This window comes from Gymnoscopelus braueri (genome assembly GCF_963280865.1).
Source record: "Gymnoscopelus braueri genome assembly, chromosome: 15".
In the NCBI taxonomy this organism is placed as follows: domain Eukaryota; kingdom Metazoa; phylum Chordata; class Actinopteri; order Myctophiformes; family Myctophidae; genus Gymnoscopelus; species Gymnoscopelus braueri.
In genome coordinates this window covers 19,412,734-19,484,822 of record NC_137620.1, presented here as the reverse complement: position 1 = coordinate 19,484,822, position 72,089 = coordinate 19,412,734, and the positions used below count along the sequence as shown (strand labels likewise).

Here is a 72,089-nt window from a genome sequence, read left to right as displayed (position 1 = left end):
ATATATATACCGTATTCTTTGTGTGACCTTGCTTTATAGACATAGAACAGTGGATGCCAGCTCTGACTTTCTCTGAGTATGTACATCTTGCATAATACAGCATGTATTTTGTTGTGTAGGTTGTCATCTTTATCTGTAATTACTCACCTTAGAGTCAAAATCACAAACAACATTTGCCAATTACAGTAAATGTATACTACAGGCCACTGACTTGCTGACTTTGGTGGAGTTACACAACAGCAGCACACAGCAACACACATGGCTGGTTTAGGAACAAGAAGGATATATATATAGTGTACAGTAAGGCAGATATGAATAAAGACTGGCAATGAATTGGTGTGCGAAACCAAAGAGACAAACAAGGAATATTATGATCAAAAACATATAGTGAACTAAATGTGGCGGAAGAAACAAGTAGCCAACTTTATTGTCACAAAACAATTACAGGTAACGTTGAGGTGACACTCTTGTTTATGCAGGCTTCCACGTTTGCAGCTCAGGGAGCAAAAAGAAAATAATTAGCTGTAAAGAATGGAAAACAAGATGAGGTGAGGTGACCCAAGTAAGTTTATAGGCATTTACATAATCTGTACAGTAGTATAATGGCGGTAGAATTCAATGGCTCTGCTCTTTACCAGTAGAGATGACTCTTTCAGCATCATGAATGAACCTGGGTCAACACCAGCTAAATGGCTAAAACTTAAATATGTGAATGTCCTCAGATTGAACTAGACCACATTCAGGCACCTCCTTTTGCCACGTTCTCTCCTTTCAGCTGAAGATACTGCTTCCGTATTGGCCTCAGTTGACTTATGTGATGGAGCATGGGAATCTCATTTACAATAATATCTTAATCACCGCCGTTTTCTTGAGATTAATCTTGTGTCTTGAATAAGCCAGGCTTCCCTCCTTGCAACGGTGCATCAACTGTGAGTCAACACCATGCTTCATAAGCAATGAGTTTAGTCAGCATGATCACCATGAATGGGGCCAACAAAAAAAAACTTTTAGCAATGAGAAAGGTTCCCATGGCTTTTTATGGCATGGCGCTGAAAGGGTCAGCTATAGCAGTATCTGTCGGTCCGTCCGTCCGTCCGTCCGTCCGTCCGTCTGCCTGTATGTTGTACCGCTACCAGCTGTTCCACACCTCCATGTTCCACACGTCTCCAGCTGGGCTCCAAGTTACTGCACAGGGAAGCAAGGCCGTTACTGGACCATGTTTTGTTTGTATTTCAAAGCCCACACAGTACACACTAAATGGTTTGGGACTAAATGGGTTTGGGTTTTAAGATGAGATTTTAAACCAGGCAGCGTAGAGGCCAGTCTTACATGCAGAGGCAACTCATTCCATAGTTTATGGACTACAACTGCAAAAGCACAGGCTTCACCTTGACCTCACGGGACAGCCGGAAGCAATTGGTCATCAAACCTGAGTGACCTTGATGATCACCATGATCATCAAGTGGTTGTAAAAGCTCAGAGAGATAGGTTGGAGGTAACCCACTTAATGATTTGTAGGTAAACAAAACTATCTTTAAATCGATTGTTACTGTAACTTACAGTGAGCCAGTGAAGGAAGGCCGGTACGTGTGTGCTCTCGCTTCCATTTTCATGTTAAATGTTCGGTTCTCGACCGAGTTTCTCAGCCAAGGGGATTGAGAACTAAAATGTTTTAATAAAAATGTTTGTGTTATTCTTTACAATGATAAATCTCACAATAAATGTTATGGCCCTGAAAATGCTTTCATTCCTTTTTCTTGGCATTCTATAATTCTCAACCTTTTCATATTTCATTATTTCCGATATGTTGCTAGAGTAGACGCCCCGCCCCCAGAAATGCAGTGGCGTGCATTAAAGCACGTGGATCACTTAGGCTACCTCTCTGTCACAGCTGTTCACACCACGGACTGTGTAGAGAACACAGTTTCGTCATTGTTTCCCTTCACATGTGACCTGAGATAACATCAAACCGTGCTTTGATAATCCATCTCAAATTGCAGATAAAATGGCCATGAGCATTCAGCGCATGACCTTTTGCCTCCAGAGCAGAGGAGTCTGATTACTTTTGATGCAGTGATGGTCTTTTTTGTATTTTTTCTTTTATTAAAAAGGTCCCTGTCATCTGGGGACCCCTCCAAAATTATGTGGGGTCCCGACCCACAGGTTGAGAACCACTGCCTCAAAGGACCATACCACCACCCGAACATGTTAGTGCCTATTCACAGCTTTGGCCATGTATCGTACATAAACATAAACCCCGGTGTGGGAGTCCTAATGTCGCAAACCACAGGACCAATTGTGCACAGGTGTACACTGCCAGTAGGACAAGGAAGTAACACCCCAATGTATCTATTTCGTTTTTTTTTTTAAGTAAACATTTAAAAAACTTTATACCGGAATTGAAAGGCTGTCGTATCGTATCGAATCCACCTAGAAGTCATGCTGTTATTAGACCTCGTCTTACACTATGCATTTTCTTTTTTTTAAATCCCATAAAAATGTTGCCAAATGCACGTGAATAAATGCTCAATATTGGCAAAACATCACTGAGCCATAAGAAAGTTGGAATTGCATAATATGTAAATCAATCTTATCTCCAGGGACTAGACCTTCCTTTCCAATCATTCTGCACAATAAATGCAGTAAAACTCAATGATAACATAACTTTGACAGGAAATTGTGATTTAGTGAAAGTTAGCAAATGTCATATCTCTGCAAGTAGATTTTCATAGCATACTGAAATCAATGGAAAACACTGGTTTCCTTGAAAGTCCAAGCAAAGCACGGTACATGCTTTGGAATGTTGTCAAGTACACGGTGAGTCATAATCAATAAGCCAAACATGCCAGAACACTGACATGGTCCTTCAGGGCAATGACACTCACAAGCCAATCTGGTAAAGGTTGCGTTGGAACGCTATAAAGACAGCTGATGGTCAGCTGTTGGGGGACTTGCATGTACAATACTGTATGTTCTGCACCTGCATGAGAAGATCTAGCTTCATGGGAAAAACAAACAAACAGAGCATTTTCACCCATTAAAACCGTGTCATTTTAGCATTGGTCGACTCATCTGGAAGCTTGTACCTACATCTGCTATTTTGGGATTTTTTTGTAAAATCTTGAAAGTGTGAATAATTTTGAATTTACTTTAACACAAATCTTCTCTTCTGGAGGGGGGGTCCCTGGCACAAAACATTTTCAGATGGGGGGGGGGTCCACGCAGCCAAATACATATAATTTTGGGGGTCCTTGGCACAAAAAAAGTTTGAGAACTACTGATTTAGAAGGCATTGGTAGAATCGGCCTCAGGTCTTAATGGGTTAAGTCCTGTTTATAGGGTCTCATTATACGTACAATACGGATTGAGATCATGTCATTATGTACATTTGCAACTGGCCCTGGCATTGTCTGCTCTAGGCCTTTGGTCATGGAGATAGGCTCTCTTTCATCAGTCGTTGGCTAACTTGGCTTGCTGCTCACTTCCATTTCTTTTCTTGTGCTCCGATTTACTCAGGCTGAACAGCCAAACAGAGAGCTAGCTCTCCCTCGCCGACGACCTCCGCCACTGATTCAACAAGCTAATGGCCGATGACCGGCCGGCAAATGGCGCAGAACACACTGCAAAAACGATGGGAAATTGTAGGCCACAGACGCTCAAGGATGGATTTTTGTCAGTCCTTTCCGCATCTTGCAACAATAGAGGTGCGTGCATCATGAAGGGACATAATGTGAGGTTTTTGTTTCGTGTTTTTCATATTTGGAAATGGTCCCTTGTTCTTTTATGTCCTGTTAGGCTCTGCTGTGGTGCAGGCCTTTGTGGTAACTTGACAATAACTGTACAACTGTACCATAGGTACGAGGAAGGGGGAGGGACAGGAAAAGGGTTTGATTTGTAAAAAGAAGAAAATAAAGAGAAAGAAAGAGTTAAATTGAAAGGTTTCTGCGATTATTATTAAAACGTTTTGCTATGAAAAGGAGGAAATATTTTTTATGGGTAGAAAGTCAACCCAAAACAGGCAGACACACACACACACACACACACACACACACTCACACACACACACACACACACACACACACACACACACACACACACACACACACACAAAACACACACGAAAACACACACGAAAACAACCCAAACCCCGCAAACTGGTTGTCTGTCTCACAGAGTGAATTCAGAAACCCTTTATGATTTCGCCTTTAAAGTTGCTTGGGCTGCAAAAATTCAGGCACAAGCATTCTGGCTCTGCCACGATTATATCGTTACGTTTCAGATTGAATCACCTAGTCTAAATTTACTTGGTCAAGTGATCCACCATGTGACTTAAATCAGATGATACCCTCGTTGTCAGAAATCACAGATAATTTATGAGCTTATTGAGCTATAAAGGAACCTTTGCAGCCCTCTGTGTGCACTGATGCAGTACAGCATGCCATGCATGCACCGCATACGAAATACATGCCAATTCAAGCCACATCAAAGGGTATTTGTAGAATAAGAAGAATAAGGGTGTTGGAGCCTTTTCTTTATTTTCAGGGTGAAAGAAATCTAGTTTTTGGGTTATTTTGGGGTATACTTTAGTAAATTGTCTTGCTCAGGGACACTTTGACACAAAACCCGGAGAAGCCGAGGGTCAAACCAGGGACCTTCCGAGGATGGCCACTCTACCCACTGAGCCACTGCTGCCCCTAAAGTCCGTCGGTCTGGGAATCGAACCGGTGAATTACTGTCAGGCATTAGAGCCCATGTGATACCCATCTTAACCACTCAGCTATTAGATCATGTCCTTGAGTCGAAAACATCATTAGATAAACTCTTGCAATGGTGTCCCATGCCAAAGTTTTATCTGTTATAGTATTCCATTTCTGGGACACAGGTGCATAATGAATTATAAATCAGGTTTGATAAGGAAATTATTCATTAAGGAGGACAATGTGTGAAAGGTGTGGGAGTGCTTTGCTGGTGATACTTGTGGTTGGTGATTTTTACTCAAAATTCAAGTAAGTTCACCTGCTTTGGGAGAACATTCCAGCTTGCATCACTTCCCCTTTCTCCTGCATTTAAACAGGGACTGAGGCTCTGTTGTGCCTTTATGTAACAGGCTCCAATGAAGTATGTGGGAATGCAGGGCAGTAATACATAACACACACCCAGCTGGGTTTGATGGGGTCATAATTACATGCTTAACCAATGTTTGTATACAGAAACATTCTCAGCATTAGTTTGAACTCGGAGAGTGTAAAAATTGACCCGTGAGGAACCCGTGAGAGGGTCAACTTTTTTTTACTAATAACACTGAGGATTTTGCTGTGATATATGGAATGAAAGCTGAGCAAAGAACCCTTTTGCCATGGAGCTGTTCTATATGATATGGGCTTGTGGGAGTGACTTTATCTTAATTGTACATCGCTGTAACCTAGATCTGCATTTCTTATGGTAGATACTGTAAAGACAGTGTACTATCAAGCTTTCAAGTCTGTGTCTAATATACAGCATGGTCATTTGACAAGGTGCAGTACTATGGCCTCAGAAAATCCTAAGTGTGAATTTAACCCTGAGAGCGTAAAAATGGACCCTACATAAGTCTTTAGAGGGTTTAAGTTTTCCGGTCAAAATGAAAAATATATAGCTGAGCTGTACTTCTATCACTGGGCTGCAACAAATTGTTCCCATTTTGTTGTATTAAGTTGTATTGAGTAAAACTTAATGCTGATAATTTATTCCCTCAATTAGTTTCTTATCTGATGATAAATTATTCTCTACTAATCCCTCTACTAGCTGATAATGGCCTGAAATGAAGCCACATAGTCTGTTTATTGGTACCCTCTAGTGATACAGCATTTGTCGTCCCTTTTTCATGTATCCAGAGGGGATGGCCTTCACTATTTTCCCACTGGAATCTCCCCCTTTTCACTAGGTTTCTCCTCAACCCGACCAGGGTAGAGAACAACACATCACAATTAAGCAGTATGGTATGCATTTTCATTCCCTTAGTAACTTTACTGGGGGGAACCCAATGTTAATCCCTCTCCTGCTTTACATGAAGATTACATCTCATGAACACAACAAGAGTTTCCATAGTGAGGCCATTTATGGGAACTGCCGTTCGCTGAAATCTTTGCTTCTGCATTTGAAAGTTGCATCTCTGAATACTTAGCGTTGTTGTGCAAATGAAATGGAATTGGGTCTTGACCAAAGGATGCTTTCATTGCCTTTTCAAACATTGTACAAATCACCTGATTGATACGATTTATTTTCCGTTCAGGAGTTATACATGCACTATTAATATAATGAAATTCTTCCTTTTCCAAGTAATATCTATATGCTAACTTTACATGTTCTGGTGGAAAATCTTTACCCCTGTCTTCTAACCATTTATTGAACTGTTGCTGGTCACCACAGTGGCAATATAAGGCCTTACAAGACTCACCTTTGTACCAGGGAAATATCCACTTCCCTCTCTTTCTTCTAGGCATTATGTTTTGTTACCTTTAACAAACTATTGCAAAATTGTATTACATGTGTATATATTCTACCGGAACTTGTTAGCACAATTTTCACTACCCGCCTGGCAAATAATTCTACTTCTTCCTTTAGTGAAGTCCAATCTTCAAGAAGCAACTGTCAGTTGCTAGAATAATTGTTCAGGCACTAGGCTACTATTACGGACTACCACTCTGACTCCATTTAGGCTACTTATGAATGATACCTGCAGTGGCATGAATATAATTATCTTATGATTTATTACTGAAAAATAGCAAGAGTTCCGATTATGTGAATTCCACATAATGTCACGCAGTGTCTCTTTTTTGCTAGGCATTCAATGTTTTGTATTAGTTGTGGAAATGGGATAATATCAGGTTGTGGATTTATGGTGTCTGTGACTGTAATGCATTCTTCCCTTCTGAGTTTACTTTCAACCTTAATTGTGACTATTTTACATTGTCCTGCTTGACTCATATCTTTATTTTAAAACGCCTTCCATCAAATCTATTTTGCTTACACACATGGCTTACACACTGGTCATCTTCTTTTGATGACCAGTCCCTTATCTAAACTTAATTAATGCAGCCTACGATTAAGAAATATATACAGTAATACATATCTATATTGTACCAGTCAATAGTTTGATAAGAGAATTATTAGGGCCAAGAAATGTAAGGAGTGAACATTAGACCAGTGGAAATCTGCACTTTGGTCTGATGAGTCCGAATTTGAGATTTATGGTTGCACCCGCCGTGTCTTTGTGAGACACAGAGAAGGTGAGTGGATGGTTTCGGCACGTGTGGTTCCCAGCGTGAAGCATGGAGGAGGCGGTGTGATGGTGTGGGAGTGCTTTGCTGGTGATACTTGTGGCTGGTGATTTTTACTCAAAATTCAAGGCACACTTAAGCAGCATGGCTACCACAGCATTCTGCAGCAACCTTCCATCCCATCTGGTTTGTGCTTAGTGGGAACATCATTTGTTCTTCAACAAAGACAACCCCAAACACACCTCCAGGCTATGTATGGGCTATTCTTCTTTTCTTTTCTTTTTCAGCAGAAAAGGTGCTCTAGACAGCGCTTTCTCTTCATAAAATGTGGTTCGTGTGAACATACCCACATACCCTGAGTCTGCAGTCCTGACTGACTGAGGTGATTCCACAGCTTTAGAGCTATAGGCAGGAGAAAAGACTGCGATGCTGGTTACAGGACAAAGAAAGCATATATTATATATTCTCAGTTTGCACTATAAAACGTTCCTCTTCTACCCCAGATTTGAACCCGGTTTCCTGCGCAAGTCCTGAAATTCTTACCATTGAGCTAATAGAGCCTGCCTGCTTGCTCAGGGGATAAATTTAATGTTGACCATCAGGTAAAAATGTGCGTCAGATCCTGTGTCTATAGGTGAGACGTGACCTTTGATACAAACTAAATGTCTCAATAGAAGAGCAGGGAGACAAAATACAACCACCCCAATTGTATAAGTCATATTGTATTAACATACTCTACCATACAGATTGGACAAAATTAACTTTTATTCATTAAAAAATAAGTTACTAGTGCCGCTTTAAAGGTAGGTCAAGTGATATTTTTTGGTTTAAACAAAAGGTTTTTGTTAAAGCTCTATATTGTGATAGTAATCATTGCCATAGAGTGTTCATTCAGTAACAGGGGTCTCCCCGTCTCTCCAGCTCTTTAATAAACAGAAAATACATTTTCCGGTGGGTAGCCAAATGTCAGCCAATCAGGAGAGAGAATCAGGATCAGCTTCATTTTTATAGTGTTCCAGTTTGTCATCACTTCCAATTTCCCTTGTTTATCCTTTATCCTGTGTGAGTTCTCTCGCCTGATTGGATAAAATTGGTATCCCGACCTGAAAAGGCATTTTCTGTTTTCTAAAAAGCTGGAGAGACGTCTGTTACTGAACAAACACTCTATATAGCAATGATTACTATCAGAATATAGAGCTATTTAACGCATATTTGAACAGAAACACATCACTTACCCTACCTTTAAACACAGCGTTGGGGCAATGAGTCTCAATAAAATGTAATTTCCTTAATTGAGTCAAACAGACAGAGGATGCATTGAAGTACATTTGGGCCAGTTGTATTCCTATTTAAGCATAATTGACCCATTCTTTCTTATCGGCCTCTGATGTAACCAACTCTTTTTTTGCAGGTTAGGTTTATTGATTTCTTATTGCGGGGAAAAAAGCCAAACGGGTTACGTTGAGACATCACGCAGTGGTCAGACATTGGACCAGCCAGAGGCGTAGTGAGTTCTCATTGGTCAAATTGTGAAAGGGGGAGGAGAAGAGAGGTGGGTGGGATAATGGGGTCAGACCCTCCCTCCAATTTTTTGTTGATTGATGCTAATCAAATAATGACCTTTCCTGACTCTGGAAAAACAACCGGACGGAAGTCATAATACAGTGACAATCACCACTGTCTGTGTGTGTGTGTGTGTGTGTGTGTGTGTGTGTGTGTGTGTGTGTGTGTGTGTGTGTGTGTGTGTGTGTGTGTGTGTGTGTGTGTGTGTGTGTGTGTGTGTGTGTGTGTGTGTGTGTGTGTGTGTGTGTGTGTGTGTGTGTGTGTGTGAAAACAAAAATATTAACATGAAAACAAATCTAAACAAAAATAGTCATAAGCCAACAATAATAACAGTAGCACCTGTATAAGGTTTAGTGTTAGGTTTAGGCATTTGACACATCGTAGATCGGCTTTTTTTGGTGCTCAAAACCAGTGTGCAACTACGTACAGTACAACTCAAGCTTTAGGGTTAGGGTAAAAGAAAACTGTATGTTATTGTATAATCATCATAATTGTATTTTATAAACGGCATTAATCAAATTGCCATCCTAAAATGTATACTGTAGTAATACCAAAGTGTGTGTGTGTGTGTGTGTGTGTGTGTGTGTGTGTGTGTGTGTGTGTGTGTGTGTGTGTGTGTGTGTGTGTGTGTGTGTGTGTGTGTGTGTGTGTGTGTGTGTGTGGGTATATACATCAACCCAAGGTCCAACAACCGCGTCAGAATAGACCTCATCGGTGTTGTTGTGGACGGATGTTTTGACTAAACAACGCATCATGACTTGCAATAACCTGACATTAGACTTTGACAGGTCAGGAGGGAGGGCCCCTTACTGTAAATACAGTAGGCTTGTACGTGCAATTGTGTAATATTATGTAATATATGGATTTTATTTGCTGCAATTGTTGCCTTTTTTGGCTTACGTAATAATTACATCAAGTTTAGCTTAGAATAATTATGCTTAGGATTTTCAGGATTTATTCTTTTGTTCATTTGTTGGTGCGACTGTAGCTTAGTGGGTAGAGAGGCCATATGGGAATCTGAAGGTCACAGGTTTGCCCCTGCCTTGCCTTGTACTGTAAGTGTTGGAAGTGTCACTGAGCAAGGCACTTGTAATACAGGTCTGTGCAGCACAGAAGATCATGTTCTGAGCTGTGTTTTCTTACCTGATAACCACCGTTCAAAGAACTCCGGCCACCTCTTATCTGAGGAGGACCGACCAAAACATCGTTTCAACATCACAAACAAATAGCATACACTGTAAAATCCTCAGTGTTGATTTAACTTTGAGAGTGTGAAAATGTACCCCTATGGGTCCATTTTTAAACGATTCTAGAATGTCCACTGGGAGTCCGGGACCATGGGTCTGTGTTTAAGCTACCCTTGATCCCACTACCTTGTCAGAACATCCTGTCACTCAACTTAGGGCACACATGGCTCTGCAACATACGGCCCGGGGGCCGGACCCATTCCTTTGACCATCTTAATCCGGCCCGCCAAGAAAGAAAAACAAAATGACCCCCCCCCCCAAAATGTACATTCTAAAAGGCTGCCGTATGTTAATGGTTTTTAGAAAAAATAATTTAACTAGACTCCAATTAATAGTAATTAATATTTACCATTTGAGTCTATACCTACCTGCATTCCCCCATCCGTATGTACTCAAATGTTTTATGTTTATATTGTAACAGTGAAACAGTCAACCTTGAGTCTATATTCATAACATAATGCAATGTGTTTGATCAGTGACCTATGGAGTGGTGCATATCAGATAAGAATCTGGATTGTTTTATGAAAGTCATCTTTTTATTGTAAGGCCAGAGTACACCAGAGTGATACAGTGCAGCTGTAAAAAAACAAAAAAAAAACAAGAACAGAACAATTTTCAGTTACAACATTTTGTAACTGAAAATTATTGTTGTGAAAGCAAGTACCTTATTGTAAAGTGTATAAAATGTCTACCAAATCCATGCAGTTTTAACATAATTCAGCACTATGTATTTGAAGTTTCAATTCAATTGTGTGGCCCCTCACTCACTTTATGGAAGTCAGTATGGCCCCCTGGAAAGAAATCTTGCCCACCCCTGACTTCGGGTGTTGTTGACCCACTGGTGAGAGATACATTGCTATAGAGAGAAGATTAGGCAGGAAAAGAATACATCTGTCACTCAGAGGCTTCCTTCTCAACTACATATTTTTAGATTGCCAGAGAAGAAAAAAAAAAAAAAACAGTAGCTTTTTGTTGTAGTAGTTGTTTTGGTTTTTCTGTCATTATCATTTTAATGTCATTATTTAGAACAACAATGACTACTGCTGGTGCAGTTACCATTAATGTTGATGTTGCTATCATCACCAACAGTACTACAACTAGAACGTTTTTCATTTGATAGACACATAAATGTGCAAAAGCTTACATTATTGTTATATTACTCGCTTTATAGCATTGCTGTTGTTGCTGTTGTTGTTGTTATTATTATTTTGTGTCATTTTGTGTCATCTCTGCGGTAGGGAAAGGGTGGGGGGGTGGGAAAGTGGGAGGGGAATACCTGTTTATTTATTCTTTATGAAGGATGACTTGTCATTTGGGGAAACCATTTTTTTACTTAATAAACAGATACAGCTTTAGATGTGTATAGTCCCAGTAGCCTGACAATCAGAGTCTCTGCCTACTGATAAATGGAATCTAAATTTTGTGAATGGGCTACTACTGTGTGGATCTAATGCAAAGTCTTTAAGGCTGCCTATTATGGTGTCACCCATTCAATGAATTTAGATCTGCACAGATGATCAGCTGTTTGAGATCTCTGATGATCTGGCTACACAAGACTACTCAGGAGGTAGAGTGGTCGGTCTGCGAGCTGGAAGGTCATCGTTCCCATCTCTGTCTCCTCCTGACTGCGTGTCAAACTTCAAGTGTCCTTGAGCAAGACACTGAACCCATAAGCTGGAAGAATTCACCCATGCAAAATGGAAGGTCATCGGTTCCATCTCTGTCTCGTCCTGACTGCGTGTCAAGAGCAAGACACTGAACCCATAACTGCTTCCAATGAGCAGGTTGGTGCCTTGCATTGTTGCCTCAGCCATCAATGTGTGAATGTGCACCGTGTGTAACACGCAATGTGTAACTGTGCTCTGCCATTGTGGTACAGTATGTACACACTTTACATTGTAAAGTGTATTTATTGATTTTGTTTGCCTGCCCTGGCAGTGTCACCATAAGCATAACTTATAAGCATTAGACTGACTGCAGCAGCCACTCAGGAGGTAGCCAGGACGGCCTTCTGGGAATCCTACTTTGTGTCGAAATGCCCTTGATCAAGACACGGAGCCCCTAACTGCTACTGACGGGCAGGTTGGTGCCTTACACGGTTGCTTCCTCCCACAGTGTGTGAATGTGTGCTTGAATGAGTGAATGTATTTGCGCATTGTACAGTGCTTTTGAGAAGGTGCTCTGTAGAAATGCAACCAACAATGACTGTGAATTTGAACATATTCAGAAGAACTTCGTAATTCCCTAAATTCTGCAATTGCAAATCACATATGACATGGTGTTTCTGGAAGGAAACAGTCAGCTGCTTGCGGAGCGTTGTACAGACGAGTAGAATGTCTTGTGTCTTGTGCCTTGAGCATGCCCATTTTGCAATGCCTATTTTACAATTATTGCACATGTGTACCACACATTGTTACACTGTTACACAAGATTTATTGAGGCATTTTGCATACAGAACATTGAGTCCAGGTGACTTTCCTTCCATCCTTTCCTGTAAGCCATAAAGAACCCGACAATCAAAACAGGGAACTGAGGATTCATTACGGACTGGCACATTACTAACAACCCACACTTAATACAGTGTGTGCCACTGTGCCATGTGCTAAATCATTTTACAATGTCTTATCTAATAGCAATAACAAAAACACATTAAGCTATTTCCTAAGTCATGTGAGCATTGATTGGTTCTCAATTAGGCAAAAAAAAACATTAAACTGTTGTTCATTATAGTTCTCGACCAGGAGACCAGGATTACTGCATATTTTTGTGAGGTTACCTACCCTAGAGTGACAGAAGTGAGTTACCATAGTTGTCTGTGCAAGTCTGTAGCCACCAATGAGTTTGTGTGCTTGTCCGTAGCTACAGCACCCTTGAGGTCTGTCCATGTCCGTATCTACTGAGATCTGTGCTGTAGAAATATAGTATATAATATAATCAAATATTCAAATATTTTTTGACACAATAAAAACTGTTATGGTCATCATGACTCACCAGGAGCCTGGATTGCATGGTTCCAGGCTTAAAATAATTTATATAAATATTTTTGGAAATCTCTATGGGAAAAATGAATGGGGATTCTATCTGTGGAACCACAAAATGCCCGCCACTGCTATGCCAGTAGTCTTCAAACCCTGGGGCTGGGATTAATGACCTCAGTATTTCTAAAATGTTGGCTACATTCCTGTGTCTTCACGCTATATAGGCAACTGGCTACCAGCGCTCAAAATATCACACACTGGAGGAATGCAATACCCACAACAACAGTGAACAAAGTCAGATACAAGCTAAAGAATTGTGTTCTGATGTTTGCTGGTAACAAGAAGTTCTTATGTGATTTAGTGATTAGCAATGTTGAGGCAACTTTGCGGAGTTCTTTATTTCCAACAACACGGCCTCTCAGCAGCTTATTTTGTAACTTAAGCTACTTTGGATGAGCAATGCGTTGCCTACAATTCATCAATGTGAACGAATTTTAGACCACAGCTTTCTCCTTAGTCTCACTGTTAGATATTTTATAATCAATAGTGTATTAGATTATGATCATTGTATTGTATCATTTTGGATAATTGCCTAAAGTATGATGTATTTTGCTCAGAAGGGCTCCCTGGCCTACTCTTTCTTACCCGTGAAAGTTGTGGCTACAGTTTAACCATGATGCCTCAGCACAGACAACCTTGCCACCAAGATGAGCCTTCGCCCCTGTCCACGTTGATATCATATTGTGGGGTGGGCTTAATGAAAGATAAACTGTCTGTTATATTGGGGAACATTTTGTATTACCAGTAGAGAATATTTTTATGCTGTACCACCTTGTCTCTCCTGTGCAAATAAGCTCAAGTAAACCTGATTATTATTTAAGACTGAAGTTATCACTCACAGTCAAACATTTTCCAGCCCTTGATATTCTCCTCTGACAAAGTTTCACATGTTTACCCCCTTAAAGGAGTAGTTCACCCAAAAAATTACTTATTTTAAATCAATTACACAATTCATGGAGATTTTTTTGTTTTTGTCGCATTCCTAAGCCAATAATTTTATGGCTGGAGGAGACTCCCCAGTCCTACTGGGTCTCCTATTGACCGATGCGACAAAAACAAAAAAGATCTCATGAATTCAAGGCTTCATGGGGTGTGTAATTGATAGAAAATAAGTAATTTTTTTGGTGAACTACTCCTTTAATGAAACAAGGGTTTGTTTATCTTGTCCATGGTAACAATGTCTCATATCACTCAGGTAGAGAAAAAATATTAACTAACAAGTCACGTGACATTCAAAACAAGTGTTTATCCCAACACAGCCATGTGCCATTGAAAGTGAACGGCACATCACACGGTAGCCATACTGTAGATATCAAGTCATTGATTAGTCACAACTGATAAGGTCTGGTGTTGCTGAATTCTGCATGCCTGCCAGGAGCTGACATCTATGGGATGGATTTGAATGAATAGTTTCTGTAGGTAGGGAGGTAGGGCGTGTCCAGAGGTAGGTAGGGCGTGTCCAGAATGAGTGATTAGCGGTAGTTGTTTGAGGCACGCCTTCTACCGAGCAGTGGTGGGAAAAGTACTCACATTTGTTACTTAAAGGAATAGTTCACCCAAAAAATTACTTCTTTTCCATCAATTGTTCCCGTCTCCTACCGGCTAATGTATCCGGTAGGAGACACAAAGTAGATTATTTGTGTCTCCTACCGGATACACACCCGGTCATCAAATTATTGGCTTAGGAATGCTACAAAAACAAAAATAAATCCATGAATTCAAGGCTTCATGGGGTGTGCAATTGATAGAAAATAAGTCATTTTTTGGGTGAACTCCTCCTTTAAGTAAAAGTATCAATACTGCAATGTAGAATTACTCTGTTACACTTTACTGTTAAGTAAAAGTCCGGAAATCAAAATTTACTTGAGTAAAAGTACAAAAGTATTGGTATAAAAACTGTACTTAAAGTGCCAAAAGTAGAAAGTACTCATTATGCAGAATGTCCCAAATCTTTTGAAAATAGCAGATCTACAAGCTCACAATGCATCGCATCGCGACGCATTGTGAGCTTGTAGATCGGCTATTTTCAAATGGCCGAAATGTATAGGGCTGAACTTGGTTAATGTATGTTCTGTAATAATAATCAAAATCTACAAAGTAACTATAGTAACTAAAGTTTTCAAAAAATTGTAGTGGAGTAAAAGTATAATATTTGTCTCTGAGATGTAGTGGAGTAGAAGTAAGAGTACTGAAAATTGGAAATACTCCAGTAAAGTAAAGAAATACCTCAAAATTGTACTTAAGTACAGTACTTGAGTAAATGTATTTAGTTACTTTACACCACTGCTGCAGAGTGCCGAATGTGTCTTAACTGGAAATGCATGAAGTGCAGGCCGGGGCCACAGGAAGTTCCAGACCAGGAGGCTGGACAACATTATAGCCCTAGAGACCTGTAGGCCTACTTCTGGTTTGACTGCCTTCAGCTTCTGAATAGTCAGATACTTTGGGAGTTGGTAGTTGGCAGTTCTTGTCCAGCCTATGGGGGCAGAGAGAGGACCAAGTCCTATGGGACCCCACAGAGGTCCTTTAGGGGATTTCAGGGGGTCGCCAGCAAAAATGAGGAACAGTTACATTTCACAATTATTATTATCCCTGGACAGAATGTATGGCTCAATGAGAGAATGTATCAGAATGACTGTTCAGATAAGTTTCACTCTCTCCACAATCTTATGCACTAAATCTAATAATAACAGCAAAAAATCTTTAGGGGTCCCTGCCTCCCTGGGGGGCAGAGAAGACCTCTGGTGGCCATGCATGCAGAATTCGGCACACCTGTTGTATCTGCTACCCCAAAGGCATGCTGCAATCTATTTTAGTTCATAACAATGCAGTGGTGGAAAAAGTACTCAAATGTTTTACTTAGTAAAAGTATCAATACTGCAAAGTAGAAATACTCCATTACATGTAAAAGTCCGGAATTCAAAATTTACTTGAGTAAAAGTAAAAAAAAGTATTGGCATAAAAATGTACTTAAAGTACCAAAAGTAAAAGTACTCATTATGCAGAATGTCCCATTTCACAAGTTTTCCCCAAAAAAATCATTTGAAAATAGCAGCTCTACAAGCTCACAATGCCTCGCATCGTGATGCATTGTAAGCTTGTAGATCGGCTATTTTCAAATGGCCAAAATATATATATATGGTTGAAGTGGTGTATAGTGTATGTTTTGTAATCATAATCAAAATCTACAAAGTAACTAATGAGTTTTCAAATAATTGAAGTGGAGTAAAAGTACAATATGTGCCTCTGAGATGTTGTGGAGTAGAGTTAAAAAATTGGAAATACTCCAGTAAAGTAAAAAATACCTCAAAACTGTAAGTACAGTACTTGAGTAAATATACTTAGTTACTTCACTGTAACAATGTATCAGTCAGTATGCTCCTCTGTGCATTAACACATGGTTCACAACTAACAAGTGATTGTCTAATAATGCTGGGAAGGGAACATGCGGTGTTTGTTATCATTATGTCTCTCATGTGTGTTTTGTTATTGCATGGTGTGTTATTATGTTGAAGGAAGGCCTGCAGACAGAGGACGCATGCATGTGAACCTGCGTCACACTCGGCCTCAGGGGGAGGCGGGGCTGGGAGGGGGCGGTGCGCGGGGCAGGGGGCGTGGCTGGGTTCTATAAGTAGAGCCGGTGACTCCATGGAGCTTCAGAAACACACGAGTTTACCTCTTAAAGATAACGGATCTCCACGGAAGAGCTACACCAAGACAATTAAGACGTTTTATTTATTTGACTTTTAAATATTTTATTCTTTATAATCGTTCTCGTTCAACGTTTTTTTTTGCCACTTTGGAACATTATTATTCATTTAGTGTGCAGTCACACATTATTTTTGCGATTTATATTTATTTGAGACTCTACAATCAAGAATGTTTCCCGAAGCAAACAACAAGGGGTGAGTCATTCTGAATAATATGCTTATTGATTACATTTTTCAATGGGTCTCTATCACACCAAACGAGACAGAATACCACTGAAGCAAACTGGCAGTGATTGCATTGACCTGCAGGAGTGGAAGAAGTACTCAGATATGTTACTTAAGTAAAAGTAGCAATACCACAGTGTAGAAATACGTAAATAAGTAAAAGTCTGGAATTCAAAATTTACTTGAGTAAAAGTACAAAAGTATTGGCATCAAAGTATACTTAAAGTACCCAAAGTAATAGTACTGTTTGAAAATAGCAGATCTAGCAATGCACGCCTTGTGAGCTCAGCTATTTTCAAATAGCCTAAGTGTGAAATAGGGCTGAAGTGGTTAATGTATGTTTTATAATATAATAATTTACATCTGCAAAGTAACTAGTAACTAAAGTTTTCAAATAATTGTAGTGGAGTAAAAAAGTACAATATTTGCCTCTGAGATGTAGTTGAGTAGAAGTAAAAGTATAGACATTGGAAATACTCCAGTAAAGTAAAAAAACACCTCAAAATTGTACAAAATAAGTACAGTACTTGAGTAAATGTACTTAGTTACTTTACACCACTGAGCACATGGGGGGCATGGCTTACATGCCACCCAGTGGTGACTATGCCCCTACACGGCAACACAGTGAATGAGTGGCAAGCCCAGGAGGCACATGTTGCCTTTATAACTGGATCTGAAACCATAGCTCCATGATATTCATTGGTTATACTTTTTTAGGTTGTTGTTAATTAGTTAAGTAAGTTCAATTAGAGATAGAGAGAGGCCACCCTGAATTCACAATAAACTGAACACTCCATATTCACATTAAGAGCTCGAAATAATACAGTAGGCTGCATCATTTTGATCACGTTCTGAGTCTATTTTGCGGCATTCTAGAAATGTCTATAGATCAATGTAATACATTTAATCTGAGTTTTTAGGTCGGAATGAGGCAATATCATCAGAAAAACCCAATAACCCAAGTGTGGACCAAGATAACATGTGATTGATAGGCTATTGGAGAAACAGAAGTCAAAGTTATGTGACACTGTGACCTTTTCTACAAGTGCACATGAGGTTGACTCGGCAGGAATGTGTCAACAACCTGCTTTCCCAGAATGCTACTAAAAAGATCCACTGGAAAATGATCGTATCACACATGATCATCATTGTATCATTTTTCAGCTTGATACAGTACATTCTTTTCTTAATGATTTAGCCTTACAATCCATACTAGCAATTGATGTGATTTGTGAGTCACGCTGGTTGACCGACCACTGTGGTGGCCACCATCACTTTACATAGATGGATGGATATAGACAGACAGACAGACCTTTATTGATCCGGGGGAAATTCAGTAGCCAGTGGCATACAGTTCAGCAGTAAGAAACACAGAGCACACACAGAAAGAAATGAAATGAACATTATCAGTACAGAATTGTCATGAAAAGGGACACGGGGACAGCAACGGATTTAGACCAAACACGTTTCAGTACAGTATACAAACGTAGACCAGAGCAAAAGAAAACAGCAGAGTTCATGGGATGAGTGAGAGACATTAGACTATGGGCTGAGCAGAGCGACCATGTGCATTTTCAAGGTGGAGATGACAGAATGTGTGGTCACGCAACAGCCACTTGTCGCCCTAACCTGTCATCTTTCTCTTGTTGGGTACAGCTACAGCTATGAGGACTGCCGGGCCACCGCTGACTGGCTAATGGCCCAGACCGATGTGCGGCCAATGGTGGGCATCGTGTGCGGCTCGGGCATGGGGGGGCTGGCGGACATGCTGAAGGACCAGACAGTCTTCAACTACAAGGACATCCCCAACTTCCCTCAGAGCACAGGTGAGTTACGCTACACGCAGCAGGGACAATTAGCGCGAGCTGCTGCTATGGATCATTTATACTTTGACGTATGACTGTGAAACGTTATTTTCGTATAAGTATGTATAAGATAATTTTAAGTATAATTTTAAAGGCTTTATGGGTGACATGGGTGAAAACATGGGTACATTGGGGGGGGAGGCGGGCGGGGCAGTCTAACCTTTTAGAATTGGACATAATTATGCAGAATAATATTGATGACTGATTAACACCAACAATTTCTTCACATATAAAAGTTGCTAGTTAATAAGTCTATCAGTTATTGATTGACACTGACTGGTGGTACTGTCATTTTCCCTCAGTGCACGGCCACGCAGGACGGTTGGTGTTCGGGACCTTGAAGGGGAGGCCATGTGTCTGCATGCAGGGCCGTTTCCACCTGTACGAAGGCTACCCTATCCATAAGGTAGCTTTATTTGTCTTCATTACTGAATATACACAACCCATTAAGACCTGAGGCCGATTCTACGAAATGCCTTCTAAATCAGTGGTTCTCACACTTTTCAAGATTTTTAAAAATGTTCAGAAATAGCAGATGTACAAGCTCGCAATGAGCTTGTACATCTGCTGTTTTTGAATAGCCCACGCAAAAATCTAAAATGTCACGGATGCTTTCCCGGTTTTAATGGGATAAAGTCAAATGTACAAATTGTTTACACGTGTGATTGAGATAAAGGTGATTGGGGCATTGCACCACTTCTTGTGAACGTTAGCCAATTGTTGCATAATATGACAGGGTTCATTATATTACATAATATACAGCACGGCTCAGAGGCTGTTATGAAATCATTTGCCTCTGCTTTCTATCCTATGGCCAGAATGGAGAACTAGTGCGATTATGTGACTGACTTGTAAATCTAATTTAGTGTGTATTTTACAAGAAATCCTGTCATGTCCTGCTAAAAAGTACAGCATACAACAGCACTTTTGTTCATTTTCCACTGTAGCCACCTGTACAAAACATGTCCAATACTCTTAAGACATTCACAGTGTGGAAGCGTTCATGACTAAGGTTAATGCTTATTGATGTTTCTAGATCACACTACCCATGAGGATCTTCAAGCTCCTTGGTGTGGAGACAGTGATGCTGACCAATGCGGCGGGAGGTCTAAACCAGGACTTCAAAGTAGGAGACATCATGATCATGAAAGACCACCTCAACATGCCTGGCTTCGCTGGAAACAACCCCTTAGCTGGACACAACGACGAGAGGTAGGTACAACTCAACATATAGCGTCAGGTACATTGTCTGACACTGAAAACTACCTTCTAAATAGTTTGACATTGTTGCAAACACCCACCAGATACCCCATGGCCCAAAACCTACATTAAACACTTCAGTCCTACATTTCGGCCATTTGAAAATAGCCGATCTACAAGCTCACAGTGCGTCGCAGGTGAGCTTGTAGATCAAAAGATTTTTATACATTTTGAAATCTTGTGAAATGGGACATTCTGCATAATGAGTACTTTCTACTTATAGTACTTTTAAGTACATTTTGATACCAATATTTTTGTACTTAAGTAAAAAATTTGAATACTTTTTCCAACACTGACCTCTCCATCGGCTTCTCTCGCTGATTATTATCTGGATCTTGTGATCATGTCTATGTCTATGTTATGTCTTGTGTATGTATGTTTACTGTGTCTTGGAGTTTCCTATCATTATGCTGTAACATAAATTGCCCAGTTTGAGACATAATAAACTTGAACTTGAACGTTGTGTTTGGCAGGTTCGGAGTGCGGTTCCCCTGCATGTCTGACGCGTACGACAGGGAGCTCCAGCAGCTGGCCCTGGACGTGGGCCAGGAGCTGGGCTACGGAGACTTCCTAAAGGAGGGCGTGTACTGTGTGCTGGGCGGCCCCTCGTTCGAGACCATCGCAGAGTGCCGCATGCTCCACAAACTGGGGGCCGACGCAGTCGGTGAGTAGCATCTCGCGCACAGACTCAATAGCTCTTTGCACTGATTTCATGCTGGTACTGTTGACCAACGATACCAGATTCATTTGTTAATTTGTTTCTTGGCTAGCTTATATTGTCTATCCTCCGTTTAACGAGAAGATTAACAATTTCCATCCATCCCGCCCGCCACAGGAATGAGCACGGTGCACGAGGTGATCGTGGCACGCCACTGCGGCATGCGCGTCTTCGCCCTGTCGCTAATCACCAACCAGGCGGTGATGGACTACGACAGCGAGGAGAAGGCCAACCACGAAGAGGTGCTTCAAACGGGCAAGCAGAGAGCGGAGCAACTGGAGAGGCTGGTCTCCACCATGGTTACCAGAATCGAACCCAACAACAACAACTATGTTTAAAATGTATTCTGCATTGCACGCAACAAAATGTCACACTATGGAAGATATTAAACTGGGTTATAATGGGAGATTTAGCGGTTAGGAGTTTGGTGATAGTTATCCCATTAACTATACCAAAATGCAATTTTCTTGATTATCTTCCCTAACCTTGTTTCCAGTTTTATCTCCATTTCACAAGGGGATAAAGCCTTGAAAATAACTATTAAGTGTCTAACCGGAAGTGTCTTGCGGTTAGACACTTTGGGTAGTAGTTCTTGTTCAGGGTGATCTTCCATGAGTTACAATGAAAATGAGTGAGAGGTTGGGTTAAGAGTGGATGGAGGTCAAATGTTAGGCTTAGGTCAAAAGATGTTGATGAGCACGGTCGTCACGGCTAGACATAACATTGAGTCTACTAAACTAACTCAGGATCAGTCAGTCTTCTCACAGCTCAAACCAAGTCATGTAGGCCTGGTACCGCAGTGCCTGGTGTCAAGACTGGACGAGGAAAAACATCCACTGATTTATTACTCATTACGATTTTCTAATAATTCAACCAGTCTTCACCGTCGTTGTATTGGACAAAACAGCACATTTGTACATTCCTTCATCCAGCGGCTCAAAAGAAACTATCTGCGTTGGTCTCTTTTTTTTACTGTTTTAAAGTGAATATTTCTGTATTGTAACTTAATATTTAATTTGATCAGCATGTGTAAAATGCGATTTAACTTAATGAGTCTCTAAGAATTCACTGTGAAGACTGCATTTTTTTTCTTTTTCTTTTGTTAATAGATGTACATTAGTTGTCTTAAGGTATTGTAATGTTCTTGGTGTTATTTAGTTTCAAAAAATGCTTTTTTTGTAAAATGTTCTACTAAAGTTAATATTTATTACTGTACAAGAGTGTGGTGTGGTTTGTTTGGGGATGGGGGAAAAAGGCTGTTGAAAACAATTGCACTGTGACCCACATACTGTTTAATTTTACTTGGAAAGGTGAGACTTACATTCATCAGTACAGCACAACTTAACACAAATTAAGAATTCCCAAGGGATAATTTATACTTCCTTGCGACACAATTCTCAGTTCAAAAGTGATACGTTGTCCGACTTAAGTATAAACTTGGCTTCAGACTCGATAATACATGTCCATGTTTATATTGTATACAGAAAATTGGCAAATTCAAATTGTAAATTCAATTAATTAGATGAATGGCATTGTGAGAGTCCTACAGATTCATGTGGATTTCTGTTGGGAATCATACAAAAGATTGATATAAGTAGAGATGAAAGATGGGGGGAAATAAGATCTTGAAAATGCAAGAGTTTTGTTCCAAAATAACACATCCACCATTCTAAAAAAATGTAAAATCCATTTAAGTTATTTCCCAATTGGTAGCATGAAATTAAATCATAGGGTACTTGCAAAAGGGTTATAAGTAACTTAAGCTCTTGGTTGTGAAACTGACAACAGCAGCTGGTCAATATTTTAGAGATATTGAATAATGTAGGCTACTAGTATATTATTTATTGATAGACTAATATCATGTTAGAATAGAACTCTTCAAAAATTAAGTGTTTGCTTTGCTCCCCTGCTTGAAGGGAAGTTCATTTTAGGCAGGCTGACAACACATCACAGCTCACACAGCAGTCCACAATTATGCAGAAGTCCATATATTGCATAATTGTACTGTATACTTTCACCCAAAAATATGTTTTGTTCCCTTTGAACAGCAAGATAAAATAAAATAGGGCCACATCCATGACATCTATCTAGAACAATAATATAAAATCCAAGTTTAAAACTTGTTCCTTTGTCATATTTTACAAAACATGTAGCCACAAAGTGCCATGCAATGATGATGGTTAGGATTGTCCTGGTTCATTCATTCTAGCATTCATTAATTTGGCATTTAGGCCCTTTAGACCAGAAATACCAAGTGAATACAGTAGAGTGGTATATAGTTGATAATTAGCAGTAGTCTACTGTAGGACTGCAGTTGATAATACAGTGTCCCAGTGAGAAATAGGCTTTGTTGCATACAAATGCGTATGACGGCACATTCATCATGATTGATGTAGCAGCCTGCCATTGACTCTGCATGGAGGACAGGCCCAGTCATCTTTCATGAGTAGACCTTTACATTGAGGCAATAGTAACACTTGGCACAAGATGTAAACAAAACAAAACATTTAAGCCAGCAACCTTCTTTCTCAAGTTTGGTACTTATCACAAATGCTTGTACGTTCTTATTGATTGTATGTGGAGTGTAACCATGCATTCCCCACTGCCAGGCAGCTCCTAAATGCAGTTTATATATACTGTGGCTGAAAATGCATACATTTACTATGACCAGAGGAATGTTCAACAAATTGGCACAATTTCCCCCTTTTGTCGACATGCAGAAGTTAGCGGCGAGTTAAAACCACGCAAACCCGATATACTTAAGTTGACTGAGATCCCCCAGGGGTCTATTCTTTGTCTACTCCGTTTCCGATCTATGACCAAATCTCATTGCCGAAAATAGCTGATCTACAAGCTCACAATGCATCACAACACTGCGTGTTCGTGCCAGAAAAGGAACGCTAGGGTTCATGTGGCTTCAGGACCACACACACCTGTTAAACAGCACCCAACCAGATGACACAGACAGAGGGGTGGGTGTCCAAAGCTATACGAGTGGCGTGCTTCCTTCCGCATTGGCAAAGTAGGTAAAACGAGTCGAGGCAAATGATTTGGCACATGTTCCCGATACATACAGGTATTCGTAAACAGTTTTCAGAGCATGTTAGCGTCAGAGAGCATTGGCAGCGAAGGGATGAGTGGAACAAAGAGGCACTTCTGAGACGAGAGACACAGGACTGGGGGACAGATTGCAGTGCAGGAGTTATTATTCACCACATCCAGTAAACAGGAATCCATTCTTCTTTTATGCAAACATGGTCAGAGAGATCCACTGTGGGGAGAGAGACAAGCAGGCCAAGATATTCATTACTGTGATGACATGTACGTCTAATGTATTGCAGTGATGTGTGCAGAAGCCCTGGAAATCCTTTAAGCAAATAAGAGAACATAGATACTGTCCTCTACAAACAGATTATATCATCACTCTCAGGCAGAACAACCTTGTAGCTCCATATTTCTAGATTTATTTTTTTGCTTTTCTGCCTTTATTTATTGTGGAAAGTGGAGATGGACAGGAAACAGTGAGAGAGAGATAATAATAATAATAATAATAATAAACTTTATTTGTATAGCACCTTTCATGACATGAAATGCAGCTCAAAGTGCTTTACAGAGCAAGGATACAATTACAGTTAGAACCAATTTAACAATAAAGCAGACAAAAATAAAATAAAATAAAATAAAAGCAGTAAAATGCAGTAAAATGCAGTGGCCCTCGCCACTACACAACTACAACACAAATGGATATAACTTAAATGTAGTGACCACTGTCCTCTACAACACAGCTAAAGAAATATCCACACTTCACACAATTGCCAATATTACATGTGTACCTTGTGTACCTTAGTAATATATCTTCACACAATTGTCAATATTACACCTTAGTAATATATTTTCACTTAGTAATATTACACCTTAGTAATATATTTTCACCATGTTTACCACGTGTGGACTAGCCCAGGGGATCTGCTAACTTATCACATCCAAACCACACACCGTACACCCCTGAGAATGATATCGGGGTTATACAAGATATATAGAATAAACATAGACAAAAGGATCTGCCCTGGAGGGTCCACAACGTGTCGACGTGCTAAAAATAAAATAAAATAAAATAAAAGCAGTAAAATGCAGTAAAATGCAGTGGCCCTCGCCACAACACAACTACAACACACACAATTGCCAATATTACATGTGTACCTTGTGTACCTTAGTAATATATCTTCACACAATTGTCAATATTACACCTTAGTAATATATTTTCACTTAGTAATATTACACCTTAGTAATATATTTTCACCATGTTTACCACGTGTGGACTAGCCCAGGGGATCTGCTAACTTATCACATCCAAACCACACACCGTACACCCCTGAGAATGATATCGGGGTTATACAAGATATATAGAATAAACATAGACAAAAGGATCTGCCCTGGAGGGTCCACCACGTGTCGACGTGCCCCAGAGGATAATTCACTAAATCCTCCGGATGGAGTTATGGGATGGGACTTGATGGGGAGAGACATGTAGTAAAAATCGTCAGGATCGGGATTCACACCCGCGACGCACTGTCAGGCTATATTAGAGCCTAGGTGCCCGGACCGCTATAGGCCAGCGGTCCGGGCCGTCTCTTCATACAGTACTGTACATCAACTTTTTATGTTCTTTTGTACATTACTGCCCTAAGTTGTCATACAAGAGTGTGGAGCAAAAGTAGAGAAAAAAGCGAATAGTTTGTGACCAAATAATAACTACATTGCATCCACTGGAACATGGGTTATTTTTTTTTTCATTTCCTGAAAAGTAACAGTTTTGGACATAACAAGGTTGGCACCTGACTAGCAACACTAAACAATAAAAGCCTGGAGATCGAGGCTAGCACCTGACTAACCTCGCGTCACCAGTCTTTCCACCTCGGAGGAAAGCCTGGTATGGGTGCATCCACACATGTACGTCAAGTTGTCGTACGGAAGTCGGAAGTCCCATCCACTCCCATGTTAAGTTAAAAAACGGAAGTTCCGGTCCGGTTTTTCCTATAACATGGGAGTAGATGGGACTTCCGTACGACAACTTGACGTACATGTGTGGATGCACCCTATTCGTTATTAAAGACCCGTGTGATCCGGTCTAGGCCACGCCTACTGAAAAAAATATATATAATAATTCTCTTTCCGGATTTTGCCCATCCGGTTTTGCAGTGCCGCTTTGTTTTGGTTCCCCAATCCCTATTTAAATGGAATAGAATTTCCCTGTGGGATAATAAAGGTAGACATAGAAGCTAAATAGTCTCCGGAAAGTACACTCACATTTATATTTAAGAAATAAGCCAAACAAAAAACTAAAAAATACGCAGCATCAAGGATTTTATTAGGACGGACCTATTTTGGGGTGAAGTCTTTCCGGATATGCCCATCCGGCCGTGTGATGACGCGGATGACGCGCCTGGTGACGTAGGGCTATTTCCGCTCCCGACCGGATCATAGACCCGAAAAGGTATGCTTCCCAGGCTAGCACCTGACAGAGACGATATGCACATAAACTACATGGCAATGCATGAGCTAGTGGATGAGTTAATCATGTGAGGAAATACTTGGATGAAGTTGAGGGAAATAACCCCATCGGCATCAGTTTCCATCGTCTTGAAGGTCTCTGTGAGGGGAGAGACAAAGACATTCAGTCACTTCACAAGCATCATTAGTGCGCAATTCTATGACCATCGTATCAGAGCAGGTATGATGGCTCGTAATGTAGGTACCAATACTAAAAGTGTAGTAACGGAACTCACTGAACATGGTCTCTAGCCGAACCAGGCAGGTGACAAAGTTGTCAAAGTCAACGGACAGGTCAGCCTGTGTAGCGCAGGATGATGAGCTGGAACAGGTGGTTGGTCAACTTAAACCCTGGAGAGGAGAACAGTTAAACAATGATAAACCACTACAACTGGAATGAGATATTGCTAAACAAGCCTTCCTGTAGCCCACTACAACTGGAATGAAATATTGCTTCCTGTAACAGGAAAACAATACATCCCACCCTTGCCCTGTTCAAAGTCTTCCTCAAAACCCACCTTTGCAGACCTGCTTTCCCCTCCTAATTCAATTCTCCTTTTCTGCCCCTTAGTTTTAGCTTTATGTATTTTTTCTTTGCTTAGTTTTTAGACTTTTAACTTGTCTTATCTTTATAAAGTTGTTTATTTAGTTTTGTTGTAAAGCGACTTTGTGTACCGAAAACAGCGCTATATAAATTCGATGTATTATCATTATTTTTACATCAACCCCATCTAAGTGGGATGTGTAATTTCCTCAGAAGTTTGCTTTATTAATGTATTATTACTGATATCATCATCTGGGTTTCATCAGATTTTCTACAGTAGCTGTGCGGCTGAGGCAATTAGGCCTATTTGTTTTGGGGGGAAATGAAACAAAACCAAGAGGAAAATGTACCTGCTGCTTCAAGGGCCATTCTCATCTCATAGGAACTCATGGTGCCTGACTTGTCATAGTCAAACTGCCTGAAAACAGTCAAGCATGATGACAGAAAGATAAGAGAAAGAGAATAAACAAAGCAAAGAGAGGAAAGGGGGACAGAGACAAAGACAAACAGGGGGAGACAACAAATGAGAACCAATGAGAACCCAGCACTGCGTGCGACAGGGCCAAAATCAATAATATCAGACGTTGCAGCTGCATAGAAACGGTGTCAAAGCTACAGTATATGGCCGGGTTTGGCGCATTCGGGTTTAACCTTACCAGATATCGTTTAATCTTCTCCCAAAGAACATGGAACTCTGTCAGGCCCAGCTTCCCACTGCCATCAGACTGGGTACAATGGTCAAGGAACTGAATGTTACCTAACCAGTGGTCAAATCAGGACATGTCAGTGTGTTGGTTGGGGGGGGGGGGGGGATGGAAGACCCATCTAAACACAGTTCTCCAAATTTTGCCACAACAGCATTTAGCCAAATGCTGCAGTACAAAAGAGCATTTTGCCAAAGGAATTTACCCAAACTCTATTTGACAATAGTGGCATTTGGGCAAAAGAATTTACCCAAATTCTGTCGGACAACAGGCATTTATCCAGTGGAGTGGAGTTCAGTTTACCCTTTGCCTGTGTGCCTTTCAGTTAGAAGCATCAGCCTGACGTCTGAGAGACACACATTAATTTATGCTATTCTCAATACATACATACTTTAATATTTCATACATTATATATTTCATATATCACGTCCACTTTGGGAAGGGTATACCATTATGTGACACCAGAGGCAGGAATGAGAGGTGACATAATATACTGTACCACATGAGCCAGTCAAACTCAACAGATTAATAATTAATAATCAATAAGGTCTGGTCCCTGTGCACTAAAGCTCGGTTTATACATCATTGCACAACGGTGTCGCCGGAAAGAACAAATCTGAAAATCTGTTCTTATCGGTAAGTGACTCCACAGTGTGAGTGTAAGTTAGGCATAATTGGCGCAACCAGGACGTCCATACACATGCTATTTGTCTACATTAAATGTTGATGATTATTGAAGGGGGCGCCATAGTTCTGTGGCATAGGCTACTTTTATTGTACTCTGCTAACCACCACTGAATAAAAGTACTGCGGCAGGCTTCTTTGCCAAAGCCATCCGTCTTCAAGTCTTTATCTGTTTAAATCAGAGAGAAAGGGAAAGAAAGAGCATGTCTTCACTTTTAGTAGCAACCCTCCTGATCATAAAAAGCCATGAGAGTCCATCCACTGTTCTGAAATTCAATTGAGATGGAAGTCATGGATTAGGCCTAATATATATCACGGTTGGTTAATTGCTTTTGCAATGGTTTCAGCCAGGTACACATTTCTGTGGGCTTTATTCAAGAACAACTGGCAAAGATACAGTAGCCGGGCCACAAGGGTAAATGCCAAACAAAATAAATGGTTCAGTGTTTGTCTTACGGAATGTAACTACTTTATCTAAAAAAAGTAATCTTGACTTTGGTTGTTTCTTTTGATTGGAACCAAAGGTCGATAGTGTCAGAGGGATGTTGTGCCACTGCTGGAACTGCCAGCATTCATGACCTGGGTATAGGAGGGTGGTCTATGGTCACTGTTGATGTCAACTGTATGGCTGAGTGTCAGTCAGTTGCAGATTTGCTGATGAAAATCACATTTTGATGATCATCCGTGGAATTGGCCTGTTCTCCAACAGTCTGTTTGTTTGCTGGTGGAATAGCCCGTGCTACCGGGGGTGGAAGATGGCATGTGATTTGAGCCATCCTGGTATTTTTGCCAGGATGGCTCTGACCACACAGTAGCATCTGAGTAATCTTCATCATTAAAAAAAAATGTGTACTACAATTTATGGAGCACCTTTTAAACACACAATTACAAAGTGCTTCACATAACAGAAAGGAAAGGGAAGGGAAGGGAAGAGAAGGAAATTGAAGGGAATTACCATGAAGTTCACATTTGATAGATAGATATAATTAATGATATTTTGTAACAACATGCTGTCCAGTACCATAGAGCAGTGAATTTCAACTTTTTTTTTCTAATTTCAATGACCCCCAGTCAACTCCATCAATGATGTGCAACAGGAGAGATACTGGAGTGATATCAAACCTTATGTGAAGGCCCTGAGCACAGTGTGCTGATTTGTGTACAAAATAGACATTTCTGAAATATGGGCTTGCCCTTACTACCATCTAGTGGCTATCTCCAGAAACAGCAGAGCAGTTGAAAACTGGCTGGCCTGACGAGCAAAGCCAAACTGGTAGCTGGTCTGTGCTGGTCAAATGGGTGGACTGACCAGCAAAGACCAGCTGTACTTAGCTGGTCAGATGGCTGGACACTGGACAGACCAGCAAAGCCCAGCTGATAAGCTGGTCAAGTTGGTTAGATCAGTGGTTCTCAACACGTGGGTCGGGTCCCCACATGATTTGGGGTGGTCCCCAGATGACAGTGAAGTGACAATTTCAAGACCTTTAAAGGGTTAGTTCAGATTTTTTGAGTATTTTCTGTAGGAAATACTTACCATTAATGTAGTGGTTGCAAAGGTATCCCGTGGTCAGAGTTATGGTCCGGTTCTGATAAATATGAAGTAGTTCCGGTAGATTAGTAGATTTGGTGGGGGCCGCTCATTAAAAATAAATGTATTTAAAAAACTACCGTCATTTGTATTGTTGACCTATTTCTACCATATAGAGCAGGTTTCGTTCAATTTCGACCCCTCTGTCACATGGTACTATTTTTTGTGTCATATATTTTGTGCGTGAGTAGGCTGCCGCGGCGCAGTGATTCTGGACACAAAAATTAGTACCATGTCAATCAATTAATACCTTTGTAACCACTACATTAATGGTAAGTATTTCCTACAGAAAATACTCAAAATCTGAACTAACCCTTTAAGACCTTTTTAATACCAAAAAAAAATACCATCACTGCATCAAAAGTAATCAACAAACTATACTATAAAAAAATCGTCAAACATTGGCCAAATTGTCAAATAATATAAGAAAGAGGCAAACATTTTGAAAATAGATTTTTGGGGGTCGCAGCCTGAAAGGGTCGAGAACTACTGGGTTAGATCACTGTTTCCCAAACAGTGGGCCGGGACCCATTTGTGAGTCATGGACACATTTATATGGGTCACAAGGAAAGATCCCTTTTTTCCAAAGAGAATAGTACCTATTCATTAGCTTCAATTTGTGTGTTCCCGTTACAATTTTGTATGACCACTTCTTTGTTGTACTTGACAATAGACCCATTTTCAATAATTATCTCAGACAACACTTTAAATGTAAATCAAATTTACTTAGGGTTGTTAGTTTTACAGAATATGTTTTACCCTTTTTTAAAGTTTACATGAAATAAAAACATGACATACTGTAGACATACAACAAAAATAATGGTACAGAAGGTAAACCTTTAATAGATCAGTAGGCCTTGGGCCTTTTAAACCCTGATGAAATCAAACGAACTCTACATAATGTAGTTTCTTAATAACCTTTACACTTCAAAGTCAAAATCACACTTGACCGCTTAAAACAAAATATCAAAAACACAACTCTCAAAATGTACTCTTGGCAAAATCCCTATTACCTTACTTCAAACAAAAATAAAAGCTATCACTAATCCTCAACAGCAAATACAGATCAACTGAATACGGTGCAAATACACAGTGGGCCCACGCACACAAAACAACAAACGTTGCAGGCCTGATCGTGGTGATGATGGGGCGATGGGTGACTGAGTCCTCAGTCCTCCGTCCTTGTTGACAAACGAGCGCAAAAAGTCCTTACTCACAGTTCTTGTTCAGTTCTGTAGAATAGTTAGTGAGGTGATAATGTTTGTGAGGTGGAGCAGACAGCAGGAAGGTACAATCCTCGTCAGGAATACACTCCAGGCAGTCCTTTAATCAGCAATGGTGTCCTCGGGTTGAGCGACTAACTGACTTTTTTCCCAAAGCACAAACACACTTTTACAACTCACTCTGACTTTTTATAACTCACTCATGCCATACAAACAGAAATAATTAGGCACTGTGCCTCAGAGCAGCAGCAGGTTTCACTTGGCTTCTGGTTTGAATGCAATTGCAACCTGTGTCAGGTCAAACACCCCGGTGATATAGGTGATCCTGTTCAGCAATCATCCCCCTTTTTATAATCTCTCCTCTCCCCACTCTTCTTTTTTTTTAAAGCAAGATTTATTCAAAGAGTACACATGAAATTGTATTCAAATTTACAAAAATTTAAACAACTCTTCGGTTTTACATTTTCTCCCAACAACTCCCATCCACCCCTCCCCAGTCCTCCCCATCCGCCCACCATTTTCCCCCACAAGGCCGGACATACTAACAACAATACATGTACATGATCAAATAAATAAAGTAGGATACATAGGAACAAAAAAAACACAAAATTATGTTAAAGGGAATGAAGAATAGATTAGAATTTGAGAAGGAAGAGAAGAGAAAAAAAAAAAGAAAAAAAAAGGAATTAACAATGATAATAGCAGTGATGTACATAAAAACAAATATACCAATCAAATGTGAAATATATAATTAAAAAATAATAATGCTAATGGTAAAAAGTTACAGCACTTGCGCAGGAAACCGGTTTCAAATCCAGGGTAGAAGAGGAAAGTTACATAGTGCAGCTATAAAGCAGGGGTCTCTCCATATCTTTAACATTACACAAATCGGTATACAATATCTCCATAGTCATCAAGTCCGATTTTTCATATTCTCACACTCTTTTCCAGTCATTTGAACACTGTGTGTGTGTGTGTGTGTGTGTGTGTGTGTGTGTGTGTGTGTGTGTGTGTGTGTGTGTGTGTGTGTGTGTGTGTGTGTGTGTGTTGAAGTGTATGTATTTATTTGTTTATTTATTTGTTATTTAAATATGAGTTATTTTTTATGTTTTATAAATTATTGTTACCAGGACCCTCTATCCAGGGTCCTGGTGAATCATGACCATAAAACATTTGATTACGAGAAAAAATGTAAAACAAAAGGTATTTATTAAATGAAGTATATCATGTAATTAAATATTCCCCCAAAAAGTCACAGAATAAAATGTTTTATAGTCATGATTCACCAGGACCCTGGATGGCTTGATTCTAGGCTTAAAATAATTTATATAAATATTTTTGGAAATCTCTATGGGAAAAATGCATTGGCTTTTTTGGACTGCTATGCCCTATAGCCCCATTACCAGCCTCTCACTCCGCTAATACAGCTCCGAGATGAAGATCAAATTGAATCTTTAAAGCTAATTCAATTCAATCTTTATTCCAGACACACAGGGGGTCCATATTTCATACAGATAAAAACAAACAGATTAAGAAAATAAAAAAATTAAAAATAGATAAAAACACATCAAATCGACAGGGACATACTATTACATACAAATCACACATAAAGACTATTTCTCCAGTGATTCCGTAGTCTGGATGAGTACCGGAGACAACTTTTCCCAGGATTGACTAAATCCTCAATAATACTATTCCTGGACTCATCCAAGCGAGACATAAACCCATACATAGAGTGCCTTAAGAGAGCCTCACAGGTGTGTATACCACTTGTCACAAATAAGTGACTGGCACTATGCCATCTGGGGACCTTAAAGGGGAACTTCGCCGATTTTGCTGCCCATAGCGTCAAATGACGTTTTCCGCGGGTTCTCACCTATGTCCGCACTACATGGTGTCTCAGTGAGACCAACCCCACACACACCCCAAGGGGTGTCTCCCAAAGAGTGGGATCAGCCTTCTTTCTCCCTGATCGCGTCGGTAAACACTCCGTGGGAGGAATACTAACACAACAGATATTTCTTTGAACCATAAAACACAGAAGAGCAGCTCCACCGCAGAGGAATTCAACAGGCTGTATGCTGAAATCATGCTGGACACAGCTTGGATTAATTACTTTATAGAGTAAGTAATGATTGCTGTAAACGTTATGCCAATTTGACATAATAATCCAAGTGTAATTGTACTTGATTGCTTTAATGTTAGAGATTAATAAAGTTAGGGTAGTAGTATACAATGTGTAGTTGACTTCTGATAGACGCATGCACGCAGAGCAGTGTTGTTTACATTGTCGTTCCATAGCTAGCCAAATGCAAAGCTAAACCACTTGTGTGACAAGCCAAATTTATGCTTTGTCTCTTGTCAGATTTCAAATATAAAGTGCTTACGCCATGGCCACGGATGTTACAATTTGAATCGGCTGGGTGCAAGTACCCGTATCTTCCGTATTGTTTAAATAAAAGCATTTTAATCTGATCGGTGGTCATTTTCTCATAAACCTCCCAACCGATCGCATAAGGGTCGCATAATAAATGGCCACTGATCGGATTAAAATGCTTTTTTATTAAACAATACGGAAGATACTGGTACTTAGACCCACCCGATTCAAATTGTAACATCCGTGGTCATGGGATAAGCACTTTTTATTTGAAATCCGAACGTTTATGTATATGTACGGATTGTACATGTAGAAAGTGCAAACACCAGGTTGAAGTTCCCCCATGACAGTCATGTTTCAGGGCTACGTCGCCGGGTCCCGAAAATAGCAGATCTACAAGCTCACAACGCGTCAGACTCGACACTTTGTGAGCTTGTAGGTCTGCTATTTGCGGCTTGCATGCAATATTAGTATAGATTAGGCTTCACGTGGGATGATATCTATTTAATCTACAAGTGTAATCTAATGTGTTCTTTTCAACAGGACAGAATGTTGTTTCGCCTGCCTGCGGAAATGGAGTAACGTTCGGCTGATGAAGACCCCTGGGACTCGCCTTTTGAGATACAACCATATTCTTTTTCTAAATAAAACGATTACATTTACACCCTGCTTGCTCTACTCATTGATCACGGTACATTCTACATTGTCTAAGCATTCATAATGACAAAATGTGAACCCCAATTCTATAAGGGTTCTTTTGAACTGTTTCATGATAGGAGATGGTCTTTCATTTGGCAGAATGGTACATAATTGCATTACAGATATAATAGTGAAAAACTCTTGTACATTCTGTTAGTATTTACTTCTACATGTAATCATAATTTTTCTGGGGACCCCAGCACATTGGATTCAACTTTACTGGTCTTAGATACAATAGGCTATAGTAAAACCTAATATTATCCATATACACCAATTGAAAGCATGAAACGGTCTCATTTGAAAAAAGAGGAAAAAAACGATTAGGCTGTGTGTATGACAAGAGTATTTGAACATTAGCATGTCATTCTAAAGTAATGCCCATGTTTTCTATAAGTTTAGTCCAAAGAATATAACTGGAAATGACAGTGAAACATTATGCTCTCAGAAATAAGGAGTCACACATGACATGAGTATGAAACGTTTTGTTTTATTATTATATTGTTGACTACTATGCTGCATCTCCATGGATGTCCCGACTCCCAAGTAGAAGATGGACGTCACGTCACCAGCACCGGACTGTCTACATGGTGGGATGGAATGTAGAAAAAAAATTGATGCACGTGCGCGCGCGCACACAGACACACACGTTTAGTGTTACTATGCTAATTTATACATGATATATTTAGTTTACTATAAGATACAATCAAATCAATACAGAACACAATAGAACAGCAGCCAAGACTAATAGTTTCACCTTGGCTTGCTGGCGCAACAAAGACACGGTGATGATGGGACTGACATCCTGGTATAGATATAGCAAACTTGCAATGGGTATTTCACGTGATCCAAGAAAGAACATGGCTTCGATGTCGTGTTTTGTGATCCAAAGGTAGACAAAAAAGTCGGAAAAGTTGGAACGTAACATTCAGTGTTGCCAGATCTTGTGAGAGAAATAAGCAACCAGGTATATGAAAACAAGCCCAAAAGAAAATACCTGTGCCAAGAGCACTTGAAACCTAGACATGGGTTATTTGAAAATTGCCGATCTACAAGCTCACAACGCGTAACGATGTGACGCAGTGTGAGCTTGTAGATCTGCTATTTTCCAAAAAATCTTGAGGGGAAAAAAGTGCAAAATGTGGAATATTTTTTAAACAACACATTTTTGGTAGGGTCTCCCTGGCAAATATGTTGGCGCGCAGTGCACAGATGAGGGTCCGTGGAAAAGTACATGAACATGTTTGAGAACCACTGGTTTAAACAACAATCAAAACATTTGGAAACGAGCCCAAATATCAACTACATTTTAGAAACCAGCCGCTTATAATAAGCAGACATGGCAACACTGGCCAATGCAATGTGCTGTATGTGTTTGTTGATGTTGTTGTAGTGAGAACTGGGAGGGGAAAGTTACAACGTAGACCACGCCCCCACGCAGCCTCCTCCCCACAAGGAAGTGCAGTGCCCCAAAGCATTGTGGTCATTGTAGTAATGCAGCCAAACCCCAGTCATCCAGTCAAAGTCAAGACTTCTATATTTTTCTGGCCATAGGGTGCAAATTTGAAATTTTGCTACTGTTATCTACTATATTATAATAGATCATTAATATATATATGATTAACATTGAGTGACTGCAAGTTCTTCCAGGGGTGTAATGCTCCTTTAAGTAGAATCCTCAAGGCATCATTGTATGCTACCTTGAGCCTCCGCATACTACCCTTCTTGTATGAGCTCCACAAGAAGGCTGTATACATGGGAGTGCAAAATGCTTTAAATAGAGCACATTTAACAGGAACAGAACACATGCTGAACCTTTGAAGCAGCATATTGGCCTGGGCATAAAGTATACGGCACTGCCTAGAGATATCTCTATCATCTTGGAGGTTATCAGTCAAGATGTGGCCCAGATACTTAATTTCCTGACACAATGATAGAGGACTGTTACTTAAAGAAAAGGCTGGAAAAGCCAATTTCTTGTCATCCTTACTTCTCACAATCATGACACTGCTTTTTTTTGCATTATATATAATGTCATGATCAGTGCCATACTTAGAGCAAATTTTCAGTAGCTGTTGTAATCCTCCACTGTATGGACTTAGTACAACCAGGTCATCAGCATACATCAGGTGATTGATAATAGTGTTTCCTACCATACATCCCGTATTGCACTTATTTAGTTCAACTGATAGATCATTCATATAAACGTTGAATAAGACAGGGGACAAAATCCCCCCTTGGCGTACCCCATTACTAACAGAGAATTGGGCGGATAATGCATTGCCCCATTTGACATGCATTTTCTGGTTTGCATACCGAAACACCAGTATACGTACAATGAGTTTTGGTGTGCCTCTATCAAGCAGTTTCTGAAACAGTGTTAAATGGTTGATTCTATCAAAAGCTCGAGATGCATCAATGAAGCATAAGAAAACAGTAGAATTATGGTTACTGTAGTTGGCAATTAGTTCTTTAAGTGCAAATATGCATAAGTCTGTTCCGTGTTTCTTTTTAAATCCAAACTGGTTATCAGCAGTCAGGACATATAGTTCCAGGCGCTCAAGCAGTATTCTCTCCAAGACTTTGGAGAGGATGCTTGCCAGAGCGATAGGTCTGTAGTTGTCAATGCTGTTAAGTTTCCCTGCCTTGTCTTTAATGACAGGTACTAATTGCACAGAAGTAATTGCTTCTCGTAGTACACCATGACCCATCAGTCCTGTGAAACACAGGGCTAATATTGAGCATATTTTGTTGCTAGCAAATTTTAAATGTTCTGCTGTTATGTGATCCATGCCACAAGCCTTATTGTTGTCTAACAACCTTATGGCATCAATCACATCATCAGACCTGATCAGTACATTTTCTGAAGGATCAACCTGACCTATTGCCACAGTGCCACTTCTTACACAGTTAAATAATTTGTGATAGTGTTTCCTCTTAACTTCAGCAATTTCAATCGGGCCACAAGCACCCTCAATGTTAGAGGGTAAGGAGGTTTTACTGTTGTTCATAACTTTAACCTCTTTCCAAAAATCATAGAGGTCTTTACTTTGTAGTTTACTAGCCAATGAATCAGCTCTCAGAGTGTTCTCCTGTCTTTTTACAGAACGAACGGCATATTTAAATTTTGCATTTGTGAGTTTTTTCTCCTCAAATACAGAACCTTGTCTGGGCCTACCAGAATCATTCCAGCATTTAAATGCAGCCCTGGCTGCCAGATGATGCTCAGCAACAAAAGTGTGCCAACCAGGCTTAATGTTGTGCACCTTTTTTTCCCCTTTTTTGCAGAACTGCCTACCCGAAGCTATAAGAGCCTCTACAATATAATCATACATGGCACACAGTTGAGTGCCATGCTGCACGTTATTGCAGTTCAGGTTATCACAGTATAGTGCCTCCTTGGGCAGGACAATACAATACAATCAAGCAGTTTATCAGTTGTGGCAGTGTAACAGGCAATATCCTCACTGGTTAGTTTTCACCAGTCTATCCTCCCTGATTTAATACCAGGGTCAATGTTGATAGAGATGGGAATATTGTCAATATTAACATTCATTACCATCGGCATGTGATCTGAAATGGCTAGCCCATAATATACCTCCATGCTGTCTATACAGGCATGTGCATCAGCTGTGCTTAAACAATGGTCAAGCCATGACGTGGTGTGCCATGCATCACTAATGAACGTAAAAGTAGTGTCAGGTAACATAGATTTACTCGAGATAATTAGCTTAGAGTCTTTACAAAACAGGTACAGGTGCTTCGCAAACAATGCATTATTATCTGATAAATCAGCATTAAAGTCACCAATGGTAAACACACATGTGGAATCATTAACCTGAATGAAGGACTGTATAAATGCTAGTCTATTCAGAAATTCATCTTCAGATTGTACTGACTCATACGGCATGTAAACATTCAGGAGTATAAATGACTTGTCATCATGTTAATTCTATTGCTATGGCCCAATCCACATTAAGTCTGACCACTTTCACAGCTTTGTCATATTTAGAGTTCCATAATATGGCAACCCCACCAGGTATTCTCCCCCTCGTTATTTTAGAGGAAAGGTCAGTGGTGGATTCACCAGTACCATGGAAGTTGACATGTAATGAGTTCAGTTTATCCAGATCTTGTTTGGACAGCCATGCCTCCTGTAGGCACATTATGTCGCACTCTTCCAACAGAGAGTCAACAACTAAGCGTCTTGCTTTATCAGCAGCACTGTGTCCCACACGGAGGCCACAGGCATTATATGATACAATCTTCATGACAAGTTCGAGGGGTTTTGAGGTAGTGGCCCACTGGCCCCACAGCTGCACGAATATTGGCTCCAGTTACTCCAGACTTGCGGGGCTCAAAGTAGCGCCGTACAAGTGCACCCTCAGGCCAGATATCAGGACAGTACATTTCACTAACTTCATTGCATTCAGCTGTGATTTTGAAAGAGCCAAATCTACTGTTTTTTGTCTCAATCTTGTGACAGGTGACATCACGGCCAAGTTGACTTTTAAGATAGTCTGATAAAATTAAGGGATCCAAATCAGGGTGGAATTTGGTGGCAAACACACTCACTAATTTGGTCTTAATTATTTTTATGGTACTTACAGCTCCTGTACCAATGATAGCCGCTGCTGCCGGTTTCCTCGCCCGACCTACAGAGCTCCCTGCTCCATTTACAACCACAGCCGTAGCGCCTGTCTTCTTCCCCCATCCTGCTGACATGGGATTCCGCTGGCCTGGATCAGACAACTCCGTCGCTGGTCCCGGTCTACGCCGCCCGTTCCTTACTACAGCACTCCATACAGCTGGTGGATCTGTTGTACTCGCCACTGGCGCTGATGCTTCCCCTCGGTCCCGCACCATCACCGGTGTGTCCTGTGGTGAAGTCGTTGGTGGGTCTTCCGCTGGGGTAGCAGCCTGGACCTCATGTTGTACCGAGTCAGCGGCAACAGGGTGCTTCAGAGCACTCAGACGAGCGTTGATGGCCATCGTATCAGCCCGAACATTTTCACAAATGTCAGCCTGGCGACCTGATATACTGTATGCTTTAGTGCACAGACCTCTGAGTAGAGCTGCTCCATTCTCCTGAGTAGACAGGATACGTCCATGCTGGAGTAAGAGACTGGTGGTAGATCATCCAGGTAGTGGGAGACAAACCTGGGAATATCCTCCCCACATTCATTCAGTACCCTGAGACACAGCTTGATATTGCTGGCATCCTTATTTAGCAATTTGTGTGATATGCAGAGAAGAGTTGTGGAGGGACAAACTTCAAACGGCATTTTCTTAGAAGATTCTATTTCAGCAGAGTCGAATGTGTTAATGGCCAGCAACACAATGTCATCCTGGCTTAATGTTTTGACTTTGATGGCCAAGAAGTTAAGAAGCTCATCCTCCACAATCACTTGCCCGTCAGATGTCTTGTAGATTATGGGTTTCGTGCGTGAATGAACACGTTTAGTTGCCGGTCCACGGCCAGCCGAGTCATTGTCCACCACAGTACCGTCCGCCATTACACCCCGGATCCTGGCTAAAGGCGAGCCACACCGCGGTGGGGGAGGTTAGTAGTGTAGAGTGTTCAGGGCTCTTGCTGGAGTGTTCCCTGCTCTTGCTGTGGTCGGCATATCCTCCGTGTAGCCGTAGAGGGTTCAGGGCTCTTAGCTGGAGAGTTCCCTGCTCTTTCGGTCTACCAGAGAAAAGTTTTTGTAGTTATAAAAAGCCAAACATTTCTCTACTACGTAAGACTGTTGAGTCACTCATCTGTAGTAACAAAAAGACAAACATTTCTCTACTACGTAAGACCTCAAAGTTAAACAAGAAGGCTAATTCTCTTCCATCCATCTACAGCTTGCAATGCCTTCCTTGTTTGCAAAGGCAGCTGACCAGATTCGCAAGCAGCTATGTCCTGATTTCATCTCTGGCGATAGCCTTCATGAATCAGATGAGCTGATGATGTGGAGGGTGGTCTTCAGGGCTCTTGCTGGAGTGTTCCCTGCTCTTGCTGTGGTCGGAATATCCTCCGTGTAGCCGTAGAGGGTTCAGGGCTCTTAGCTGGAGAGTTCCCTGCTCTTTCGGTCTACCAGAGAAAAGTTTTTGTAGTTATAAAAAGCCAAACATTTCTCTACTACGTAAGACTGTTGAGTCCCTCATCTGTAGTTACAAAAAGCCAAACATTTCTCTACTACGTAAGACCTCTAAGTTAAACAAGTAGGCTAATTCTCTTCCATCCATCTACAGCTTGCAATGCCTTCCTTGTTTGCAAAGGCAGCTGACCAGATTCGCAAGCAGCTATGTCCTGATTTCATCTCTGGCAATATCCTTCATGAATCAGATGAGCTGATGATGTGGAGGGTGGTCTTCGTGACAGAGATAGGGTGGTTCGTGAAGCGGACTTACTACAAACTGTCCGACTACACCCTCTCGGACCTTGTGGAGGGTGGACTAAACTCAAAGCCAGGTATGTCCTACAGTATATGAAGACGTATGTACATTTGAAGGCATTCCCAAATTGCTACTGTATAGATCTGTTATAAAATATATATTTTTAGCTGATGTTCATAGCTCTTTAGTACTGTAGAAAGAGGATGACTACATCACCTACTGTATACAGTCATTTTGAAGCCTACTAAAGAAATGAGGATTAATTAAGAAAATGTACATGTAAATTACTCTTCTTTTGTTTTTCTTTTAATGTTAGATTTTGTTAAAGTAGATACTTTAAAAAATAATAATTAGGACTAATTTGTGATCTCATTTGGGGATAAAATTAAAACGCAAACGCACTCAGTCAAACTGGCATGCTCATAAATACACAGCAATTCACAGTCACACACACATACGCACACATATTTTCTAACATCTCTTATTCTCTTGTCAGTTGTTGTTACTAAGAGGAACTTGGCTACCTTCAGGGGAGATTTAAACTGTGATATCGCAGGGAAGCTGTCTGCCACTATTCAAACAACCAAAGTCAGGTTTGAGAAAAAGTATGCTGGTAAACTGGCAATATCCGAAGTCGAATGCAGCAAGGAGTCGGTGCCGTTTATGGAGGCGTTTACTTCCAAACCAAGGTTGGAGTCATCCTATTAAAATCATTTTGTTTTGTTTATTTATATATACACACACCCACACACATGCCTGCACACACACATTATGTCTAATTACACTGCTGTGTGTCAGGCTCAGCATGGAGAACGATCTTGTAAAGATCATGCTGAACGCAGAGAAGGGAAGGGATCGACTGGCCGTGGTGACAGCGAGACTCATCGGGACCAATGACTGGTCCATCGCTGAAGTACAGTATGCATGCTTGCCGGTGGAGCTGGGGTGAGTGTGTGAATGTGTGTTGGATGCTGGATATGTGCGTGTGTATGTTCATTTAAGTTCATGATGGTGCTTGTTTTGATTGCGCGCGACAAGATAGGCAGAGGGTTGAGCCTGTGGGCCTAGATGCTTTTTTAACTCCGCAGCATGTGGAAGGAGGCTGTCAAGTATGCGGTGTGTGCACTGCAAGTCAGAAACGGAAGGATCTTTCATAAGGACTTCAACACTTGCGCGCCAGGTGTCATAATCTGCTTTGTTGTTGGGTCGAGGATGTTTCCCTGAAAATGCTCGAAGTCTACTTGCAGTGAAGTGTGATGAGGTTTCACTACTGCGAACGAGTCGGTCAGGTTTTTAGTTGCTGCATTATGAGGGGTTCAAGGACTGGAGGATTAGAAGGGTGTGAACTTTGGGAAGACAACTGATCAACTGGTAGGGGTTGTTCTGTGGAGAGGCATTGCCTCTGATCAGAGGAAGAGTGGGGAGGGGGAGGAGTGGAAGACAATGTAAGACTCTCCAGTTCTTCTTTTAGCATTTGCGCAAGAGAATTTCCGCTCAGGCTGGCAATTGCACGCAGCTCGTCCATGTACGTTTTGGTAGCATTAACACGGGCATTTAGCGTATAAACAGTTGCCAAACTCTGCATTTCGTAACCAGTATTTGCAGGAGTGGAACTATTAAGCTTAAGCGGCAGCAGGGGCTCCAATGTTTCCATGGCAGTGCCACTTTTGAACTCTGCTATACAGTGTTGGTGAAAATCAGAATTTTTGTCATCAATGGGTATGAGTCGATTAATTTCACCACATTTCTGAAGATAAGTATCGACTTCATCATCAGCAGATGTCCCTGTCAGTCCACTAACTATTACAGAGTTGGGGATTTTGATCGATTCTCTTTCATTACAATTTCCATTTTGCCTGAATTAAGTTTAGATACCCGATTTTGAATGTAAACAGTTGCAGATCAATGATAACCAAATAAGTCTGACAATTAAGCATCCAACACAGCTCCTGGCTAGCTCGCCAAATGTAGTGCTTACTTGTGCCACTAGTGGGTGAGTGACACTTCTAGTTGTAACTTATAGTACCTAAGGCACTATAGTGTAATCTGGGCTAGTCTAGGTTTAGTGTAGGTTCGACCGCTGGAGCTGTGGGGAATACTCAAAAGTGAGACACAAAGGGTTTAACTGATTGCCGGCTATTTATATTGAAAAACAATAACATACAAAAAACAAACAAACATGTAAACATCAACAGGGGAATACAAAATAGTTGGTACCAATACTGTGGTAATTGCTTGGCCACTTTCACTTCTCAAGTTCACTGTATATCTAATCTGGGTGCACCCTTCTAACTTGAACCTTCAAGTCATCAACATTAAATTCAAGATAGTTTCTGTTCCAGTTCAATCAAATAACAAAATCAAAATAGGACAATTGCATCATACAACCATAAACATCCACCCTTTAAATAAGGTAATTACTCACTCAGTCACAATTCCCAATTTGAGGAGGCAAGGTAAGTTTCACTATCAGTATACGTGTTAAGGGGTCAGAGTTCCAAGGATAAACCAGGAGGGCAGGTATCAGTATACGTGTCAGAGTTCCAGGTGGGTTCCAATGACCCACGGGGGTACGAATTTGAGCTCTAAGTTCCAGGGGAATTGTGTGCGTGCGTGCGTGCGAGAGAGTGGGAATTGGGAGTACTGCAGCTGAGAGTGGGGGAGTCTGCAGAAGTAGGCCTACCACACCGTAGAGTGCAGTAGAACTGTCCAGCGATCACCAGAGTATCGTGGAATACTCGCTGTCAATCACGCTCTAGATCCTGGTGGGTTAGCTCGCCATCTATTTGGAAAGGTCAACTGGAAAAGATCCAATCCAACAAAAAACCTGACCTGTAATCAGACCGGGTCAGAGAAATCCAATCAATATCATTGTATCTATATTGTCTGTTCTCTAATACGTTTTTAACCATGAAATATGCATTACATGAACTTTTTAAATTAAACAATAAATGAAATACTGTATGCAACACTCTGTGCATACTGTATGCATCACAGTGCATTTTTAAATCTTTGTACATACTTTTTAAACAACATATGTATTTTAAACAAAAACATCTTCATGAATTCAAATACACACTTGTAAAAAGTACAATGCAAAATGGATCACATCCATTTAGTAATAATCAACAGTTGAAAACAAACTCCATTTTAAACTATTACATTAGAATGTGTTCGTCATTAACTCAAATTGCAAAATGAAACAAAACAACATCCCTTAATTTAAAAGAAAGTCTCACCAACTCAGGCGCGCGGGAAGTCCTTAATACCTAGGGGGGCTGTGCGTCGGGGGGGACTCCTCGTGGCCGCGCGAAGCGAGGTCGCGCGATTTTTTTGGGGGTTTTCTGTGTTTTTCCCCACACAAAAAGGCAGAAAGACAGTGTAAACACCAGGTTGAAGTTCATCCATGACCGTAACAGACTGCTATGATCCATAAAATATATATATATTATACAAAATAAAATAAAATAGAACTTTTTTTTTTTCTTTTTTTTTTTTCTTCCCATCACCAGGGGGGCTGCTCCCATGACCAGGGGGGCTGCAGCCCCCATAGCCCCCCCCTTCCCGCGCCACTGTCACCAATTCTGTGAAACAAGCTGGGCCCGGGCACAAACATGAAATGCAATGGCTGCCCCAGTGAATCCACAATTGGGTTCTAGAAGTCAAACAATACCACACATCAAAACCAAAGTAATTTTAACTTATTTGTTACTCTTCAAATGAAATGATAACAATGGTTGAGTTACCTTGCTTCACTGTGGTTTGTATATAATTATATTCTTCTAGATCTCAACTCTTCTCTCTGTGTTCTGTTCTGTTCTGTGCTGTCTGTTCAGTGCCTCTGTGGCTTTTTTCTGGCTGTCTCCAACCTCAACAGCTGAACTGACTCTAGCTTGATTGGGGATTGGTTTGATTAGTGCAGGACTGCAGGTGTGAGTAACACCCTGCCTTCGAAAGTCAGCCTGACAAAATTGACTGCTAATTAGCCAGAACCACTCTGTCTCTAATATCTGCCACTCAGTGGTTAAGTTAGTTATGTGTAGTTCACTCCATATCATGTGTGTTACATAGACTCTCTGCAATCTCTGCAAGAATAACATGACCACCATTTTAGGGTTGTTTTTCTGTAATAACTCTGTTTTCTTGAAAGAGATGCTGCCTTTGTAAATCAAAGGCAGTGTGTGATGTCTCTTACATTTCTTTTCTTTAACTGACATAGTATTTGATCCTCAGTGCATGTTGAGCCAGGCTGGTGCCTTCCATCAGGGCAGTGCTTGAGAAGGGACGCAGCAGTGGAGATGAGGTGTGTGCACAAGCTGATGCGACTGCAAAGGACCTGAAGGAGAGGATCTCTCAACAACTACACCAGAGCGAGACACAGGGAACGGGGATAAGTCCAGCCAGGGTAAATGTATGACCCCTGTGCTGTGTGCAACCATTTCATTTTGGTGTATTTTCAAAGTAGCCTATATGCTGCTGTTAGTGCTACAGCAACTTCCTCTTAATTAAATTGTAACTACATTAACTAATAATCCCCCCCCCCCCCAGTTCAAAGCACATGCGATCAATCACGCCACAGGCGGTCGGGAGACGGTGAAAGTTCTCCTAGCTATAATACTGGATAGAGGCCGTGGCTCCTCCCTGTACCAACAAGGCAGATCTCCTGTCTGAGGACAGGGTCCTCAGTGAAGTTGAGGGGGCCTGCATCTTTACCCTGTTCAGGTTGACTTTGCACAGCTGCTCATGAAGATGAGTAAGACTAATCTTTGAATGTGTTAACAGCAGAAAAGTCACACTGGCTTTTTTTTAGGGACGTTAATGGGGCCTGACGCCTCGCTTAGCGTAACCTTCTAGCTAGTGATGCGTGGGTTGACCCGTTACCCACGGGTCCCGCGGGTCAACCCGTGGCGCGGGCGGACAGTCAAGATTTCAGAGGCAATTATGCGGGTTGCGGATGTTGCGGGTCATCAACACCACTCTCACACGCAAAAAAAAACACATTTAAGCCTATTATTAATATTAATATTTGGATAAAACTACCTTTAAAAGTAAAACCCATCATAATTATTTAAAGTTTTTATCATGATCTGACAATGTCACTGTGGGTTCATTCCCGACAGCCTGATGGTGCTGCATAGCCCCTACGGAGCCTCTCCCTCCCTAGCTCCGAGATGAGGTTCCTCGTTTGTTTCTGCCGTCTGCGGTAGACATTGTCGCACATTTCCCACTTTACATGTTTCTTACCCCTTTCTGCACATCGTATCCAAAAAGTAAAGCATTTCCGCCACTCTCTCAGATTTTTTAAGTTCTAGCGGACCATAAAAGCTATCCAACGAGTTGAAGAAAGTATTTAATTTGCCTCGATCTTCATCCGGTTCCATAATATTTTGCATTAGAAGATGCAATTCAACATTTGACCAGTAAGGGAATCAGTAATGTTATCTCTACGGGCGCAACTCTTGCGCAATGTCTTAAAAACATGTAACCGGTGTTACACCGCCATACGGCGAAGCACAAATGAAGCTTTACACAGCTGCATCTCCTCCTAATCAGCGCTGCGTACTACGGGTGGTTCGCTCGGGTGTAATGATAAACAGAACCGGGGTCCCGAAGTGATAGAATATGAACCAAGCCGGACCCGCACTTGACGATAATAAAACCCGTCAATACCAGAACTCGTATGGGTCGTGGATATTATACAAGCAAGCACACGTGTCTGTCTGCAATGGATAAAGTGTTTGTGGCGAAAGTTGGTGACACACATTGCAGGCAACTAAGGCAAGTAATCAACCTCCCTTGCGCCATGATTCATGTATAACATTAAAGGTAGTGTAAGTGATTTGCAAAGTTTCAAATAATTGCAAAATGGGTATATGTTCTGATAGTACTCGTTACTATAGGGTGTCCTGTCCATGTAAGGAGTCTCCATGTCTCTCCAGCTCTTTATAAAACAGAAAATGTATTTTGTAGTTTTTTTTTTTTTTTTTGTAGTTTCATTTCCAATTTTATCCAACCAGGACAGAGAACTCAATCAGGACACAGATTAAACAAGTGAAATTGGAAGTGATGACACTAAGAAATGAGCATGCAAAATTTGAACTGAAAACTATACAAATTAAGCTTAAAAATGGGTACTTTCTCCTGATTGGCTGAGATTTTGACACCTACCGAAAAATGTATTTTCTGTTTATTAAAGAGCTGGAGAGACAGGGAGACATCTGTTACTGAAAAAACACTCTATAGCAATGATTACTATCAGAATATAGTATTTTAACCTTTTAAAAAAATACTTTTTGTTTTAACCAAAAAATATCACTTACCCTACCTTTAACAAAACTAAACACAAGCTGTAGGTTTTGCATATTAAGGTTGAATGAGATGTAAAGGACAAAACATATTCATTTGTTTATACTGATGTGCGATGTAGGCTACGGTGTCGCGCAGCAGTTCACTCGCACTCACTCATGATTATCTTCTTTTTTTTTCACCGCGGGGAGGGTCGAGTCGTTGATTTCTATATCATTTTGCGGAGCGGCTTGAGGCGGGTTCGGTTCCGTGGCGGGGCGGGCGGGTCAAGAAAAAACCCGACCTGCGCATCACTACTTCTAGCTCTTGTAATTTATACACTTTTTTTCTCTGCCTGTGTTTGTGGCTCTGACACTATAGGTCCCTCGAGGTGTCTACTGGATCCTCTCCAGAACCCCTGAGGAAACGAGTCTAGAGTCGTCAAGACCTGCTCAAGCCCAAGGTAACGCAGGCCCCCTCATCCATGAGACCAAATCCTAACCATCAGTTACACCAAATTGAATCAGATGTACAAACATTGAAAATAATGACTTTACATCCTGTCATTTCTCCCCGGTATTATATTATTTATTTGCTTAGCTGAAGCCCTCATCTTAACTGGATTCCACCATTTCCGTTTGCACAGCTGTAAACCAGCAAAACCTACCAGCTAAGCTGGTCAACCACCAAGACCAGCTAAAAAGTGGCGAAAACACACTCTAAGGTGGTCACCAGCTAAGACCAGCTAAAACCAGCTAGTCCAGCTTAGGCTGGTTTAAGCTGTTTTTTTTCCAGCAGGGTTTACTTGTAACAGAGTAGGCCTACATTGCATTATAGGGCATAGCAGTGGTGGCCATTTTCTGGTTCCACTCCAAAAAAGCCAATGCATTTTTCTCATAGAGAAATTATTTTAAGCCTAGAATCAAGCCATCCAGGGTCCTGGTGAATCATGACCATAAAACATTTGATTACGTGAAAAAACTTAAAACAAAGGGTAATTATTAAATGTAGTATATCATGTAATTAAATATTCCCCCAAAAAAACAGAAAAAAATGTTTTATGGTCATGATTCACCAGGACCCTGGATGGCTTGATTCTAGGCTTAAAATAATTTATATAAATACTTTTGGAAATCTCTATGGGAAAAATGCATTGGCCTTTTTGGACTGCTATGCCCTATAGCCCCATTACCAACCTCTCACTCCGCTAATACAGCTCCGAGATGAAGATCAAATTGAATCTTTAAAGCTAAGTTAAACAAGTAGGCTAATTCTCTTCCATCCATCTACAGCTTGCAATGCCTTCCTTGTTTGCAAAGGCAGCTGACCAGATTCGCAAGCAGCTATGTCCTGATTTCATCTCTGGCAATATCCTTCATGAATCAGATGAGCTGATGATGTGGAGGGTGGTCTTCGTGACAGAGATAGGGTGGTTCGTGAATCGGACTTACTACAAACTGTCCGACTACACCCTCTCGGACCTTGCGGAGGGTGGACTAGACTTTAAGCCAGGTATGTCCTACAGTATATGAAGACGTATGTACATTTGAAGGCATTCCCAAATTGCTACTGTATAGATCTGTTATAAAATATATATTTTTAGCTGATGTTCATAGCTCTTTAGTACTGTAGAAAGAGGATGACTACATCACCTACTGTATACAGTCATTTTGAAGCCTACTAAATAAATGAGGATTAATTAAGAAAATGTACATGTAAATTACTATTTGTTTTCTTTTCTTTTAATGTTAGATTTTGTTGAAGTAGTTACTTTAAAAAAATTAAATTAGGACTAATTTGTGATCTCATTTGGGGATAAAATTAAAACGCAAACGCACTCAGTCAAACTGGCATGCTCATAAATACACAGCAATTCACAGTCACACACACATACGCACACATATTTTCTAACATCTCTTATTCTCTTGTCAGTTGTTGTTACTAAGAGGAACTTGGCTACCTTCAGGGGAGATTTAAACTGTGATATCGCAGGGAAGCTGTCTGCCACTATTCAAACAACCAAAGTCAGGTTTGAGAAAAAGTATGCTGGTAAACTGGCAATATCCGAAGTCGAATGCAGCAAGGAGTCGGTGCCGTTTATGGAGGCGTTTACTTCCAAACCAAGGTTGGAGTCATCCTATTAAAATCATTTGTTTTGCTTATTTATATATACACACCCACACACATGCCTGCACACACACACTATGTCTAATTACACTGCTGTGTGTCAGGCTCAGCATGGAGAACGATCTTGTAAAGATCATGCTGAACGCAGAGAAGGGAAGGGATCGACTGGCCGTGGTGACAGCGAGACTCATCGGGACCAATGACTGGTCCATCGCTGAAGTATGCATGCTTGCCGGTGGAGCTGGGGTGAGTGTGTGGTGGATGCTGGATATGTGCGTGTGTGTATGTTCATTTAAGTTCATGATGGTGCTTGTTTTGATTGCACACACACACACACACACACACACACACACACACACACACACACACACACACACACACACACACACACACACACACACACACACACACACACACACACACACACACACACACACACACACACACACACACACACACACACACACTTTTACTTTTACTTTACTTTATTTGGCATGGACACTGCACATGAATGAACACTTAACCCATTGAGACCGATTCTACAAATGCCCTCTAAATCAGTAGTTCTCAGTAACAGAGTATTTCTACATTGCTGTATTGATACTTTTACTTAAGTAAAGAAATTGAGTACTTTTTCCACCACCGGGTATCAATTTATATTGCTTGCTGGATAATAAGACAATTTTTTTCACAGACCAGTGGTTCTTGTATTTGTTTGAGGATAAGGTTAGGAATAAGTTTAGGTTTAGGCATACAGTAGTTTTACTGAGGTTAAGTTTAGGCATAAGGTTAGGTTTTGGCACCGTTTTACTGAGGTTAAGTTTAGGAATAAGGTTGGGTGTGTTTTGGGGCGAGTGTTTTGGTATTCACCATGCCTAGCCACAGTCACCACCTCCGCTCAACTCAGAAACAGCATGGGGATGTTAAGTTAATGTCTCAGACAGACGTTGCTAATATATATTTATTTAGCGATGTGCAAGTAGCCTAGAAGATTGTAGTATGCCCATAAAAATCAGCTACCTAATCGTGTGCATGATCCATAAATTAACAACAAGCGTTGAGTCATTTATTAATTCATTTAGAGTTCATAGGGCTCTATATATATCAGTTAATAAATGGAATAGAAACCTACATCCGTTGAATACTTTTTGTGTGCACTTAAATAAGCTGGTAATTGAATTGCATTCAATCATTAGATTACTAAATGTAAATCATGCACAGAAATTTGGTTTTATTTTGGCTACTCAATTAACAATGTTTAACAAAGTACACAAGTTTATGTAAATACAATGAAAAGCTATGTTACAATATACCAAAAACTGATTGATTGAATATTTTATTAGGCAAAAAAAAAAAAACGGCAGTTACATTTAAAATACTTTGTCTAACAGGTCCGTTCATGAAAGTCCTTGCGGTCTTGTTTCCAATGAGGGCCTTTGTATTCAATTCATAGACATATATAGTGGCACCACAGTTCGAATAGCAATACAAAAAAACAGAAAAAATAACACTATGTACAACAAGAAATAAAAAAAGGGGGGGGAAAACTATGTACAAGAAGGAAAGAAACTAAATGATTTAATGCAGATGTACTCAAACCTTTCACTGGTGATAGACTGTACTTTGACATTTACACTTATATTTATTGACTCTATATGTTAACTCGGTCTGAGCGAGTGCAGTAGTATATTTTATTAAAGATTTATCGACACTACTTTTCAAGCATGTATTGCCTGCAAATGCTGTTTTTTCCCCAGACCAAATGGCATATTTATTAAAAGCCAGGCTGTCAGTCTTTAGCCCTATAACGTTTGGTCTTAAAAGCTTTTTAAGTGAAAGAAGTTAATATTTTGGACATAGCTGGTTTCTGCCCGACAGCAGAGATATATAAATGTGGGGGTCCTTGGCATGATAAAGTTTGAGAACTGCTGGTATAAATGATATTTCGACCACTTTTCCCTCCGTAAATGTTTTCATGTCAGGAATCCAGAGGAGAGCCGCAAGGAAGCTGATGACCGGGGAAGCTTCCTCACTGCCCCATAATCTATTCATACCGATTATTAGAATATTCACGTTTATTATTATTGTGTATTTACTATTTGTTATATCAAAAGTCGTAAAATGTACTTCCTGTAAACGCGAAATAGAGAATAAATAGATATTACACCCATACTAGGTATTCTCTAAAATGTAGTTACTATGGGCAGGGTTTGGATGACAATATAGCCTTTGCAACAGATTTTTTAATAAAAAGAATATATATTATATAATTAAAAATGAAATAAAAAAATATAGTTTTAATATTTGATTTTTATCCTACAAACGATTATTAAAATATTCGATTATTCTGACCCATCCGTGTGTCTGTCTGTCTGTCTGTCTGTCTGTCTGTCTGTCCGTCCGTCCTCAGGTGAATGCAGGGGTCGGTGAGGCCACTATGGATTGTCTGGCGACCAAAGACCAGGTGATAACGATTTCACCTGGCACAGTAATCGCCTATCAAGTTCGAGAAATAACCCTCGAGGATGGTTACCTTGGTTAGTGTGTGTCAGTCATTTTTATCCCGTTGATGGGTATTCTGTAGGTATACATGGAATTAATTTAACTTTTCAGTTGGTCATTTTGACCAACTAGTGCAACTTTTCAGACATCTCCTTAACTATGATTCAGTCTCTGCTTACCCTGTTAGCAAAGTCAAAGTCTCACTTTCAGAATGTGGGAGCGACTCACTCTCTCACACTCCAAGAACATGAGAAATCAAGAAAACCACTACATGGCAAAACAATATTATTTTTGTTGTTAATGGAATTTGAGGGACTTGTTTAAGCTGTCTTTATGTTTTCTGTCTTGAGCTGTCCATGGTGCGTAAAGTGCACCAGTACATTTTAGTTTTATGTCCGAAAATACACCATTATGGATGCATAACTTGAATCCTCAATATTCTTTTCTGTCTGTGATGTGTGTGTGTGGGGGCACCTTAGAGCTTGAAATGAGCCTCCCAACTTACACTGGCTGGGGAGACAGGACTGGTCTCGGCGGCTTCGGCGGTATGTGTCTATTTACTCACTCACCCACTCGCCCACCCACTGCTTATGTGATTAAAAAACAAACACGTTTTTCAACATCTATTTTATTTTCCTGTGTGTGTGCGCGTAGGACATACACTTGTCCTACCTGCAATAGGATTTGTGGGTCCAGGATAGGGCTATTCAGCCACCAAAAAACTCACCGATGGAAGTGGACGTCATCATCGGATTCGATGGACAGGCGTTAAAAAAAAAGAGTAATTTACATGTACATTTTCTTAATTAATCCTCATTTCTTTAGTAGGCTTCAAAATGACTGTATACAGTAGGTGATGTAGTCATCCTCTTTCTACAGTACTAAAGAGCTATGAACATATATGAACATATATTTTATAACATATCTATACAGTAGCAATCACTGTATAGTACATGTAAACAGGAAGATGGGGCTCACACACACTTAGTTATAGTTAATATAATTGAGTGTGGGACTCCTAATTCCTATTAAAGTATGACTTTACAAGATTGTTTGACAACTCACACAAGTTAATACTCTTTGAGCTTGTATGGCTCTGTTGAACTTAAGCTCTGCTTTGATGTACATAATTCAGTGTCAATGTATATATTTTATACTTCAACTTCTGCATAACGTAATCTAAACTTCTGTATTGTGCCATTTTGTAGAGTTGCCTGATAAAGTGAGTGGGTGTGGGTGTGGGTGCCTCGTGAGTGGGTGTAGTGCTGATGGTCTTCGGGACTTCAATGCCCAGGTCATTGTCTGTGTCTGTCTATTGTATCTATTCTGTGGAAGTTACTGATTGGTCTATTTGTCTGTCTGTCTTTTTGCTTGGTCTGTCATATCCTTCCCACAGTTAAACAAGTTGGATCTAAAGGGTTTAACACCCCTGGAGTCCCTGCCCACCTCCCTAAAGGAGCTTTGCAAGCTCATCACATCCGATGTGAACCCCAGCGGAGATGCTGCAGAGAGAGAAAGTAATCCTGTGATGTTTCCACTGGCTCTGTGGCGCAGCTCCGACGGCCCGCTGCTCCACCAGTCCGACAGCCGTCCCTGGGCGCGGAGGTGGACCGGGGCTCCAGAGGCTTAACCCGGCCGGTCCGCCAGTCGGGTCAGGCCTCTCGAGCCAGGGACCCACGGGGAGGCCTCAACCCGGCCCAGGGAGCCCCAAACCTGGGTACTCGCTCCAGTCCGGGGGACCCCCGCCTCCGGGGGACACCCGGCCCTCCAGGCGGTCCCATGGACCCACTCTTAAGCACCCCTCCACGGGCGTTAAGTTAAGAGACAGGCCGCGGCCGAAGGACCGCAGGGACCTGGTGGTACAAACCGCGAGGCGCGCCCCTGGGACTATTAGGGACTTAAGGCGTTGGACCGGGACCTCCGGGGAGGTCCAGCACCCGGCTCACCGGCCGGCCCCGCACTTAAGCACCCCTGGGCGGGCGATAAGTCGGGGGGGCCCCGCAGCCTACGGACCGCAGGCACCTGGTGGTACAAACGCTGCCGCAAAAGTTATCACGGCCATTAGCAGGGACTTTTTTCCTCGCTGAACAGTGTCTTCTTCCCTCTATGGTTCGAACCGATTTCATTTCTCTTGGCTATGGTTTCGCTAGATAGCTGTTTTTTTGTCCGAAAAAGCGCAGATCTACAAGCCGAAAGGGGGTCCTCCGGGGGGTTCCCGAGCACCTCCGGAGGCCATACAAACACATACAAACGCGCCATTTTTTTCAAGAGAACCAGGATTTGGGGGCTCGAGCCGCCCCGACATTACCCCCAGGATGGAGCCTCTTGGATTTAATTTCTCTTGGTTATGGTTTCGCTAGATAGCTGGTAGGGACAGCTGGTAGGGACAGTGGGAATCTCGTTCGATTAACTCGGGCGCAGCCACTAGCTGAGTTACGGGACAACCGGGGTGCAGGGCACGACCCACATAGATGCTCGCAGGTTCATGTCAAGTTCCCCTGCCACCAACCCCATCAAGGTAACTTGCCTTGCGGGTCCACAATCGGGAACTTTGCTTACACAACTCCTGCGCCACCTATGTTGTCTACACCCATATAAGGTGTTGTCCCGGCGTGGTCACTTGGCAGTGCCTGCACGCACAGCTCGGATCAGTCCGCAGCGCATATGCTACTGGCAGGATCAACCAGGTAACCGTGGCCCGCTTCGTAGCTGTTTGGTTCCTTGAGGCAGGAAGGCAGAGGCCCTGCTCCCCGAGGGCCCTGGACACTTAGTGCGATTTTTTTTTTTTTTTGCAAAAGAACCAGGATTTGGGGCCTTGCGCCGCCCCGACACTGCCCCAGGATGGAGCCTCTTGGCTGGGCATGGTTCCTACCTATCCTATGGCACCAGTCGGCCCTTCCCCCTGGTTGCCCCCTTCCACCAGGGAGCCCAGGGCCTCCGAGCACAGTGCCGGGTTCACACTCGCCCGCTCTACCCGCCCCGGGAGCCACCGTCCCGGGCACGGAGGTGGACAGGGGACCCGGCCACAGGCTTTTCCAGGCTTGTGGATCTGCTCTTTTTCCATGCTTTTTGAGCCCGGATTTCGGCTGTCGGAGCAGCGGGTCGTCGGAGCAGCGCCACGTAACCGTTGCCACTGGTTGTCACAGTGCAAGGCCTGTGTTATTTGTTCTGATTGATTGTTGTGGTTATTTGTAGTGCCCATTTGTCAGCTTCGATTTTTATACTGTTCCAGTTCCAATTTTGTTTGCTCTTTTCATTGTGTCATCATTGTTTAATCTGTATCCTGACTGAGTTTTCTCTCCTTATTGGATCAAATTGGTATCCTGATGCATGTTCTGTTTAATAAAGAGCTGGACAGACATGGAGACTCCTGTTACTGAACACACACTCTATAGCAATGAGATCAGAATATAGAGCTATTTACTTTACACTTACCTACCCTACCTTAATACAAGTGGTTACTGCTGCTGCTGTGTGTGCATGTGTAAGAGAACTCTAAATCATAGAATATAAATAAAAGCTACTCAGAAAGATGGATGGATAGATAGATAGAAAGATAGACTGACATTTATTGATCCCACAAGTAAAATTCTGTATTCCAAGGACAGCTGTGTACCTAGGAACCAAATTGACCCTTATGTGTCTATAACTCTGAGAGTGTACAAATGGAACCAAATGGACCCTAACTTGGTTCCATTTGTACACTCTCAGAGTTAAATGAACACTAATGATGATGATATAGTGTAGATTGGGACCCCCAAGAAATCAAAATGGTTGAGTCCCTGGCATATCTTTTCAAATGGGGGTCCGTGGGCTATTATGTGTCAATTTGGGGGTCCTTGACGCGAAAAAGGTTGAAAACCACTGTGTTGAAGCAAGGCGTGCAAGGGACGCATGCATGTGGATCTGCGTCACACTCTGCCTCGGGGGAGGCGGGGCTGGGGGCGTGGCAGAGGGCGTACTGGGTTCTATGAGTAGAGCCGGTGACTCCATGGATCCTCACACACACAAGTTTAGGTATTAAAGATAACTGATCTCCACAGAAGAGCTACACCAAGACAGCGCGTTCTATTTATTTGACTTTTAAATATTTTATTCTTTATATTTATCGTTCAACGTTTTGCCACCTTGGAACATTATTATTCATTTAAGTGTGCAGTCACACATTATTTGCGACCCTACAATCAAGAATGTTTCCTGAAGCAAACAATAAGGGGTGAGTGATCTGAATAATACCCTTATTGATTACATGTCTATCACACCAAACGAGGCAAAATACATGATCACTGCAGCAAACTGGCAGTGATTGCATTGACCTAACCCTGAAAAATGACAAAATGTCAGTCATGGAACCACTTGTTCCGGGTTTGCGGACCTTTTACATTTACAACTGCCACATCTACATAAACGTTCAGATTTCAAATATAAAGTGCTGATTCCCAAGCCACGGATGTAACAAGTTGAGGCGCACTGGTCTAAGTACCCGTAGCTTCTGTATTGTTCAATTAAAAGCATTTTAATCTGATCGGCGGCCGGCGACAGCAACGGATTTAGACCCAAAAAAAACGTTTCAGTACAGTATACATTATAGACCAGAGCAAAAGAAAACAGCAGAGTTTATGGGCATGAGTGAGAGACTCATGTGCATTTTCAAGGTGGAGGTGAGATGACAAGAATGTTTGGTCACGATGATTCCGTATAGGTTGCCACTGGTCACCCTAATCTGTCATCTTGCTCTCGTTGGGTACAGCTACAGCTATGAGGACTGCCGGGCCACCGCTGACTGGCTAATGGCCCTGACCGATGTCCGGCCGATGGTGGGCATCGTGTGCGGCTCGGGCATGGGGGGCTGGCGGACCTGCTGAAGGACCAGGTAGTCTTCAACTACAAGTACATCCCCAACTTCCCTCAGAGCACAGGTGAGTTACGCTACACACAGCAGGGACAAAATAGTGAGAGCTTCTGCTATGGATCATTTATACTTTGACTTATGACTGAAACGTTATTTTCCTATAACTAGGCCTATATATAAGATAATTTTAAGTATAATTTAGGCTTTATTCAGAGAGGGCAAAAGCAGTAGAGACATGGGTGAAAACATTCGTACATTCAGGGAGATGTGGGGCAGTCAAACCTTTTGGAATTGTGCATAATTATGCTGAATAATATTGATGACTGATTAACAGCACCAACAATTTCTTCACATATAGCCATTGCTGGTTAATTAGTCTTCAGTTATTGATTGACACTGACTGGTGGTATTGTCATTTTCCCTCAGTGCACGGCCACGCAGGACGGTTGGTATTCGGGACCTTGAAGGACCTTGAAGGTCACAGCCAATTGTTGTATGTTGGGAAAGTTAGCCAATTGTTGCATAATATGACAGGGTTCATTATATAACATAATATACAGCACGGCTCAGAGGCTGTTATGAATTCATTCGCCTCTGCTTTCTATCCTATGGCCAGAATGGAGAACTAGTGAGATTATGTGACTGACTTGTAAATCTAATTTAGTATGTATTGTACAAGAAATCCTGTCATGCCCTGCAAACTAGTACAGCATACAACAGCACTTTTGTTCATTTCCACTGTAGCCACATAATGTCCAATACTCGTCAAAAGACGTTCAGGGTGGAAGCATTCATGACACAGTAATTATGTTTATTGATGTTTCTAGATCACGCTACCCATGAGGATCTTCAAGCTCCTTGGTGTGGAGACAGTGATGCTGACCAATGCGGCGGGAGGTCTCAACCAGGACTACAAAGTAGGAGACATCATGATCATGAAAGACCACCTCAGTCAACATGCCTGGCTTTGCTGGAAACAACCCCTTAGCTGGACCCAACGATGAGAGGTAGGTACAACTCAACATACATTGACACTGAAAACAACTTTCTGTAAATAAATACATCTACTGATGCACAAACTTGGACACATCATCAGTGTTGTTTCCTGGAGTCACTGGGTGTTTCGGGTCTCGCAACAGACACCCTCCTCCAGGCGACCCGACCGAGGCCAGGGGGCTGTAGTATGCCACTTGGACACAGACCCCGGTCTGTGTCCAAGTGGCATACTACAGCCCCCTCTGTCTCTTGAGGGCAGTAAGAGACAGTGCTAATGAGGGGGTTAGGGTTTAGGGTGGCAGGTGAGATGTTAACAGCAAGTTTTGGCGACACTAAGAGGCTCTAGGCACTGTGGGTTGACTCCGGGCCTGGCTCCTCCTTCGTCTGACCAGAAGTGGGCATTCTTCTGTGCGTTGCGTCGTCATCATTGCTGCTAGGCAAAAACGTCTCATTCTGCCTTGATGAATTTTTTAAAACCCTCCTTGCAGGTTTTACTGCAGTCTATGGCATTTGGGTTCTTCCTCTCAGAAGAAGTGGTCTGGGCTGCCAACCCGCTCCACCCCGGGTTGCCGTCTCTCCGGCCGTCCTCTGTCTCTCCAGATGTCACCACGCTCTTCGTGGTCGTCACCCAGTCTGTTCCTTCTAAATATCAAAAGTAGTAATTAAAGAAATCCCAAAAAGGTAGCACATCCAAAACTTCAAATAAATGTAAGACAAAGTACTCACATTTCCACTTTTTTTGTATTGGCACACACCAATAAATGAACTCTTACACGTTTCGGCTATGAGCCTTCCTCAGAGCACTTTCTAAATAGTTTGACATTGTTGCAAACACCCACCCGATACCTCATGGCCATGCAAGAGTATCTGTCTGCAGAGAACCTGTTGTTAAATACAAAATATCATATATACAGTATACAGTTGTGTAAGTACATTTACTCAAGTACTGTACTTAAGTACAATTTTGAGGTATTTTTTACTTTACTAGAGTATTTCCAGTTTTCAGTACTTTTTACTCCACTACAATTATTTGAAAACTTGAGTTAGTTACTTTGTAGATTTTGATAATTAATACATAACATACATTAAACACTTCACCCCCTATCAAAAGATTTGTATACATTTTGAAATCTTGTGAAATGGGACATTCTGCATAATGAGTACTTTCTCCTTTTAGTACTAGTACATTTTGATACCGATATTTTTGCAAGTAGGGTAAGTGATTTACTTTTGTTAAAATAAGTGTTAAATAGCTCTATATTCTGATAGTACTCATTGTTATAGAGTGTATGTTCAGTAAAAGGAGTCTCCCATGTCTCTCCAGCTCTTTATTAAACAGAAAATGCATTTTCAGTGCACTCTCCTGATTGGCTTAAATTTTGTCACCTACCTGAAAATGTACTATATTCTGTTTACTAAAGAGCTGGAGAGACCCCTGTGACCGAACAAAACCCCCCAAAAAAATATATATATATCACTTACCCTACCTTAAGTAAAAAATATGAATACCTTTTCCACCACTGACGGTATATCTATCATCTGAAGTCTCTCACTTCTCCATCGGCTTCTCTTGCGTTTGGCATGTTCGGAGTGCGGTTCCCCTGCATGTCTGACGCGTACGACAGGGAGCTCCAGCAGCTGGACCTGGACGTGGGCGAGGAGCTGGAATACGGGGACTTCCTCAGGGAGGGCGTGTACTGTGTGCTGGGCGGCCCCTCGTTCGAGACCATCGCAGAGTGCCGCATGCTCCACAAACTGGGGGCCGACGCAGTCGGTGAGTGTAGCATCTCGCACACACACAGACTCAATGGCTGTTTGCACTAATCTCATGCGGGTACTGTTGACCGACGCATCTGTGTCATTTTTAGATTTCTTTGGCTATTCAAAAATAGCAGATCTACTTGTAGATCTGCTATTTTTTAAAAATCGTGAACATTTGTGCAAATCTTTTAATATATATATTTAAAGCGAATATTTTAACTCAAATCTTTGCTTTTAACTCAAATTCTTCAAGTGTCTTCTACATTTTTTTTTTAGAAAAAAACCCTATGTTGCTATTATATCAGTGGTGCTCAATCTTTTTCATGTCAAGGACCCCCAAAATGATATGTATTTGGCCGCCGACCCCCCATCTCAAAATATTTTGTTCCAGGGACCCCCCAGAAACAAAGATTTGAGTTAAAAATGTTGTTTAAAAATATATATATATTCAAGGTTTTCACAAATGTTTCAGAAAAAGCAGATTGCAGCGCTACGAGCTTGTATATGCTATTTTTGAATAGCCAAAGAAATATAAAAAAATGACACAGATGTGTTCCCGGTCTTAATGGGTTAATTAGTCACTTAGCTTGGCTAGCTTATGTTGTCTATCCCTTGTTTAACGTGCCGTCCGCCCGCCACAGGAATGAGCACGGTGCACGAGGTGATCGTGGCACGCCACTGCGGCATGCGCGTCCAGGCTGATCTTCCATGAGTTACAATGAAAATGAGCGAGAGGTTGGGTTAAGAGTGGATGGAGGTCAAATGTTAGACTTGCCTTAGGTCAAAAGATGTTGATGAGCACGGTCGTCACGGCTAGACATAACATTGAGTCTACTAAACTAACTCAGGATCAGTCAGTCAGTCTTCTCACAGCTCAAACCAAGTCATGTAGGCCTGGTTAGACAAAACAGCAAATTTGTACATTCCTTCATCCAGCGGCTCAAAAGAAACTATCTGCGTTGGTCTCTTTTTTTTTTTACTGTTTTTAAAGTGAATATTTCTGTATTGTAACTTAATATTTAATTTGATCAGCATGTGTAAAATGTCTGCGATTTGACTTAATGAGTCTCTAAGAATTCACTGTGAAGACTGCATTTTTTTCTTTTTCTTTTCTTAATAGATGTACATTAGTTGTCTTAAGGTATTGTAATGTTCTTGGTGTTATTTAGTTATTAAAAAAAAAAAATTGTTTGTAAAATGTTCTACTAAAGTTAATATTTATTACTGTATAAGAGTGTGGTGTGGTTTGTTTGGGGATGGGGAAAAAAGGCTGTTGAAAACAATTGCACTGTGACCCACATACTGTTTAATTTTTCTAGGAAAGGTGAGACTTACATTCATCAGTACAGCACAACTTAACACAAATTAAGAATTCCCAAGGGCTAATTTATACTTCCTTGCGACACGATTCTCAGTTCAAAAGTGATACGTTGTCCGACTAAGTATAAACTTGCCTTCAGACTCGATAATACATGTCCATGTTTATATTGTATACAGAAAATTGGCAAATTCTAATTGTAAACTCAATTAATTACATGAATGGCATTGTGAGAGTCCTACAGATTCATGTGGATTTCTGTTGGGAATCATACAAAAGATTGATATAAGTAAAGATGAAAGATGGGGGAAATAAGATCTTGAAAATGCAAGAATTTTGTTCCAAAATAACACATCCACCATTCTAAAAAATGTAAAATCCATTTAAGTTATTTCCCAATTGCTAGCATGAAATTAAATCATAGGGTACTTGCAAAAGGGTTATAAGTAACTTAGGCTCTTGGTTGTGAAACTGACAACAGCAGCTGGTCAATATTTTAGAGATATTGAATAATGTAGGCTACTAGTATATTATTTATGGATGGACTAATATCATGTTGGAATAGAACTCTTAAAAAATTAAGTGTTTGCTTTGCTCCCCTGCTTGAAGGGAAGTTCATTTTAGGCAGGCTGACAACACATCACAGCTCACACAGCATGCATACAAAGTATCTCTTAAGTCCATATATTGCATAATTGTACTGTATACTTTCACCCAAAAATATGTTTTGTTCCCTTTGGACAGCAAGATAAAATAAAAAAGGGCCACATCCATGACATCTATCTAGAACAATAATATAAAATCCAAGTTTAAAACTTGTTCCTTTGTCATATTTTACAAAACATGTTGCCACAAAGTGCCATGCAATGATGATGGTTAGGATTGTCCTGGTTCATTCATTCTAGCATTCATTACTTTGGCATTTAGGCCCTTTAGACCAGAAATACCAAGTGAATACAGTAGAGTGGTATAGAGTTGATAATTAGCAGTAGTCTACTGTAGGACTGCAGTTGATAATACAGTGTCCCAGTGAGAAATAGGCTTTGTTGTATACAAATGCGTATGACGGCACATTCATCATGACGTAGCAGCCTGCCATTGACTCTGCATGGAGGACAGGCCCAGTCATCTTTCATGACCTTTTACATTGAGGCAATGGTAACACTTGGCACAAGATGTAAACAAAACAAAACATTTAAGCCAGCAACCTTCTTTCTCAAGTTTGGTAACTTACAATGTGTGTACGTTCTTATTGATTGTATGTGGAGTGTAACCATGCATTCCCCACTGCCAGGCAGCTCCTAAATGCAGTTTATATATACTGTGGCTGAAAATGCATTCATTTATTAAGACCAGAGGAATGTTCAACAAATTGGCACAATTTCCCCCTTTTGTCGACATGCAGAAGTTAGCGGCGTAGTTAAAACCACGCAAACCCTATATACTTAAGTTGACTGAGATCCCCCAGGGGTCTATTCTTTGTCCACTCCGTTTCCCCTCTATGACCAAATCTCATTGCCGAAAATAGCTGATCTACAAGCTCACAATGCATCACAACACTGCATGTTCGTGCCAGAAAAGGAACGCTAAGGTTCATGTGGTTTTGTTCTTCTTTTTTTGGAAGAAATGAGCAGGGAAATAGGTACTAGCTTTTGTACTTTCATATTTGCTGCTGTGGCCATTATCTATAGGCGAGAAGTGACTGTACAGCTGGTTTGATGCCACAGCTTGCAGGGCGTTCTGACACGAGACGTCACACCGCTTTCAATACAAACCTATTGTATATGTCACTTATATCATCATATTCAAGCAATTGTTGATTGCTTGACTGTTGACAATTTTGGTCAAAATGGCATGCTTTTGGTTCAATGACATAAAATTCGATTTAAGGCCAATTTCCTTTGTCTCAAACTTGTTTGTGTGTGCTCTGGAAAAGAGTAACTCAGTTAAGTTCAGTTAAGAGAAACTGGTCATAATGGATGTGGATGAACTGAATTTTTTCAATGGACCAAAAGCAAACAGGCGTTTGTATTGATGACAGAGTGCAATATTAATAGCATCGATGTGTAGCAATCCGGTAAGCTCAAACAGCAGGGGTGTGTTTGTTCACAGCTGGGTTAGTTTTCTCTGACACAAAAGAACACCCCTCAGCACCACACAGACACCTGTTAAACAGCACCCGACAAGATGACACAGACAGAGGGTGGGTGTCCAAAGCTATACGAGTGGCGTGCTTCCTTCCGCATTGGCAAAGTAGGTAAAACGAGTCGAGGCAAATGATTTGGCACATGTTCCCGATACATACAGGTATTCGTAAACAGTTTTCAGAGCATTTTTAGCATCAGAGAGCATTGGCAGCGTCAGAGAGCATTGGCAGCGAAGGGAGGAGTGGAACAAAGAGGCACTTCTGAGACGAGAGACACAGGACTGGGGGAACAGATTGCAGTGCAGGAGTTATTATTCACCACATCCAGTAAACAGGAATCCATTCTTCTTTTATGCAAACATGGTCAGAGAGATCCACTGTGGGGAGAGAGACAAGCAGGCCAAGATATTCATTACTGTGATGACATGTACGTCTAATGTAGTGCAGTGATGTGTGCGGAAGCCCTGGAAATCCTTTAAGCAAATAAGAGAACATAGACACTGTCCTCTACAAACAGATTATATCATCACTGTCAGGCAGAACAACCTTGTAGCTCGATATTTCTAGATTTATTTTGTTGCTTTTCTGCCTTTATTTATACTGGAAAGTGGAGATGGACAGGAAACAGTGAGAGAGAGATGGGGAGAGACATGTAGTAAAAAATCGTCTGGATCGGGACTCACACCCACGACGCACTGTCAGGCTATATTAGAGCCTAGGTGCCCGGACCGTATCTCCATCAACTTTGTATGTTCTTTTGTCCATTACTGCCCTAATTTGTCGAGCAAAAGTGGAGAAAAAAGCAAATAGTTTGTGACTAAATAATAACTACATTGCATCCATTGGGTTCTTTTTTTTCCATTTCCTGAAAAGTAACAGTTTTGGACATAACAAGGTTGCCACCCGACAGAGACGATATGCACATAAACTACATGGAAATGCATGAGCTAGTGGATGAGTTAATCATGCAAGGACATACCTGGATGAAGTTGAGGGATATAACCCCATCGGCATCAGTGTCCATCGTCTTGAAGGTCTCTGTGAGGCGAGAGACAAAGACAGTCAGTCACTTCACAAGCCTCATTAGTGCGCAATTCTATAACCATCGTATCAGAGCAGGTGATGGCTCATAATGTAGGTACCAATACTAAAAGTGTAGTAACGGAACTCACTGAACATGGTCTCTAGCCGAACCAGGCAGGTGACAAAGTTGTCAAAGTCAACGGACAGGTCAGCCTCTGTGTAGCGCAGGATGATGAGCTGGAACAGGTGGTTGGTCAACTTAAACCCTGGAGAGGAGAACAGTTAAACAATGATAAACCACTACAACTGGAATGAAATATTGCTAAACAAGCCTTCCTGTAACCCACTACAACTGGAATGAAATACTGCTTAACAAGCCTTCCTGTAACCCACTACAACTGGAATGAAATATTGCCTTGTATTTGAAAGTGTGATGTGTAATTTCCTCAGAAGTTTGCTTTATTAATGTATTATTACTGATATCATCATCTGGGTTTCATCAGATATTCTACAGTAGCTGTGCGGCTGAGGCAATTAGGCCTACACCTGAAGTTGCATTTGTTTTGGGGGAAAATGAAACAAAACCAAGAGGAAAATGTACCTGCTGCTTCAAGGGCCATTCTCATCTCATAGGAACTCATGGTGCCTGACTTGTCATAGTCAAACTGCCGGAAAACAGTCTAGCATGATGATAGAAAGATAAGAGAAAGAGGATAAACAAAGCAAAGAGAGGAAAGGGGGACAGAGTCAAAGACAAACAGGGGGAGACAACAAATGAGAACCAATGAGAACCCAGCACTGCGTGCGACAAAATCAATAATATCAGACGTTGCGACTGCAGAGAAACGGTGTCAAAGCTACAGTATATGGCCGGGTTTGGCGCATTTGGGTTTAACCTTACCAGATATCGTTTAATCTTCTCCCAAAGAACATGGAACTCTGTCAGGCCCAGCTTCCCACTGCCATCAGACTGGGTACAATGGTCAAGGAACTGAATGTTACCTAACCAGTGGTCAAATCAGGACATGTCAGTGTGTTGTGTGTGTGTGTGTGTGTGTGTGTGTGTGTGTGTGTGGGGGGGGGGGGGGTAGACCCGGGGGTAGACCCATCTAAACACAGTTCTCCAAATTTTGCCACAACAACATTTAGCCAAATGCTGCAGTACAAAAGAGCATTTTGCCAAAGGAATTTACCCAAACTCTATTTGACAATAGTGAATTTACCCAAATTCAAACATTTATCCAGTGGAGTGGAGTTCAGTTTACCCTTTGACTGTGTGCCTTTCAGTTAGAAGCATCAGCCTGACGTCTGAGAGACACACATTAATTTATGCTATTCTCAATACATACTTAATTTAATATTAATATATTTTATTAACCCGTCCACTTGGGGAGGAGTATAGCCTACCGTATATGTGACACAACGGGCAGGAATGAGCGGTGACACAAGGCCAAGCTTCAAGATTGAAAATTATTTTCGGTGAGTATAATATTAGGCATAATTGCCGCAACCAGAAGTGCCATACAGATGCTATTTGTCTACACATGGAAGGTTGTTGATGATTATTGAAAAGGGTGCATAGTTCTGTGGCATTTTTATTGTACTCTGCTAACCACCACCGAATGAAAGTAGCTCTCAAGACAAGGATACATCCATGAGGTTTATCATACTGCGGCAGGCTTCTTTGCCGAAGCCATCCGTCTTCAAGTCTTTATCTGTTTAAATCAGAGAGAAAGAGCATGTGTTTACTTTTAGTAGAAACTAAGCACTTAACCATGAAAGGAAGTATTGAAAAAGAAAATCATGTGATCAAGTTTGTTCCAAAAGGGACATCAGGCATTACACAAAATTATGGTACTTTGGTTTTTAAAATATAGTAGTCCACTTTTACAAACTGGATCCTCACTATTGAGTAAATTCAATAATATTTCAGTTAAAAGTTAAGCATTTCTCTAAATTGGATACATTAGGTTTTCAACTCCTTTTGTCCATGAATGGTGAGGATGAGGATAGTTGTTTTTTGTTACAAACGTTTGCTGATGATTCTGTTGAGTATTGTCTGCAGTTCTGTGACGCTGATCTCCATGTCCTGTTGGCAGAAACAAAGAAGGCAATATACTGTAAGATGACTACACATCCCATAAGCCATTGTGCAACCAACTCCACTTCCTGGTGAGCCTACTTACTGGACCGGCCAGCTGTCTGAAGAGACCCTTGAAGGCTGCGTCAATTTGGCTCTCCTCCATCTGAGTCTGAGACACACACACGCACACACACACTTTATTTATGTGGACACATGCATATAACCACATACAGTCACTTTTTCATATGAGCACTGAAAAATGTCCGGGGAATCAGGTCAGGACATTTTGGTGTTGGCCGTTCACACATGTAGCATGCAACAGGAGAATGTCTGTTTCAGATGCGTTCACACATTAAGGTAAATACTCTGTTTGATAAGGTGAGGGACAGGGACAGGGTCAGGGTAGTAGACGCACACATTAGGTACTCTCACGTAAATATAATACAGGCACAGCATTTTTCAGAGAACATTGGTGATTGGTCTCTACATACAGCCAAGTGCACACTGCGTAAGGAAGCGGCTAATGCAGTAGTAAAGAGCGGTTTATGTTACGATCGGTGAATGTTTACAACTCGAACACAATACAAATAAAAAGCAGGATGATTAAACTCTCTCTCCAAACACCTCGGGAGGAGGGGAGGCTCCACCCATCTGCAATAGAAGCGTCATCAACAGACCCACATGCTGAATGTAAATTCACCGGACAATCACCACGTCCATTGACACATACAGCGGTTTGAGCCAAGTCGGACATTACCCGGACTTAAGTCAAGGGTCCTGCCCGCATAAAATCTGTTGCATGTCCGATCCTACCGATCTGGAATGCTGCGTTCATACATAGGCCTACAGCCCCTCCGTTTGAACTCTGGAAAACTTCCATAATACAGTGCATGTCTGAAAGCTACACAGCTATATTGAATTTGTATTTAAACCATAAAACTCATAAAACAAAGCTGATTTAAGATGAGGCAACAGCATGTTATTTCATAGCATTCATGAGTGCCATTTGTTCTTTAATCCCAAACATGCTCTGGATTAAAGGCCTAATTGTAATGAGTTATCATGAGTTGTCCCGGGCTGGGGTCTTACCTCTGGTGGAAGTTCAGCTGTGACATCGTCATCGAGTTCCCTAGGACACAAAGTGAAAGTCAGATCACTCAGTCCATCTAGTGGCAAGTTTTAGAGTTGTTTTAGATTGGCTTGCATAGACATATTGGTGCTGACATTTGCTTTTGCAGAGACAATTCACCAATATTCTCAATGTGCACAAAAGCAGTGGTTCATTCTTATGTTTTTATCATTGCCTTTAACGCTTTACCTCCAATAACAATGCTAACATTTATAAACAAAGCCACTATGCTCCAATTATTCATTTTAGAATACAGGAGGAGGAATGGCAATACATTTCTTTCCAACTGTGTCGGCTCTCTATTCCTCCCCATCAACCCCCACCACCACCACTTACTCAGAGTTGGCGGGCTTCTCAGAGAACACCCTGAGGACGAAGTCAGCCTCCTTCTGGGGTTCAAAGGTCGAGGGGACAACGATGTACTCTCCGGCCGGAAGACGGAAGCGAGAGCTGACCTCCCTCAGGTTGATGAAGAGCTCGGAGCGGGCACTGGAGGCGTTGGTGAGGAAGAAGTCCCTCTTCAGGTGGACGCCTGACCTGCCTTTGTACTGGTGAGGAGGACAGGTGTCATTAAAGTAATGTAAGCTGTCTTCATAGCAGTGGTGGAAAGTATCTAAGTGCATTTACTTAAGTACTGTACTTAAGTACAATTTTGAGGTATTTGTACTTTACTTGAGTATTTCCAATTTCCAATACTTTTACTTCTACTCCACTGCAAATATTGTACTTACTCAACTACAATTATTTGAAAACTTTAGTTACTAGCTACTTTTCAGATACAAATTATGATATTATGAAACATACATTAACCACTTTAGCCCTATTTTATACCTAGGCTATTTGAAAATAGCCGATCTACAAGCTCACAACGCGTCGCATCGCGACGCGTTGTGAGCTTGTAGATCTGCTATTTTCAAATATTTTAGTACTTTTACTTTTGGTACTTTAAGTACATTTTGATGCCAATACTTTTGTACTTTTAGTACAGTACTACAGTACTAAAACTAGTAAGTCAATTAAGATTTCCGGACTTTTACTTGTAACAGAGTATTTCTATATTGCAGAATTGGTACTTTTACTTAAGTAAAGAATTTGAGTACATTTTCCACCACTGCTTCATAGAGTGTACTGGTGAGGAGGACAGGTGTGGTTAAACTAGTGTAAGAGGTGTTAAAGCTGATAATCACATCACAACATGTAGCGCTAGCTGTGGACAAGGAGTTATTGGATGTGCGGGTGTTTGGCCTTGTGAAATCCCCCTGAAGTCGGGTCCTTTGACTCCTTTCCTATTCTCATTCAAGCATACATTGTTGCACTTATGTAAAATCTTGTGATAAATGTAGCATTAGACTAACGTTCTCTGATAACGACAATAAGCTGATAACGACAATAAGCCCCTCCGACCTACTTACTTATTATTAGCCTAACACACAGGGCCGGATAAGAAGTGAGAAAGCAGACAGAGCAGAGAAGTACTAAGAGACTCATACCTCATTTGGAACCTGAGAGAGAGGGGGGGGGGGGGGAGAGAGAGAGAGAGAGAGAGTTAAAAGTGAAATATAGGAAGGGTCTTTTCAATAATTGGAAATGAGAGAAATGAGTTGCAAACTGAATTCTTGATAATCAGAAAATCTGTATTAAATTTACACAAAATTCTCAAAAAGAGACCCTTTAGAATTTATATATAGACCACAGGTGCTACAGAGACGAAGTGCACCTTGGGACTAACAGATCTCTAACCTCGTAGATGGCGAAGCCGATGGTCTCCATGTCCTTGCCCTCCTTTCGTTTCTTCCGTCGGTCCTTCTGCATCAGGGCAACCAGGAAGCTGCAGTCTGATTGGCCGGCTGTGTCTGGGTGCTGCAAGGCGATTTTAAACTGGGGGTTGATCCAGAAGGTTGCTGGGGAGGACACGTGAAAAGATCTTCACATACGGTAATCCCTCTTTTCTAGTTTAGCCCTAGTGTTGTCTTTCCTCTGACTATTCCTCTTCCTTCAGTCTAACTTAGGGCTGATCTATACTTCGTTTCAGGACCATGTTGCATTTTATTCTTAAGTTGAAAATATGGTGTTTTCGTTGCTTCATTTCACAGTGTACACACACTGCATCATTTTTACAGCGTGGCCCTGTAAGAGCTCGTCGTCTACAAGATGGTCTGTGTGTGTGTGTGTGTGTGTGTGTGTGTGTGTGTGTGTGTGTGTGTGTGTGTGTGTGTGTGTGTGTGTTCTCGTAACCTAATCGAACTTAAAACAATGTATTACTTCCACACATTTTGTGTCACGAATGTTTTATATTTTCTATATTTCACTTTATATTATATATTATTATATTATTATCATATAATTGTATAAATGAAGTCAAAGGGGCTCGGATCAGGCTGAAACCATGGCAAAATTTGGACATGACTGATCTAATTTATAAAGAATAAATACATGATAAAATCTGAATGCATGCAGTTGTATTGTTTTGCCTGCAACACAATGCCTAGCTACACATTGATATGTGTCAGACATGGGTCAATACATGGGTTCCCAAACTTTTCAGCCCACGACCCCAAAATAATGCAGCCATTGACTCGTGACCCCACCTAAACCTGGAGGTAATTTATGCACATAAACTTGCACGTTCGGTGCGCATTTGTAATGTATTAAAATGGTAAAATGTACTATTTTTAGATTGTATTTCATCCATTCTGTTGAATTTAAAATTGAAAAAACCTCATGACCCAAAATAAATTTGCGACCCCACCGTCAGTCTCCCGCGACCCCAAGTGGGGTCGTGACCCCAACTTTGGGAACCCCTGGGTCAATAAACCCTGTTTTGTCAGTACACAGCAGTACAGTTACTCAAGCACTGTACTTAAGTACAATTTGGAGGTATTTTTACTTTACGGGAGTATTTCCAATTTTCAGTACTTTTACTTCTACTCCACTACATCTCAGAGGCAAATATTATACTTTTACTCCACTACAATTATTTTAAAACTTTAGGTACTAGTTACTTTGTAGGTTTTTTATTATTATTACAAAACATACTTTACCCACTTCAGCTCTATATACATTTCGGCCATTTGAAAATAGCCGATCTACAAGCTCGAGCTTGTAGAACTGTTATTTTCAAAAGACTTTTATACATTTGAAAACGTGTGAAATGGGACATTCTGCATGAGTACTTTCTACTTTTACTTGTGAAATGGGACATTCTGCATGAGTACTTTCTACTTTTGGTACTTTAAGTACATTTTGATGCCAATACTTTTGTACTTTTACTTTTCCTTGTCCCCTTCATTCCCATATATGGAGATCTCTGTATCTGTCAGTCTTTGTCCCTTTTATGCCCATATATGGAGATCCCTGATGTCATCAGTATATGCACATATATGGGCATGCACCCTTTTGTGCCCATATATGGAGCCGAGTTGAGTGATTTGTTTGCGCCTGATGCCGTGACACACCCTTGAGCCAATTTTAATATAGGATGTGCATAATTTATTTCTGAATATTTTACTGGAGGGAACACTTCATGTTTTTTGTTTTGTTTTTAAGTTGGAGGGGACCGTGTTCCCACCGTCTCCATCAAGATCAGTGTCCATGTTGACAGGAGAGATGATCAGAGGAGCAGAGTTTTTACCACCCTCATTAGGAAAAGGAAAGAAGAATGGATAGAGTTTCTCAGTGAAGGTGCAGCCAGTGAAAGAGTAGAGATGAACTCTGGCCTCCACATCATAAAAGGAGACCAGACCCTCCTCATAATCCACAAACACTCCCACTTTCTGGACCCCCTCTCTTACAGGGAGGAGGACAGGAGGGCTAGTAGAGGCCTTGTAGTTATTTCCATTCCTCAACCTTATAGTCCAGTAACCATTGTCGGGGCACACTATGATTAATCCCTTCCTGACGATGGACTCTCTGGCCACTCCTAGATTCCAACCAGTCTTGCCTTTAACCTGAACCTCATAGTAAAACCTTCCTGAGGAGAAGCTTTGTTTTCCTAAGACACAGGAACATACTGAGAATCTCTCTCTGTTGTCTGGGAGATTCTTCCTTATGTCTCCATGACTCACTTGTTTTCCATCCTCAGACAGGATGAGTAGCCAGTGTGCTGTATCAGGGTCCAGAGTCACATCCACTGCATATTGTTGCATTCTCCTCAGCTCAACACCACACAGCCTCTTCTCCATCTCTTGACAGAGTGTCTTCTCCAGCTGAGCCACAGCTGTCCTCACAGTCCCCACATATGAAGACCGATGGACATTGACCTTTGTCCAGTCCTTGGTTGGTGGAGGGGTGTTGATGGATGTCAAGCTATGGAGGTGGAGGTGGTCTTCAGAGTGAGAGAGCTGCTTCAGCTCAGAGCTTCTCTTCTCTAACTGAGTGATTTCCTTTTCCAGATCTTTGATGAAGCCTTCAGCCCGTTTCTCTGTTGTTTTCAGCTTCTCTTCAATCACTTCAATGAACTCAGCCTGGCTTCTCTCACTGATCAGAGCAGTGAAGACCTGCACACTGCCTGCTATCACTGTGTCTGCATCTTTCCTGCTAAGCTCTACTGAGTGTTTGACCTCCTGAATCTTCACTCGTCTCTCCTGGACCATCTGCTGAACTTTAACCTCTGTCTTTGCTTTAGACAGGAGACTGCTGGCAGACCCCATTTCTACACACTGAGATTAAAAGTGCTCCTCACACTCTGTGTAATCAGCTTTTAAGTCAAGCCGACTGGAATCTGACATCAACTATGATGTCAGTCTGACATCAATTATGATGTCAGTCTTGCCCAAATATGGAGTTCCACATGGCTCCAGACTGACCAACCTGAGCTTGCCTCACATCGCTGCCCTCACATCTAGAGTTCTAGAGTTCTCCATATATGGCCATGCCATGATGACACATTGAGGCCATTTGAAAATATTTACAATATTTCTGGGCGGTGAAACCGCCCCTATAAGTGAGGTTTGGATATTTGTACAATTTTGTACAATTTTATTTGTACAATTTTATTTGTACAATTTTATTTGTACAATTTTATTTGTACAATTTTATTTGTACAATTTTATTTGTACAATTTTATTTGTACAATTTTATTTGTACAATTTTATTTGTACAATTTTATTTGTACAATTTGTACAATGCACCGTGATTGGCCAATCACAGTCTATTCAGGACTGTGATTGGCCAGTGTCACATGACACATGTGCATAGCCCTATATAAGAAACCATAACTTGAAAAAAAACATA

At 41.2% G+C, this 72,089-nt stretch overlaps 3 protein-coding genes, 1 long non-coding RNA gene and 1 pseudogene across 5 annotated transcripts in view; 2 read left to right on the top strand and 3 right to left on the bottom strand.

Annotated features, from left to right (window-relative positions):
- The first annotated feature begins 16,783 nt into the window (after nucleotides 1–16,783).
- LOC308102031 (purine nucleoside phosphorylase-like) lies at nucleotides 16,784–21,815 on the top strand. The gene is made up of 6 exons (XM_080451611.1): nucleotides 16,784–17,012; nucleotides 18,699–18,868; nucleotides 19,210–19,313; nucleotides 19,944–20,119; nucleotides 20,641–20,831; nucleotides 21,003–21,815. The coding sequence occupies exons 1-6, from the start codon at nucleotides 16,987–16,989 to the stop codon at nucleotides 21,221–21,223; spliced, it is 888 nt and encodes a 295-aa protein (XP_080307737.1). The 5' UTR covers nucleotides 16,784–16,986; the 3' UTR covers nucleotides 21,224–21,815.
- Nucleotides 21,816–23,861: 2,046 nt separating this feature from the next.
- LOC308101686 lies at nucleotides 23,862–27,638 on the bottom strand. Its single transcript, XR_013934536.1, has 4 exons — nucleotides 27,330–27,638; nucleotides 26,672–26,786; nucleotides 26,477–26,535; nucleotides 23,862–24,156 (listed from the first exon to the last, which is right to left on the bottom strand). It is a non-coding gene; the product is annotated as an uncharacterized lncRNA (long non-coding RNA).
- Nucleotides 27,639–55,739: 28,101 nt separating this feature from the next.
- Nucleotides 55,740–59,870, top strand: LOC308101410 (purine nucleoside phosphorylase-like; annotated as a pseudogene). Its single transcript has 6 exons — nucleotides 55,740–55,765; nucleotides 56,300–56,468; nucleotides 56,828–56,907; nucleotides 57,229–57,408; nucleotides 58,981–59,171; nucleotides 59,800–59,870. The product of its transcript is annotated as a purine nucleoside phosphorylase-like (transcript).
- Nucleotides 59,871–60,441: 571 nt separating this feature from the next.
- The window catches only part of capn1 (calpain 1), a 58,322-nt gene continuing 46,674 nt past the window's right edge, over nucleotides 60,442–72,089 (bottom strand). The window contains exons 11-22 of the mRNA XM_080451095.1: nucleotides 68,598–68,758; nucleotides 68,348–68,359; nucleotides 67,194–67,405; nucleotides 66,818–66,857; nucleotides 65,832–65,897; nucleotides 65,677–65,734; nucleotides 65,296–65,360; nucleotides 64,547–64,615; nucleotides 64,247–64,325; nucleotides 63,795–63,911; nucleotides 63,602–63,660; nucleotides 60,442–62,999 (exon numbers count right to left, since the gene is read on the bottom strand). Of these exons, the coding sequence (XP_080307221.1) occupies nucleotides 62,973–62,999; nucleotides 63,602–63,660; nucleotides 63,795–63,911; nucleotides 64,247–64,325; nucleotides 64,547–64,615; nucleotides 65,296–65,360; nucleotides 65,677–65,734; nucleotides 65,832–65,897; nucleotides 66,818–66,857; nucleotides 67,194–67,405; nucleotides 68,348–68,359; nucleotides 68,598–68,758 (965 nt within the window). The 3' untranslated portion in view covers nucleotides 60,442–62,972. The remainder of the gene's footprint in view (nucleotides 63,000–63,601; nucleotides 63,661–63,794; nucleotides 63,912–64,246; nucleotides 64,326–64,546; nucleotides 64,616–65,295; nucleotides 65,361–65,676; nucleotides 65,735–65,831; nucleotides 65,898–66,817; nucleotides 66,858–67,193; nucleotides 67,406–68,347; nucleotides 68,360–68,597; nucleotides 68,759–72,089) is intronic.
- Nucleotides 70,379–71,506, bottom strand: LOC308102126 (zinc finger protein RFP-like; the record flags this gene model as incomplete). Its single annotated transcript, XM_080451730.1, has 1 exon — nucleotides 70,379–71,506. The coding sequence occupies one exon, from the start codon at nucleotides 71,504–71,506 to the stop codon at nucleotides 70,379–70,381; it is 1,128 nt and encodes a 375-aa protein (XP_080307856.1).

What these genes read in the sequence shown, in the direction of transcription:
- LOC308102031 (XM_080451611.1), top strand. Translation starts at nt 16,987, where the DNA reads ATGTTTCCCGAAGCAAACAACAAGGG. An exon ending in CCCGAAGCAAACAACAAGGG is followed by an intron (nt 17,013 to 18,698) that starts GTGAGTCATTCT and finishes TGTTGGGTACAG; the next exon opens with CTACAGCTATGAGGACTGCC. An exon ending in CAACTTCCCTCAGAGCACAG is followed by an intron (nt 18,869 to 19,209) that starts GTGAGTTACGCT and finishes ATTTTCCCTCAG; the next exon opens with TGCACGGCCACGCAGGACGG.